The sequence below is a fragment of the Mytilus californianus genome, unplaced genomic scaffold, assembly GCF_021869535.1.
Source record: "Mytilus californianus isolate M0D057914Y unplaced genomic scaffold, xbMytCali1.0.p SCAF_3, whole genome shotgun sequence".
Classification (NCBI taxonomy): Eukaryota; Metazoa; Mollusca; class Bivalvia; order Mytilida; family Mytilidae; genus Mytilus; species Mytilus californianus.
Window position 1 is genome coordinate 5,153,650 of NW_026262679.1, and position 60,764 is coordinate 5,214,413.

Consider the following 60,764-nt stretch of genomic DNA (forward strand, 5'->3'; position numbering starts at 1 on the left):
GAGGTTCAATATTTTTTTTGCTATGGAGACGTCACAAAAAATAGCTCTTTCAAAATGCAATAGAATATTGAAGAAAAATATTACTAATCTTGGAGAGGTAATGGATTTTTTACTGCAGTATGGTTGTCTGACTTGGGATGAACGGAACAGAATTGGCATGGAAAAATCTTCAGATGAACAATGCCAACATCTTCTAGATGTTATGATTCGAAGAGGAAGGAAATGTTATGAATATTTTCTGGTGGCGTTAACTTCTTCGGGAAATAATCACATTGCAGAGGAAATCAAAAATACGCACGAAAAAGGTACTTAATACTATATTTAAATACTGAAACTTTTTTCTAGCGGATGATAAAGTCTGAGAAAAGTGTGATTATTAGTAAAGCTGTTGTAAATATCTCAACTGACATACCAAGGTATCTCGAATACAATTTAATGGGAAATAGCATGCCCGTTTCATTTTATTTTTTTTTAAAAAACCCATTAATTATAGCATTTCTTTTATTGTTGATTTATGTTATTCGACAGATTCGGTAAATGCCATTTGCTAATAATCTTAAATAACATCTCCACACTTCTTTGCATAATCTTTGCTTGCGAACTAGAAAATGTTTTACACAGCAGCAAAAAAAACCCAACCCAACAACACCCCAAACGAAGAGAAACTATACACGTTTGCGTTATAAATATACTGGTAAGAAGTTGTTTGCCCTTGTAAATTGATATTTTTATTGTAATTGTTATAGGTGCTGAAGAGTGGAAATTAAAATCAATGGAGGAAAATATATCGGAGAAAAACGATACCATTAATGATTTGATAAGCCGGGTCAACAAATTGGAGGGTCAACTTCTCCTGAAGTCGGAGAAGGTGGAAGAGGCACACGAGGAAAGAATAAAAACATTAGAAGATATAAAGACACTCAAAGAACACACAGGTCAGCGAGATAGTGATATCAGAGCGCTCATCACAAAAAATGAAGAACTCGAGAGAATAATTCAAAATCTTAATGCTCATATTGATTACCTTAAAAAGGAAATACAATTGAAAGACTATGCGATAGAGCGAATAGAGACTGATAGGAGAAAAACTGAAAGTGAACATACAAAAGCCATGCAGGATCTGAGGGGACAGCAACAAGAAACACATGGGGTTTGCGAAGAACTCATGGAAAGGCTGACTTGCCAATCAAAAGATATCAAAGCTTTAACCAAAGCTTTTCAGAATGCCAACAACAAAGGCGAAAATCATAAAAACAGTGCACCTAAACACCATCAACTGAGGAGAGAAAACACAGTGGGTTCATGTAAGAAAGATCCACATTATCTTAACGGACGAATGTCAACATATGCTGTAAATACGCCATCGTCGAAAAACAGAAAATCAACTGATTAGCTTGTATATAGCCGAATATGTACATACCTGATCACGATTTTCAAACAAACCTACAATTTGTAGGTATTTTCATATCTTGTTTTGCTCCATAATTATGAAGAAATTAAGATCGGAGGAAGTCTGCACAGATTTATCACAAAACGTGCCATTGTTTGACATGCTGGTGATTGTATATAATTTCTCTTGAAATTTTATAATTTGTCATTTGAATGTTAAAGATATTCAACATCATTTGTATATTCTCTGCCGTTGATATTTTCTCTTTTGTTGTTGTTGATTTCCTGTTTATTTTGATTGAATAAAATAAGTATTATGACAGTTGAATAAAGATATTCAACAGCGTTGATTATAGATTAAAAATATATCTTTGAATAAAATTTATCTTTCAATAACTTAAAACATCTAAATATTATTTCCTTATATAGAAGAGTTCAAAATAAAAAAAAAAGTATGAACATTTATGGTCCAACCCCTCCAACTGATTTGATGTAAAGATGTCATAAGCTGTCTTAGAAAAGTATGATGTATGTTAGATATTACAGCCGGTCGTATATTTTAAGATAAACAAAATCTTAACAAACTCTTGCTTTGTATTTTAATTCTAACTTTAAAAAAGTAAGCCTTTTATCTATGATGAGTTTATTTGCACGGTTCTTGTTTTTTTGTTTTGTTTTGTTTTGTTAAGTTTTTTGTTTATGTCTCTATCTGGACATTTGTTCAGCTGAAAACGTATTGTAAGTTTTAAAATATTTTTTGGATAATAGTCAATATTTTTTCTGCAAGGTATTATGTTCAGAAAGCCGTTTCAAATAGCAAAATATAAACCGAGCCGAACAAGACATTTACTATGATTTAATTTTTTTTGTATAAATAAAGGCAACAGTAGTATACCGCTATTCGAAATTCATAAATCGATTGAGAAAAAAACAAATCCGGGTTACAAACTAAAACTGAGGGAAACACATCAAATATAAGAGGAGAACAACGACACAACAGAAACTCAACACTAAAATGCAACACACACAGAAACTATTATATAACAATGGCCATTTTCCTGACTTGGTACAGGACACTTTAAGAAAAAATGGTGGGTTGAACCTGGTTTTGTGGCTAGATAAACCTCCCGCTTTTATGGCAATGTTAAATATAACATTAAAATGACAAGATTACTTGACAGGACTACAATACAAATAAATGGGAGAACATACAGGACAGAGACACACACAAATAATAGCTATCAACAAGTAAAATCACAAAAATACTGAACTCCGAGGAAAATTCAAATATCAAAAGGTATCAGGCTTATAATTTAATACGCCAGACGCGCGTTTCGTCTACATAAGACCCATCAGTGACGCTCAGTTCGAAAGCCAAAACAAGTACAAAGTTGAAGAGCATTGAGGACCAAAAGTTCCAAAAAGTTGTGCCAAATACGGCTAAGGTTATATGCCTGGGATAAGAAAATCCTTAGTATTTAGAATAATTCATACTTTTGCAAACAGTAAATTTAACCATTGATACCTGGAAATACTAGAGAAAAAGAGTTATTGTGTGTTTAATACCAGTTTTCGACCAGTTAAATCTGATTGGCATTATATGGTAAAATTAAGATAAAAGTTTAACTATGAAACAAGACTTACAAGAGATAATGTACCTCAATGAAATGTCTTCGTGGTACGTTTTCCTTTCACAAGGAACCGTTACCTGAATGTCTGTGAAAGTTGTATGATTCGTATTGACCAAGTTTTACTTTAATCAGATTGAATTAAGTCGTGTTTGTGTTTACATAGTAATTGTGTGTATGCAAGTCTTTTGCGTCTTCTTGGCATTGTATCTGTCTATCATCGGCATTTTCTCCATTTGATGCTGTTGCTTCTGGATTCTTGTAATCTCCCTCTTTTGTCCAAATAGATTTCTTGCATTGTGGATTTCTTTTTCTTCAGCATTTTGATTTTAGTTTCTTTATCATTTTAGCAACCAAATCCGTAAGATCACTAGGTGGAACATATGTAAAATCGTTATCTTCATTTTCTATTTTTAAATTCTTCCAGCACATATACGTTAGTTTTCTCCACCTAGCAAATGCTTTGAAATGTTCTTTTCTCAAACTGACCTTTAAAGGATAAAGTTCTATAATTCCGGCATGTTTTGGGAGAAACATAGTATGACTTAAACCGGCCCCATGTACACCAATCAGAATGTCCGTTTTTGATATCATTTCTAATTGTTTGTTCATTTGATATCTGTCTATTTGAACTCCTTTTACACCAACACTAGGGAAAAAACTAGACAAATTGGTCAAAATTTCAATTTCATTTTTCAGTTTTCTTGTTACCTTCCCCTTTGGATTCCTGGGATGAGCGATGTAGTCATGTCTTAATATTACCAGAATGTTGACCCAGTCACAGTTAAGTTTATAAGAACCGTCTATTCCATGAGACTTCATGAAAAACTTTCTGAACTCTTCTAGATAAGGAATAAAAGACAGTTGGTGTCGATTGAGAAAACTGTCATACCCATTTATACTCCATATCATCTTCTTTGCTATAAGAGGCTTGCTCAATGAACTTGTTTGTATAATAGTTCCAAATAACGTTTTCCACGTTTCATCTAACATACCCTTTGGGTGTGCGTCTATCCATAGTATCGTTAAATTCCGTTTCCTTCTGAAAAGTTTTGTCATTAAAAAAGTGTTAAACCAGTCTGTCATGGTGTGATAAAAATTGGCATATTCAAACCTCGTTAAAGCAATGGCAAAATCATAAAACCTAGTAAGACTGATGTCATTGGTGTCATTAGAACACTGTATAACGTTAACCCATGTGGCTTTAGGATCATGCTTTCCATATGTGTCATTTGAAATCTCTGTACAGTTTAAACACGGAATCTGAAAATATCCCTTTTCTAACCTAAGGTACTCTCTTTCTTCCGACTGCTTTAGTACGACTTCTATATTTTCTCCCCCTTTGTTTCCATGACTAAATCCTGGATTTATAACAATCATTGATAATTCAAAAAATAAATGTGCATATGAAATAATATAGCCATGACAATATTCTATTGCTTCAGAAATCCATTGTTCTAAGACATCCTTATCTGGTCTGATCTGAGTTCTTGTAGGACCGGTTTTTGTAGCGTTTCTTATTGATGTCGTCGGCAATCGTTTAATCACTTTTGATATTTTCGGATATACTTTCTTAAATGTCAGGTTTCCTTTCATTTGTGGTTTTCTTGTAACTTCTCCTTTCTCTTTATTCATTTCAACCATATTTGGCTGTACTTCTTTACTTGACTCATGTGTGTCGTCAAATACATCAGGATGTATTTCCTCAATGCCGTAATCTACCGGGCTGTTTGTTGGTGTTTTATTGTTAAATTTGTTTAAAAGTAGAAAGCTGCAGATAAGAAAGTGTGCCAAAGCAAAAATTACAAAGTAACGACTAGAAACCATCATGTACTTCTATCAAAACAGCATCAGTCCGTCGATGTGGCAACACTACTCGATATTCTACGAGGTGTTAAATGTGTATAACCGGAGAGCATGATTCTTATAAAAAAATTACATTGTCTCCTACGTGACTCGGACCTGGAACTTCTGTGTAACAAGTCAGCGCTTTAACCGAACGAGGGAAAGAAGTACCTCTCTAGCTCAACTGCATAAGGCTGGCTAGGTATCTACTATTCAAGGGAAGCAATCCCGTCACAAATGTAAGACAAAATCTGAAAAAGGGAGGACATATATTGAAACGCCAAGAAAAAGAATTATTCAATACAGACGAACAATTTGAAATAAAGCATCCCGAGTTTAAAAAAAAAGGAAAAAAGTTTCCATCGAAGATAAATGTTTTGGTCTGACGGTTGAGAATAAAGATAAACTACATTGTAGAAAAATTGGTCTGACGGTTGAGTGTATGGATAAATTAATGTATAACCAAAACATGATTATAGTTCAAACTGGCAGTTACGTTAATGTATGCGTGCTTACCTTCAGAATCCGTTTATATTTCCATTAAATAAATTAAATAAATAAAACAATGAATACAATAAAACACATGATATGATCATTGAAGTGCATGCTTAAATAGTTTAAATAGACATGCATATATACCTTATGGTATTTAGTGGTCAAATCACAGTAAAGAGTCATTCAATTAAATTGTTTATCAGGAAAGCTGCCATTTTTTTTCCTTTTTTTATATATAAATCGTGTATTTGTACAAAATGTATGACTGTAACCCTCTCACGCATGGTTTAATTACCGCAAACGGTTTTGGTTGTTCGGATGCTAACAAATACCAGGGTGTAAATACACATAAAAACTAGGAAAAATTAGGTAAACATATAAAATTCTGGTCCTGTGTAGGTCTGCCGCATACACCTATGTGGTTCTTATTGTGATAACATATTTATGCAAGTCTTTTGTCAGTGTCTCTCAATATCATGTTGGTCCGTTCAATATCAAAAGATTCTTGAATATCGACTAAAAGAGCCACTAAAAATTTCATCAGTTAAAAAACTTTCTAGACACTACTGTTTCTATTCCTAAATTGAAAGATTGTTTGCACCATTTCTGATTACAGCGTTTCAGTCAACAAACAAGTTTAACGCAGATACCTGTAAACGAGAGGCGAAAACTACCAAAAGAGATATTCAAACTGACAAGTAGATGACAAACTGACAACGCTATAGCAATAAATCGAAAACAACGAAAAGACAAAGAACATTCTAAAACATTGAAAACTAAAAACTGAGAAACACGAACCCCACAAAAAACGGGGGTGATCTAAGGTGTCCCCTGAGGGTAAGCAGATCATGTTCCACATGTGGCACCCGTTTTGTTGCTCGCGTTAGTAGAAATTCGGTGACAATTACTAATTAGTTTCCCTACAGGCCGAGACAAATCTTACTTTATGGATTTGCAATGAATCCAAAACCAAATCCATCGATGTAAACATGATCAAAATGCTAGACATTTGAGATCGATAACATATTCGTTTAATTTTTTTGATTGATACTTAAAAGATATTTAGTTAAATAATGGCTGGTAAAAAAATATCCAAAAGCACTGAAGGCATTGACGATTTCTTTATTGTTTTGTTTTTTAAACCATACATTTGTTTGAAGAATTCAGAACACATTCTGGTTTTTATTATGAACCTTAGTAATCAGATTTCTTTCAAGACCATATTTGTGCATGCAAATGTAAAAACTTGAAATAAAAGATGTGTATGCAGCACACAGAATTATCTTGTACAAGTATTTGTTTGTGTGAAGGGTCTGGGGATATAGGAATCATCTTACTCATCGAGTACTTTCTGAAGAGGACGACGATGAAAACGATATCTGAAAAAAATATTTAAAGTCAGATCTTTGGAAATTTTTTTGGAAAATTGTTGGCTTAAAGCATAGGTGTTTAGGTTGAAGGTTCCTGCTTTGGTTGGGTTTTGAAAAATTGTTGGTTTAAAGCATAGGTGTCCATGTTGAAGGTTCTGGCTATGGTTTGGGTTTGAAAAATTGTTGGCTTAAAGCATAGGTGTTTAGGTTGAAAGTTCTGGCGTTGGTTGGGTTTGGAAGGTGTCCATGTTTAAGGTTCTGGCGTTGGTTTGGGTTTGGAAAAATTGTTGGTTTAAATAGGTGTTTAGGTTGAAAGTTCTGGCTTTGTTTGGGTTTGGAAAAATTGTTGGCTTAAAGCATAGGTGTCCATGTTGAGGATTCTGGCGTTGGTTTGGGTTTGGAAAATTGTTGGCTTAAAGCATAGGTGTTTAGGTTGAAGGTTCTGGCTTTGGTTGGGTTTGGAAAAATTGTTGGTTTTAAGCATAGGTGTCCATGTTGAATGTTCTGACGTTGGTTTGGGTTTGGAAAAATTGTTGGCTTAAAGCATATGTGTTTAGGTTGAAAGTTCTGGCTTTGGTTTGGGTTTTGGAAGGTGTTCAGGTTAAAGGTTCTGGCTTTGTTTGGGTTTGGAAAAATTGTTGGCTTAAAGCATAGGTGTTCAGGTTGAAGGTTCTGGCTATGGTTGGGTTTGGAAAAATTGTTGGCTTAAAGCATAGGTGTCCATGTTGAAGGTTCTGGCGTTGGTTTAGGTTTGGAAAAATTGTTGGCTTAAAGCATAGGTGTTTAGGTTGAAGGTTCTGGCTTTGTTTGGGTTTGGAAAAAATGTTGGCTTTAAGTATAGGTGTTCATGTTGAAGGTTCTGGCGTTGGTTTAGGTTTGGAAAAATTGTTGGCTTAAAGCATATATATATAGGTGTTTAGGTTGAAGGTTCTGGCTTTGGTTGGGTTTGGAAAAATTGTTGGTTTAAAGCATATGTGTCCATCTTGAAGGTTCATGGTTATCGTTGGCTCATGTCTGTCATATTTGTTTTTCGTAAATTGTTTTGTTATAAATAAGACCGTTCATTATATGAATTGAATTGTTTCATATTTTTCATGTCGGGGCCTTTTAAAGCCGACATTCTTGAAGGCCGTACGCTTGCCTATAATTGCTTACATCCACTTCATTTGAACTTTGTTGGATAATTGTCTCATTGGAAATCATTCCACATCTCCTTATTTTTATATACGGCAAAATATCTGTATAGTTTTTTTTTTTATCAATTCAAACTTTATTGACATATAAATCAACTGATATTGTTTGTGACAAAATAAAAAAAAAAAACAGGAACTTGTGCATTTTACCAGTTTTTGTGTTGATGGGATGAGAATCATGATATTTCTTTTTTGCGTTATTGTCTATTTTCTCGAATTTTTGTTTAATAATTATTAAGGAATTTTGTTTTTGTTTCACGGTTTATAGTGTTTAAATTATTTGTTTTGTATTTTTACATTCCTCTATATGCTTTAAGCCTTCATGAGCTACCCTTGCAATGTTTTTACATATGTAAAACATGTGTAGATCCTGGTGAGTCAAGATTCGTCGATAGTATAGGATACTCATAGAAAGGAGTTGAACCGTGATTCGATTTTCCAACTGGTTGGCTTTTTGTAAAGCTAAACTTATCTTCCGGAAACGCGAATCCGTTATATGCTCGCAGTTTACCAATTAATAAGAATTTCCGGTAACAATCCAACCAAGGTGTTTTTCATTTTCTTTATAAATATTATTTTCTATGCCATGCCATATAAGTCGAGTATATTCTGATATTAATTCAAATCTAACAAAGGCTAAGTGCAAACAGGTAGATTGATAAAAAAATACCTAGAACATCTTTCTATTCGTTTTACATAGCCGAACCTGACTTGCTCCCGGTGCAACTAAGTCTAAGCCTAAGGCTTAGACTAAGGGACATATATATTTTTTTACATGGGGAAAAGTGGGTAGGTCATTTAGAATATGCAGCCTTGAAACCATTTTCAGTCCTCACTATAAACTTCTCAAGAATTTTTTTTATCCCCTTTTAATTGTAAACAGTCATGATCCCCCTTTTTTACACAGTCGCTTGGGGAGTGGATCCCCATTTTCCTATACATGTACATAATATATGTATAAAGGTAAATATATTTGTGTTTTACATTTTTCATTAAATATTTGAACTAATTTTCACTTTTATAATGTGTTCTTGTGCTAATCTATATGATCAGAGACATATAATACAAGAGATTCGCAACTCAAGTGGAGTCTATATAACAGCCAATGAAATGACGTGGCCACCGGAAAGCCGATTAATCCGATGGATTTATGGGTAAAAAACCGCTATTGTTGTGAAAAAGGTTCTACGCCTCACGATTTTTCTAATGGATAATGCCGATACCTTTCACAGCTAAAGCATGCAAGTATATTTAAAAGTTACAAAAAACTAATTATAATAATTTGTTATTGATAAAATGTGTTCTAATGATGAGATTAATCAAATACAAACAAAGTTAAAACTCAGCCCATTTTACTTCACCTATTGCCGTAGAAACCATTTGATCTCCCAATTTATTTCTTTAAACTTGGAAATATGCTTATAAATATTTAATTTTATGGGGCAATAACAGTTATTTCTAAAAATATCATCAAAGGTGACTATTATTTAGTTATTAATACACAAAGCCAGCTATGCTAATTTTATCAATCTGTTTCGTCAAAACTAGAAATTTACAAATAAATATGTCATATTATGGGGATATATATTACTCCCAATGTTTTTTTTTTTCTTTTCTTTTCTTTTTTTTTATTAAACTGGCTAAATATTGAAATTGTTCATGCACAAATTTCCTTAAATCAGTCCTTCATTTTTGTGCACTATGAAATTTATACTTATAGCCTGCATTTTGTTAGACAATTTATTCATTTTTCATTCTGTTTATGGCAAAGTTGTTTATTTTCTCCTATTCTGAAGTCATTGTTTTTTTCTTCTTTTTAGGGTGCCAAAGATGAACGAATGCAGTAAATTTACAAAAGGAGTAAAATTTTCCTAGTAAAGGAAACCTTCTGCTGGTCGTAATATTATGAATGAGCTTCATGCATCTGTTGTCGTCTCAGACTACGCTTCTCATTCAAAACATGAACCTAATTCATTTTTAAATTAAAATCGTATTGAGGACATTTCAATGGAGACTGCAAAAGATATATATATATATATATTTGATAATAAAAGATTTTATTTACACCAAGGATTTGTATATGTATACACATAAACAATCTTACTTTTAAACTGCCATCTCTTTACCCCAGAATAAAAAGACAAAAACCACTACAAATGATTAAAAGACAAAAACCACTACAAATGATTGTCTCGTGGAAATAAGGTTATAAAATACTTTTTAAATAGTGTCTTCCATGTTGCTTTGATGTATGACCTCGGCTCCCACTTCAATGTTGTGTTTTTTATAGATTTTTTGTTGCTTCGAGGACACACATATCCATCTATGTATGCAGTATTGTCAATTGTTTTTGTTGGTGGGTCTCTCGTTTATGTGTTCGTCCTTTTCACTGTCAACAAAGAGTTCGTTATCAGTTTATTCAACTAGGAGTATATCTAAGTCGTAACTATTAAGATTGTCATCCCACGAAATAAAATCGGAATTTTCCATATTGCGTGCACATGAATGAAGCTTTATTCAAATGAGAAATTAATTGTAATTTTCTTAAATATTAATTCTCAATACACACTTCGAACATAAAGAAACCATAAATTTACCGACAATCATTTAAAAAACAACTCAATATGCAAGCCTATGATGAACTGTCAAACAACACTTAGAAATCAAACGTTTACCGACAATCCTACAGAAAAAACTCAATGCAAGCCCAATAAATGATGAACATGATGAATATAAAAATAAATAAAATTTATAAATATCAAGAATAAAAAACAAAGCCTATCATGATTAACAATTAATTAACAAATAAATTAAGTTTTTTTCCACATTAATTAATTTTACATTTTGTGAATTGTATTTTTGGAAAGAGTGTGGACACCTGTGGTGTAACAACTTCTTGTTTACAAGGTGTCAATTAAAACTCATTATTTATAACATGTTCGTGATTTACCTGGTCATCGAAACCTAATATACATGTCACACTGTGAAATTATGTCTCCGAGACAGGTGTATATTCAATAGAAACCTATTATGTAACTATCAAATGAAATGAACTCTGACACAATTTATCAAGTGTTAATTATTTAATATCAGTTTTTTTTTAATACAATATCAAATTATGTCTCTTTTTCAATAATACAAATCTAAAATCAAAATTACATTAAAATAAATGATTATATATGTACTAAAATTATTTAATTAATTATGATAAATTTTACACTCAAACAGTTTATGTTATGCTTAAACATTCGTCCTTACTTCAAGTACTTTTAATACTTTTATTAATGACTTTATTACCTAAGGAGATCTCGCGAGGTTTAACTAGTGGCCGCGTGTTATTACGGGATTTCGCTGAGTTGCGAATCTCTTGTATTATATGTCTCTGATATGATACATTGTATTAAACTATCAGTAGTTTTTATATGCTGACCCTCTATTGTTGTTTCCACAAGGAAGGAATGATTTATGATTAAATATTTAGTATTGTTATCTGTTCCCCTCCTGCACATTTTATGCACTATATTTCCACATAATCATAAAAATTTAAATTAGGAAATGTGAAACCTTAAAAAAGACTTACCTTTTCACTTAATTCTGTTGGTGGTGTGTATATGAATTCTAGTCAAATCGGCACCTGGTCAAATTGGCACCTGGTTAAATCGGCACCCCATATGTTGAACGCATATCTTTTTTTAGTATTTTAAGCATTTTTATGTACCAGGTGCATAGTTTCATAGTATAATCCTGTCTTTCTTTGGTACTAGTTGGCATAAGAAATTAAAGCAGCATACATCATCATGCACAATGTACATAACAAAATCATTTCATAATCATTGAACCCCATCAAAAAGATAGAAATGGTTTAAATGAAAGAAAATCTCACCTTGTTTATTTTTTTGTCATCCCTCTCCCCTTCTATTGGGATGATACACAGTGAACAATGATCCTTATGTACATGTACGATAATGATAGCAGGGTTCAAAAATACACTTCTCATTGAATTCATCAGACTTGTTTGATGCCAATGTATTATTGTTGTATATATGTTTGCCACCACTTCTCATTGATTCCATCTGACATGTCTGATGCTAAAGTTGTACAACAACAAAAATGTATATATTTGCCACTGAGGAAATATATTATGGTAATTACAGGCTCTCTGACATGTTAGATAGTCTGGTTTCTGTTCTAGTTTATTGAATTTCATTTATATTTCAGAATGCGGGTAACAAGAATTTTATGTAATTACTTTAAAAGATATGTTGAATATGAAATGCGACAAAGCTGTGGAGTAGATTATAAAGTTCCCATTTATGGATGGGTCCGCAAAGGAAAAAGGTATTGGAAATACAGTCAGTTTCATCCGTTATCAGCTCAAGGACAATTGATAAATAAAACATCGAAAGAAAATGATGTAGTGGAACCTATCAGGGACTGGAAAATATTCAGAGGAGATCGGGTATGTACATTGTATTTTAATATTTAATCAAAATGATAGAGCTGATATTTATACCCTTTGCCAACAACATTTTTTTTTTTGGGGGGGAGGGTATGTAGGAATCTCCCTTTCTGTCCAGGGCAATTCTTCCTAAAAGGCTAGACAGATATTGATATACATTTACACAGTTATAGAACATTACCTGAGGATGTGCACCAATGAATAAAATCTCAGTTCTACTGTTAAAGGGGAGATAATCCACCTTATAATCCTGATCCAACGTTCTTCAATATTGCAATATATGATAAAAGTCTCTTTTAAGTCACACCCTCCTAAATGGTAAGATAGTTGACTGATAATTTATGGAAATGTGTTGAAAGGAATATAGGGGAGATAATCAAATTTGCTAGGCAGATTATTCACACACAGTTCATGTAAAGTTCAAAAAGTTTTTAGTTTCTATGAATTAATGAATATTAACAATGAGTTCATTCTTGTTGGTTTATCCAAATTCTGTAAAATTATAAGATCTATATTGAAGTGATTTTACTTTCCTATACAATTCTGAACATGTCATTAGCAATCATACCTCTTTCATGTCTTTTATATGTACATATGTTAATTTTTAGTCATGCATAATGTATGTTTATATTGTTTGTTTGTACATTGTACTACAGTGTATCATGCCTCATATGAAGCCTTTATGTGAAATAAAAAGTTTATAAGCTTCTAAGTTTTAAAAGTTTCAAAGTTCTAGTTTATTTTGTCAGTAGTGATCCAGAATTCCAGATTGACCTACAAGTATTAGATAGAAATTTTATGGTAAAAAATGACCACACATTTGCTGTTTTTAAATAAATGAAATAACATGATGCACTTGTTTCCAAACCTAACTCATGTCAATAAAGATAATTTTTGTAACTCAATAAATACAATCATTATATACTGGTAGACAACATAGAATTGGTTATATAACACATTGACACTGTTCATCACCTTCAATCCATTGATGCAACTAGACACCATTCTAAATGATAAAATTATTATCTACTCTTTATTAAACCAAATGAATTTAAAACAGCTGTTTTCTACAAGCAGTTCCTATAAACATGAAAAATAGGTATAACTAATGCTTTAATAATTAAAATGTTCACTTATGCTGTTAAGGAGTTATGGCTATGAATTGCTTTTACAATGATATTAATAAGTGTGATAAAAAAACAGCTGGACAGCTTCTTGTTGGCATATAACTGAAAATTAAAGCAAAACTGATGCAGGAGTAAAAAATGATCAGTGTCATCATTTTCATTTTCAGAAAAAATTGGAGAACATGTTTTAAAGTTACTGACCCTGAAATGTTACTATTTAGCATATTTCACATTTTTCGTAATAATATTGAAAACTATAGGGACTACAAGAAAAATAATCAGCTGGACAAGATCTGCACTTCTAGAAAATTTCCAAAAATTGGACAAAGTTTTTTGTGATTTGTGCCCTAAGAAATGTCAATTTTTTGTGAATTTTGCAGTTTTTAGCAATCATATCCAAAACAATAGTATCTATTTGAAATATTTTATGGAAAACTGTTTAGTAGCACATGATTTATTTGTCCTAATCAGTTTAGAAAAGTATGTCGACCTATTTTGGAGTTATATCACCTGAAATATGAGTTTTTAGCAAAGTTTTGTTGTTGAGTATTATCTTGAAACTAATTCAAAGTTTCAAAAATGATCATCAAACAAGTTCTAACTACCTTGAAATTATCTGAAAATTGATTGATTGATTTCAAAGATGTTGCTGCTTCACATGTTATGACTGTCATTTGTGTTAACAGGAATATATGTACTCCTCTGAAATGGGTGAAAAGATTTGAACCAAACTTTTTGTAAATGTTCCTTTGTATATCTTGTGTATAAGTGATATCGGAGGTCCCAGTTCTTCAAGAAACATTGACTGCTGTTGCTTAAAGTAGGACATATGGGTCACATTGCCTTTTTTTGCTTACATCTCCTTAACTTTGAAAAATAGAGAAAATCTGACAGGGTTCACAATGCTAAGCGTGTCAAGACATAATTGTCTGGAGACTACTTGAAGATTTATTACACCTGAAATGCATTTTTGATGATTTTCACTGGTTTTGACTACCCGTAATAACTGAAAAATTAAAAGAGCTAGTCTGTAAGTACAAATGTAGAGCAAATGTGTCAATTGCAAAAATTATTAGGATATTACCATCTACAAAGATTGCATATCTTCTTATTTTGATATAATGTAAATAGTGTCTGATGACTCTTCAAAAAATTTTTCCTCCTCTTTTTTCTATATAAGTTAGAGGAAAGGTTTCATTCATAAAAATCATCAGTGCTAGCATTAAGATCTACAAACATTGCCATTGGGCAGAAACTGTCCAATTACGTCTATAAGAGTTATTGCCCTTGAAACATGACCTTGTTTCACAAGTGTCTGTTATGGTGCAAGGTGAGCAACTCTGGCTCCTGTGAGCCTCTAAATTTTTGTAGGGACGAAGTATTACCATACATCTTACATACTCCAATATTGTGTACATTTGTTCATGAGCTTGATACCTTCAGTCTAGCGCTCAACCACAGGCTTGTAAAAATGCTGTCATGCCTGTAAAAATCATCTCTACAGGCCAATAGAATCGAACTTAATTTTTAGTAGAATTCAACTTCGGGCTTGTAGATTAAAGACTGTTACCTTCCGAAGACACATTGGTTTTCGCACTCTAACTTTAGTTTAAGTGAATGGATCTCTATGAAATTTAAGCATAAGGTTCGATACCACAAAAGAAAGGTTGGGATTGATTTTGGGGGTTATGGTACCAACAGTTAAGGAATTAGGGGCCAAAAATAAGCATTTTTGTAACTTCCAGACATAACTTGTGTGTTAGTGTATGGATCTCTCTGACATTGTACCACAAGGTTCCATATCACACAGGGAATGCTGGGATTGATTTTGGGGGTAATATTGCCTCAAAATATTAGGAATTAAGGGCCAAAAAAGGGGCAAAAAACAAGCATTTTTCTAGTTTCATGACAATAACTTATGTGTAGGTGCATGGATCTTTCTGAAATTGTACTACAAGGTTCCATATCACAAAGGGAAAGCTGGAATTGAGTTTGGGGGTAATTGCCCAAAACGTTTTAGAAAAAGGGGCCAAAAAGGGGCCAAAAATAAGAATTTTTCTAGTTTCCAGACAATAACTTGTGTTCAAGTGTATGGATCTCTCTGAAATTGTACTGCAAGGTACCATACCACAAAGGGAAGGCTGGGTTTGAGTTTGGGGGTAATTGCCCTAAATGTTTAGGAATTTGGGGCTGAAAAGGGGCCAAAAAACAAGCATTTTTCTAGTTTCCAGACAATAACTTGTGTTCAAGTGTATGGATCTCTCTGAAATTATACTGCAGGTACCATACCACAAAGGGAAGGCTGGGATTGAGTTTGGGGGGGGTGATGAATCATAAGGGGGTTCAAAAAATTGGGGGGGGGGGGGATTTTCCATTTTAAATTGGTTATTTCTGATTTATATATAAAAGCAAATAATAATGATATGGTTTGAATAGGTAAATTAAATTTTTTTAAGTTCTTAGACCACATTCATTCTGTGTCAGAAACCTGTGCTGTGTCAAATATTTAATCACAATCCAAAATCAGTGCTGTATCAAGCTTGACTGTTGTGTCCATACTTGCCCCAACTGTTCAGGGTTAGACCTCTGCGGTCGTATCAAGCTGCACCCAGCGGAGTATTTTATTCAGAATTACGATTACTGTAGTTTTTAACTAAATAATTGTGTGTTTAATTGTGTTTAAGGGTCTTCAGTGATGGGTACATATAGACTCAATATATTGAATTTTTAAAATCTGTTACTGAATTAAGCCAACATGAAAAAATTAGGTCAAATATGATAGTTCAGATTTGTATCGATGAGACATAATTCCTTTGGCACTGGCTACGATTACTTGAAACATAAAAATAACAAAAAAGCTATTGTTACGTTGGACACTAATTGCTGGAATGCTAGGTAGGGTTAGGAACCGATTAATTACAAACGTAACAATAATATTTGCGCTGCATTATTGTTACGTTAGATTTATTAAACTAGTATTGTTGATAAATTCTCTGATATGCTTGATAATAATATTAATTATTTTTATTATTCAACAAATAATGTTTATTAATAATTTTTAAGTATTAATTATTTTAATGTTCTTCAAGATATTACTACAGTTTAGAAGTGTCAAAGGTGAAGAATATAGTGCAATGGTTCGATGTTTAGAAGAAAAGTATTCACTTTTATGTATTTAACTGCACACTTACCCTTATTACTGTCATCATACTGTGAACAATGGAAGAGGTTATTCCCATTACCAAATTTTCTTTGGGTGGAAAATTTAAAGCTTTGGATGTGTTTGAATAAAAAAAAAGAAAAAATGAGATTCAAAATTTATACAGTTATATAAATGAAGTTCGAGAAAAATTCATACATCAAAAGCAAAGTTTTACAGCATTGAACTAAAATAGTTTGAACTTGTGTGTATGCATGTATCCATGGAGGATTTAATTTCGTTTCAAAATCAGATGGAGAATGTCCAAACCAAAGGTAGAGTTTTTTTCTTCCAATATAAATATCATTTGGTCATAAATCAATACAAATGGTATAACTTCTAAAAGGGAAACTGCTGATAGGGAACTGTTTAGTCTACAAAACCAATGTGCACGTTGCAGCATCACTCGTTTGTGATGGCTCCCAAAAATGTGTCGGAATAAAAATGCACCCAAAAGCACATAGTAGATTGTATATTTGAATTGATTACGAATAAAAGTTTTCAAGTTATATTTTAATATATTACATACATATGGGACATACTATATATACTACTATTCCCAGCATATAATGATTTGATTTGATTTGATTTTTGGTGTTTTAATGCCACTTTTAAGCACCGCTTGTGGGCTATTTCGTGGAGGCCAGTTTTTATTGGTGGAGGAAGCCGGAGTGCCTGGAGAAAACCACCGACCTTCGATAGGAAAACTGGCAATCCTAATCAATTAAGATTGGAGTCGAGTGCACCCGCACGAGCAGGGTTCGAACTCACAACCTCAGTGTTGACTGGCTAGTGATTACAGTAGTAACTACTTAGACCACTCGGCCACCGAGGCCCCAGCATATATTGAAATGCATTAACATCACAATAACACAACATAACAGTAGACACAGATATTATTGTTATGTTCATACTTCATTGGTTCCTAACCCAACCTAGCATTCCGGCAATTAATTCCAACGTAGTAACAATTAATTTTTTTGTTATTATTTTATTATTACGTTTTCAACACAATCTTTGACAGTGCCAATTTATTTACCACTCATAATTCAATGATTTTTCATAAATATATTGACTTCTGTTACAATTAACATGGGTTTCTATCATCTTATTTAGCTAACCTGGCCCAATGGGCCAAGTGAGCTAGCTTTTCTCATCACTTGGCGTCCGTCGTCATCGTCCATCTTGGTCGTCCGTTAACTTTTACAAAAACCTTCTCCTCTGAAATGACTGGGCCAAAATTAACCAAACTTGGCCACAATCATTATTAGGGTAACTAGCTTGGCCACAATCATCATTAGGGTAACTAGTTTAAAAAATGTGTTCAATGACCCCGCCTGCCAACCAACATGGCCAACATGGCTAAAAATAGAACATAGGGGTAAAATGCAGTTTTTGGCTTATATCTCTGAAACTAAAGCATTTAGAGCAAATCTGACATGGAGAAAAAGTATTTATCAGGTTAAGATCTATCTGCCCTTGAAATTTTCAGACGAATCAGATAACCCGTTGTTGGGTTGCTGCCCCTGAATTGGTAATTTAAGGAAATTTTGCAGTTTTTGGTTATTATCTTAAATATAATTATAGATAGAGATAAACTGTAAACAGCAATAATGTTCAGCAAAGTATGATCTACAAATAAGTCAATATGAACAAAATTGTCAGTTGATCCTTAAGGAGTTATTGCCCTTTATAGTCAATTTTTAACAATTTTTCTTAAATTTTTGTAATCTTATACAAAAATCTTCTCCACTTCATCTACTGGGCCAAATAGAATTAAACTTAGCCACAATTTTTAATAGGGTATCTTATTTGAAAATGTATCTATCTGATGACCCTGCCATCCAACCAACTTGGCCGCCATGGCTAAAAATAGAACAAAAGGGGTTTACTATAGAAGTCTATGGGAAAATTGTAAAAGGACAATTTTAAATGGTCACAACTTGAAAACTAATTTATATAATGATAAGGGGTCTTCAGTAACTATTGTAAGACTACAATGGGATGACCTGCTTTTAATTTAACTACTGGGACAAATTAAACCAAACTTGGTCTTAATCATTACTGGGATATCTAATACTATTTATTATGATTTTAACCTTATTTTACATGATTTCCAAAACCACAGTAGATACAGGTGAGTGACACAGCTAGTTTTTTTTTTTTAAATCAAGGAAAAATTCTTGATAAAATGTACAGCACCATATAAGTAGTTATAATGTATAATCTGGAACTATAATACTAATATATGTTAGTATAATAGTCACATGTATAATCTGGAACTATTGTACTAATATATGTTAGTATAATAGTCACATGTATAATCTGGAACTATTGTACTAATATATGTTAGTATGATAGTCACATGTATAATCTGGAACTATTCTACTAATATATGTTAGTATGATAGTCACATGTATAATCTGGAACTATTGTACTAATATATGTTAGTATAATAGTCACATGTATAATCTGGAATTATAGTACTAATATATGTTAGTATGATAGTCACATGTATAATCTGGAACTATTGTACTAATATATGTTAGTATGATAGTCACATGTATAATCTGGAACTATAATACTAATATATGTTAGTATGATAGTCACATGTATAATCTGGAACTGTTATACTAATATATGTTAGAGTCACATGTATAATCTGGAACTATTGTACATATATATGTTAGTATAATAGTCACATGTATAATCTGGAACTATAATACTAATATATGTTAGTATAATAGTCACATGTATAATCTGAAACTGTTATACTAATATATGTTAGAGTCACATGTATAATCTGGAACTATAATACTAATACAGGTTAGTATAATAGTCACATGTATAATCTGGAACTGTTATACTAATATATGTTAGTATTATAGTCACATGTATAATCTGGAACTATTGTACTAATATATGTTAGAGTCACATGTATAATCTGGAACTGTTATACTAATATATATTAGAGTCACATGTATAATCTGGAACTGTTATACTAATATATGTTAGAGTCACATGTATAATCTGGAACTGTTATACTAATATATGTTAGAGTCACATGTATAATCTGGAACTGTTATACTAATATATGTTAGTATTATAGTCACATGTATAAACTGGAACTATAATACTAATATATATTAGAGTCACATGTATAATCTGGAACTATAATACTAATATATATAAGAGTCACATGTATAATCTGGAACTGTTATACTAATATATGTTAGTATTATAGTCACATGTATAATCTGGAACTATTGTACTAATATATGTTAGAGTCACATGTATAATCTGGAACTGTTATACTAATATATATTAGAGTCACATGTATAATCTGGAACTGTTATACTAATATATGTTAGAGTCACATGTATAATCTGGAACTGTTATACTAATATATGTTAGAGTCACATGTATAATCTGGAACTGTTATACTAATATATGTTAGTATTATAGTCACATGTATAAACTGGAACTATAATACTAATATATATTAGAGTCACATGTATAATCTGGAACTATAATACTAATATATATAAGAGTCACATGTATAATCTGGAACTGTTATACTAATATATGTTAGTATTATAGTCACATGTATAATCTGGAACTATTGTACTAATATATGTTAGAGTCACATGTATAATCTGGAACTGTTATACTAATATATATTAGAGTCACATGTATAATCTGGAACTGTTATACTAATATATGTTAGAGTCACATGTATAATCTGGAACTGTTATACTAATATATGTTAGAGTCACATGTATAATCTGGAACTGTTATACTAATATATATTAGAGTCACATGTATAATCTGGAACTGTTATACTAATATATGTTAGTATTATAGTCACATGTATAATCTGGAACTATAATACTAATATATGTTAGAGTCACATGTATGATCTGGAACTGTTATACTAATATATGTTAGAGTCACATGTATAATCTGGAACTATAATACTAATACAGGTTAGTATTATAGTCACATGTATAATCTGGAACTGTTATACTAATATATGTTAGAGTCACATGTATAATCTGGAACTATAATACTAATACAGGTTAGTATTAGAGTCACATGTATAATCTGGAACTGTTATACTAATATATGTTAGAGTCACATGTATAATCTGGAACTATAATACTAATACAGGTTAGTATTATAGTCACATGTATAATCTGGAACTGTTATACTAATATATGTTAGAGTCACATGTATGATCTGGAACTGTTATACTAATATATGTTAGAGTCACATGTATAATCTGGAACTATAATACTAATACAGGTTAGTATTAGAGTCACATGTATAATCTGGAACTGTTATACTAATATATGTTAGAGTCACATGTATGATCTGGAACTGTTATACTAATATATGTTAGAGTCACATGTATAATCTGGAACTATAATACTAATACAGGTTAGTATTAGAGTCACATGTATAATCTGGAACTGTTATACTAATATATGTTAGAGTCACATGTATGATCTGGAACTGTTATACTAATATATATTAGAGTCACATGTATAATCTGGAACTGTTATACTAATATATGTTAGTATTATAGTCACATGTATAATCTGGAACTATAATACTAATATATATAAGAGTCACATGTATAATCTGGAACTGTTATACTAATATATGTTAGAGTCACATGTATGATCTGGAACTGTTATACTAATATATGTTAGAGTCACATGTATAATCTGGAACTATAATACTAATACAGGTTAGTATAATAGTCACATGTATAATCTGGAACTATTGTACTAATAGATGTTAGCATTATAGTCACATGTATAATCTGGAACTATTGTACTAATAGATGTTAGTATTATAGTCACATGTATAATCTGGAACTGTTATACTAATATATGTTAGAGTCACATGTATAATCTGGAACTGTTATACTAATATATGTTAGAGTCACATGTATAATCTGGAACTATAATACTAATACAGGTTAGTATAATAGTCACATGTATAATCTGGAACTATTGTACTAATATATGTTAGTATAATAGTCACATGTATAATCTGGAACTATTGTACTAATATATGTTAGAGTCACATGTATAATCTGGAACTGTTATACTAATATATGTTAGAGTCACATGTATAATCTGGAACTGTTATACTAATATATGTTAGTATTATAGTCACATGTATAAACTGGAACTATAATACTAATATATATTAGAGTCACATGTATAATCTGGAACTATAATACTAATATATATAAGAGTCACATGTATAATCTGGAACTATTATACTAATATATGTTAGAGTCACATGTATAATCTGGAACTATTGTACTAATATATGTTAGAGTCACATGTATAATCTGGAACTGTTATACTAATATATGTTAGAGTCACATGTATAATCTGGAACTATAATACTAATACAGGTTAGTATAATAGTCACATGTATAATCTGGAACCAGAGGCGGATTTAGAGGGTTTTCCAGGGGGCCCGGGCTCCCCCTTTTGTGAGAAAAATTTGGTTGATAATATAGGGAATCACTGAAGCATGACTGGAGCAGGCCCCCCTTATGAAAATTTCTGGATCCGCCACTGGGAACTATTGTACTAATATATGTTAGTATTATAGTCACATGTATAATCTGGAACTATAATACTAAAATGTACTGAAACGTCGCCATGCGAAGTCCACAAAAGTCATCTTTTAAAAATGAGCAAATAAAATATGTTACAAGCATCCATTTCTTAAAAAATGAATATTGAGTATGGACTAATGTCAAATTGTTCTAAATATTTTAAGAAATAAATCAAAACATCTGATTTCTAAGGATGTGAATTTAAGCATGGATGCAATTTGGGTACACCTCATTACAGAATCATGAATCGTTTGGAGGTCTGTTCAAACCCATTTTCCTATGATTCAATATAGTTTCAAAATTAAATTGGGGGAACCATATAGTAAATAATGATACATCTACAAAATAAACACAGAATGGAAACTTTTAGCTGGATCATAAATAAACGTAGGTGAAAAATCTGTCAAAATAGGTGCAATTTGGGTACCCTGACGTTAAGTTTATCCGGAACAGGTGCTCGGATTATTTTTACGGGTCGTATAAGGAAAACACCGTTTGTGTTTTTCTTGGCAGCTGGATACGATTACACTTCACATGCATTGTGATGAGTGCTATGTAATGTATAAGTGACAATGATTAAGATGAGATATATCTCTTATTTCCGTCCAATTTGCAACATCAGCAAGTTCAAGGCGGCCTTGCAAGTTGTTGGAACTTCACGACCTAGCCACTTAAAGTTAATTCGAAAAAGTTTTCGTAGTTATTGCACATGGAGAAGAAGTTTGTCCTCAACAGCAGCTGAAAAGGTAAGTTTATTTTTGTTTTTAAAAATATCGAAATTTCACTGATCTTCACTGTTTATTTAATGTCAATATTGAGAACGATAGTAACGGTGTCGATTAAAATTTAATCAATAATATTTGATAAACACAATTTGACATGCTGCATATTAAACAGAATGAAAACGATGGTTGGTTTGAGGTATCTAAAAACTGTTACAGCAGATTCCATTGAGTGTGTAGCCAAAGGTTATATCTTTGGTTAGCTTGCTTGTTAGCTGAACCGTGAAGTCATTATTTGGTCAGGTATACTACCCTCCTTTCGAAGTAGCATAGTCCAACAGACAGATCGATTGGTTTTCTGTCGGACTAGTCTATTCTTAAAGTAGGGTAGTTTACCTAACCTAACAATGACTTCACGGTTCAGCTAACAAGCAAGCTAACCAAAGATATTACCTTTGGCTACACACTCAATGGAATCTGCTGTAATATTATTGGGAACTTTAGAATATATGTTATTGTCATACTTTACAAATCCTTGTTTATTATCATAACTATTTTTCATGCAGACTTTGCTCAGGTATAATTTACATTTTGATGCAAACAGAAACTAACACACATTTTACAAATACATAAATACACATTATTACCAGCACCATGCACCCCTGAATAATAAAAATGAAAATTTTCCAATTGGACGAAATATTTACATGATTTAGGAAAAAGACAATTAATTGTTTGTATACATTCAGGTCAGAGTTGAATGAACTACATGTATATTCAATGACAATATGCATACTGTTGGTAATTCCCACCTTGTAAATAGGAAATCTTTAATGAAAAAGACACAAATCCATTTGATTTATGCTATTTATTTTAACTTTTTTAAAATGTAGGTTAAAAATTTATTTTCTCTTATAATATGACAAATAAACATTACATGAATAAGATTTTCAGTATTCAGTTGAGCAATTAGTTTTTTTTATTACATTTTGTATAGTATATGTGTACACAATTTACATTTGAGTAGTGAAATAAAGATTTCCTAGGAAAATTAGTCTGGGCACATAAATATTATTAAAAGATTAGTGCACAACTGTTAAACAACATTAAAACATTTCCATTATTTTCATGTAAATGATTTCTTTCATTACACATTTTCCTAGTCAAATAAAGGACATGGATGTTTAATTTTTACCTAGGAATATTGATCATGATGACATGGACATGAATACCTAGGAAAATTAGACCGGGACATTACTGACATCAGACTAAATATACATGTACTAGTAAATTCTGTAACCGTGGACTTTTTATACATTGTACTAGTAAGTTCTGTAACCATGGACTTTTTATACTAGTAATATTTGTCTGCCTGGACATATTTTACTGGGACTAATTTATCTCTTATTACATGTATATCTGAAATTTGAACACAATGTCATCATTGATCATAAAATACAGGTCAAGATTGATTTTAACATTTACCATTCAAGAGTTTACCCTAAGTTACCTTAAAATTTAGATTTATATGGTTCATTTGTGATAATGAAAGTATTATTAGACAAAGTCTTTTGAAATTTTAACACAATGTTCTAAAAAATAAGATACAGGTCCTGGTCAATTTTAATTTTGACATTAACCACCAAAAAAAAATTTTTTGCAAGCTGTGATCACAAGATCATCTATATATTAATTCTTGTTTAATTTTACCTGCACATTGTTTAAATCAATCTGCATCGAGAATATGTATTGTCTTTATCTATCAGGAATAATTATTATTGTGACTTAATTCCGACTTATGTGATATATGAATATTTCCTTATGATATTCATATTTATGTATGATGAATATTTCCTTATGATATTCATATTTATGTATGATGAATATTTCCTTATGATATTCATATTTATGTATGGTGAATATTTCCTTATGATATTCATATTTATGTATGATGAATATTTCCTTATGATATTCATATTTATGTATGATGAATATTTCCTTATGATATTCATATTTTATGTATGATGAATATTTTCTTAATTATAGTGTTTAAAATGGAGATACATTTTGTATATTGTATAGACAGCTGTATTTTGCCCTCTAAAATGTCTTTTGTTTGTTTTATGCATGGGGTTGCTGTCTTATTGACATAAGGCTTCAGACAACAATTAATTCCCTTTGTTCATGGTCTAGGAATGTAGTTTCCAGGTTATAACATGTATAATAAACCATTAGATTTTATGGGTGCAGCCATTTTATGAAGATAACATGATTTTCAGAATTAAGAGTATGGCTAATCCTGATTGGTCAATATGTGCACCCGTTATTTTCTATTATTAGAGACTTCGTGCACTCTGCATTATATCAAAGTCAAAATAATATATTTTCCGTAGCCTTAACGGATCTGAGATGTCTTTTCAAGGCTAGGATGAGACACATGTTTTTAAGTGCAAAATTGATAGGCAAGGGAGATAAGTACAAATTACAGTAAGAAAAGCCACGGAAACCTATATTTTTTGGACCAAAAAATACTGTCCGAATAATTTTTCTATAATTCTAGCAAGGTTTTGTTAAAAAAATCAACTTTCTTAAGTCTTAAAAAAGGCTATCATTGTCGCCTTTCGGGAAATTAATTGTTTATTGGAATCTAGAAGTATTATATGGGGTATTTCTTCAGGAGTTTTCTTGTTACTGTTTTCTTTGAAAAGTTTACTATTTAAGTGGTCCTATAAATTACATATATATTGAAATAAATAAAATATGTGGGAAAAATTTATTGTTGAAAGTGAAAGTAATGATTTGGCCAAAGTGAAAGTATGGTAGAAATTAGCCTTCAGCCTTTATTCAAGATTCAACTCCTACCATTGACATGTTTTCGGGGCTCTCATAAAGAGAAAGGAGCGATGGATTTTCCTGGGACAAGCATATTTTATTAGAATAATAATGGTCTTTACTAAAAGGCCAGGGGTTTTTAATTTGTTGGTTTACAGATCCAACGTAAAAACCAATAGTAAAAATAATTGTGGTCTGAGGCCATATACACCACATCCCTTATTATTCATGTAAAACAAAAGCAAAATCATTATAATCATTCTACATTTTCTTTTATAAGTTCAGTTTAGATCATGCATGAAATATTTGCCATTGGACATTAAGCAACCAACAACCAATCAATCAGTTTAGATCTATATTTTCAAGGTCCGTCTAAATTTAAAAACAAAATTAAAGTCTTTCTTTAATAAATACTTTATTCACATAAACAAAATGTTACAGATAATATATATATATATATACATACTAATAACATACAAATTAGTACTCAAATTTATTTCAATTGTTTAAATCCAGACAGTTTATGTATTTTATTAATTTTAGTTTCCACTAGAATGTCAGGTGATAACAACATACCTGTCTGCAACTTCTATACATATGCTCTGATCATGGAAGTTCTGATTGAGTGTTTTAGACAACTGTAAGATATGTAATGATAAACTTGTCATGGAAATTAGGTCTGATAATCTTCAAGACATGGATTTTGATTGATGTATATATTTCAAGAAAAACACTATAGTTTTGATGTTTTACTTTCCAGGGAAACCAGTTCAAAATGGCCAATAGTGACCGAATACCAGAAGGTATCTTGTTGGGAATAGGAAATCCTCTGCTGGATATTACCATTAGTGCAGACCAGGCTTTCTTAGACAAATATGGACTACAATCTAATGATGCAATCATTGCAACAGAAAAACATACAGCCTTGTTTGAAGAAATGGTAGCTGACTATAAACCTATTTATCTGGCAGGAGGAGCCACTCAGAATAGCATTAGGGTTGCTCAGTGGCTTTTACAGAAGCCCAAAGCAACCTCATTTGTTGGTGGTGTTGGAAATGATCAATTTCATGAAATTTTATTAAAAACTGCTGAAGAAGTTGGCGTGAATGTAAAATATGAAATTCACAATGATAAATCCACTGGAAAATGTGGTGCTATTATTACGGGAGAGGACAGGTCTTTAGTGACAGATCTTGGAGCAGCAGAACATTTTACAGCGCAGTTTTTAAGTCAACCAGATATATGGCAGCTTGTAGAAAAAGCACAGATTTTTTATATCGGTGGATTTATAGTTCCTGTTAGTTCTGATGCTGTTATACAAGCATCCAAGCATGCTGCTGAGAATGATAAAATTGTTGTGATGAACTTACATGCCAAATTTTTATGCAAAAGATTTGCAGATCCTGACCTCAATCTAATGCAGTATGTAGATGTATTATTTGGAAATGGAGATGAAGCCAAAGCCTTTGGTAGTTGTAGTGGATTTGAAACATCAGACATCAAAGAAATAGCTCTCAAAGCTCAGGCACTGCCAAAACTTAATGAAAAACGTAAACGAATTATTGTTTTCACTCAGGGCAAAGATCCAACCATATTAGCTCAGGATGGTCAAATTACTGAATTTCCAATTACTCCAGTGAAGAAAGATTTAATAAAAGATACTAACGGTTGTGGTGATGCTTTTGTGGGTGGATTTTTATCTCAGCTTGCTCAGAACAAACCACTTGATATTTGTATGGAGTGTGGGTTTTATGCATCTAAAGTTGTAATACAGCATTATGGATGTAATTTTCCTGACCGTCCACATTTCAAATAATAATGATTATTTATAGGGCAATTTTTACTTGGAGTCTATTAGACTTCTGATTGAAATCAGATTTATCACTTTGCTCTGAAAAGGTTTAACCATTCCAGCATAAGAGGTTAAATTGGATGACCTTCAATTTATGCAAATTTTTATTCATGCAATCATTCAATTGACACACTGGCAATTTGAATTATTGAATCATGGTTATAGTAATTAGATGTTTTACCGACTTACGATTTATGATATAGAAAAAATGATTAAAGGATGAAACATTGCTGCTTTCCCTAGTTTAGAAATCTTTACAATTAGATTGGTGCATGAATTCAAACTGCTTGATAATTAATTGGTTAGGACCTAAAATTTGTGGACTATATACAATATTTGGCAGGTAAAGTTGAACCAAACAAATGTTTTATATATTTCATAGTAAAAAGGACAGAAACTTGTGAAGGGAAAATTAATTTGATGTTAAACATCTCTTATGGAATGTTTCAGATCTTACACCATCACCAAACAAATATAAGGGAGGGGGGAAGTGAAAGATCTGATTTTAATCAGATTGTTCTGATGATATAAAGTTAATATTAACAGGAAACCTTTTGATATTTATTGACATTTTAAATTTATTACTATTTTACCAATGTGTAGTTGTTTACAAGGGAGAGATGACTGTTGACCATGTACCATGATGTACAAATCATGAAGGTTTACATTATAATTTTTTAAGAAAAAGGGAAAAAAGAATCATATAATACATGTGTATGTATGTAATATTTTACATATTTATTTAACATTCATATTCCTAGCATAGTTATCATGGTTATATAGGCCAATTGATTTATAGAAACAATATTTCCTTTTCATTTCCAAAAATCATGACAATTGATCCAAGCAATGTTGAATTTAACATATAATTGCAGTGTTGTCTTTTGAACATGTAGAGTGATTCCCTTGAGCTTATTAATGAAGGATGATTTGCCTTACTACATTAAGAAAGCATCTAGCTGTCCTCCAACTTTCTTCTATATCTGTATTTATTACAAGGTATTTGTATACAGCTACACCAGACTTTGAACTTAAGTTAACAAGGTTAAGTGTCAAGTTTCCCTGTGCTTTTTGGATTCAGATGTTTTTTTTAAAGACAGAATTTTACCCAATTTAAGTTGATCATGTTAAGTTTAGTCCATTCTAAGAAAATTATTCAGTGGGCACATGTTTAATGTTTAATGTACAATGTACATATATACATTAAAATTCCTTCTCTTGAAAAAATGATAAAGATAGGATTTGAGATATATATATTTAAAAGTTCAGTCGTAAAAGATAAATCCCCTTCAATTGATAAACATTTGAATGTGAATTTAAATTTTTTTTGATAGTCCAAAATAAAATGTATGCATGTAAATGAAAAAAATAAAAATCCAGAGCACATACTCGGTACATTGTAGAAAATTGAAGGAGAAACAAACTTTTGTTTTATTTGTGCCTTCAAAAGGGATATTTGATCCTCATTTTTGTCTTGCCTGCAATGAAAGTCGCAGAAAGCGAGATATAGGGATTGCTTTTCCAATGACGATGACTTCATCGTCATCATTGGGGTCAACAATTGTTAAGTTTTCTGCTTAAGTTAGTTTGATAGGAACTATTTAATATGAAGTTGCATTACTATCAGTACATATCAGTTTGATAACTACATGTATATGGAGGCCCTGCCCCATAGGTCAAGGTCCAGTGACTTTGAATTAATTATCAATTTTCAATGTTAAGTTTTCTGCTTAAGTTAGTTTGATCATGTTGATAGGAACTACCGGTACTTGTGATCGGTCGTTGATATTTAATTTAAAGTTGCATTACCATCAGTGTCAACTATTTCGAGGTCCTGCCCCTAGCGTCATGGTCCAGCAAATTTGAATTAATTAGTAATGCTGCTGTCCATCAGATTGTCTTTTTTCTAAATTTTCTGCTGACAGGCGAGACATAACTCTGTATCAACAGTTTATTATTATTGATTACTGCCTTTTTTATGTACTTTATTGATTGGGCATTTTGGTAGTAGTATTTTTTTAATGAAATTTTAGCTTTACAATGTTATAACATTTTTAGATTAACTACATCATATTAAAATATCAAAATGAAAACGTATTTTTTTTACTGTATTTTGCAATGCATACACATGCAGGTGCATAGGACATATATTAATAATTGATTTGCTGGTGGTGGTTTAATGTCCAGTGTGAAATATTTCAAGCTTATTCAGGATGTGAACAAGTTCACCAAACTATAAAATCAAATTTGATTATAAAAGGGAGGGAGGAATAAGACTAAAATGGGGAGAATGATTACCACTCAAAAGAGAAAGAGTTGGGTAGGGATGTCTGATCTAGTGTGTTCAGTATAGCACTCACAAATGGCTACCTCTTTAAAGGTGTTCTAAATATGCAGTGGGGATATGTTATTCTTGAAACAGGATCAACAATGTTCTTGGACCAAGTTTAAGAATTATAATATGTCAACCCCTTCCAAAGAAGAATGTATATTTTATATACTGGAGATTTATGGGTTGAGCACCAGAGTATTGCCATTAATATTATAATTAAAGTACATGCTATAAACACCAAAGATGGTACTTCCCACATAGTTCCTTCATATAAATGTTTATATGCCTTTGTCATACATGTCATAGTGAGTTTCTCAAATCCTGAGAAAATCATAATAGAAAATAAAGGATCACTAGTACACCTTTCATCTCACAGTCACAGTGTGGCATTCAACACTTTATAAGATGTTAATTCGCTTTTGATTTCAAATCCTTAACTAAAACTTGTACAAGTTTGAACCAAGTTTCATCCAACTAGTTTATTTCACGTTGAATTTTGCCCAATATTGGTCAAATATTAATTGGGTATTGAAATCAATATTGGTCATGTTGGTCAGTCAAAACAAATGGCTTCATTTGATTTTACCTTCCATTTACCCAGTTCCACTTTTGCAATTAGGGGAGTGTACACGGATATTTTAAGAACAGTTTTCTTGAAATGAAAATGGAACTGACTTCTTGCAAGACAATTGATTGATATTTTTATGATTTCAGATGTAAAAGGTTTAAAACCATCTGTTGATTTTATATGATTTTTTATGATAATGAAAAGTCGTAGGAATTTTGATATAAACTTCACATTACATTCAACTTCAGGGGTGTCAAAGATATTAAAATGGGCTAAATAATTTAACCCTATATAATACATGTTATTTAACAAGTAAGTGTTTAATGCAAGATCCTAATTAAGGCCATTCAGGAGTTGTGTATTAACAAACATCAGTAAGAATGTGCTATTTGTCTCACTGTCTGATTGATGTTGATAGTAAGATTACATAATATCCAGGTAAGTTGAATGCCAGTAACAATAAAACATGTACAAGGAAGCATTTCATTTTTCTTGCTGAAGCTTACAACACAAAAGTTTAACATCACTTGTTAGCTCACTGGCCCAAAATGGCCAAGTGAGCTATTCACTTGTTGTCAAAATTTGACCAAACTTGGCTTCAACCAAGGTTGAGGTATCTACTTTGTAAATTTGCCTGATGGCCTCGTCAGTCAACCCTCATAGCAGACATAGCTAAAAATAGAACATATTGGGTGAAATACTTGTTTTTATAAGCCTGTTTATGGGAAGTATTATGGTATACCGTTGTCCGTCCATCCGTGTGTCTGTCCGTCTGCCATCAACATGTTGCACAATATCTCAAAAACGCTTGAACCAATTTGCATGAAACTATGGTGAATTGTTTATATCTTTTGATGTGAGCTCCCTTTCTATTTTTATTAATTTTAGATTTAGAGTTATGGGGTTTTATTCATAAAAAAGGGGGATTTTCCAGTTTTCTGACAATAACTCAAAAGTGCTTTGAGCAGTTTTCATGAAACTTTAGTGACTGTTTTATATCTATTAAAATAACCTCCCTTTTAGTTTTTTATAAATTTCTGATATGACATTGAGGAGTTATGGAACTTAATTCTTTGAATAAGCGACAGGTGTAGCATGCGCTTATGGCGCTAATGGTGCAGCTTTTTATTTCTATTAACTTGAAATCTGACATAGCAGAAATTTTCCAGAATGTCGAGATCTTCTTTCTGTCCATTTACATCAAAACTGTCAGACATCTTCTTTTAGGAGTTATTACTCTTAAATGACAATGTGTACAATTTCTTTGCAGTTTTTTGTAACGACCGCAAATTTTTTGCTGTCGTATAATATTTGGCTTCCAGACAGTAACTTGAGAATAGGTGTATGGATCTCTATGATATTGTACCACAAGGTTCCATACCACAAAAAGAAGGTTGGGATTGATTTTGGGGGTTATTGTCCTTACTGTATAGAAATTGGGGGCCAAAATGGGCCCAAAAACAAGCATTTTTATACCCCCGCCAAAGCGGAGGGGGCATTAAGTTTTACCCTTGTCCGTATGTACGTACATCGCAGTACGTCCCAAAATTGGTTTCCGTTCTCTAACTTGAGTTTGCCTCAACCAAATGTTATGAAACTTATACACAATGCTTATTACCACAAAACACAGATCAAGTTTGAATTTTGGTGGCGTCACTTTAACTGTTCTAGAGTTATGTCCCTTTATAAATGGAAAAAATTACAAAATTTTTAGTTCTTTCTCTAACTTAAGTTTGCCTCAATGCCTCAACCAAATGTTATAAAACTTACACACAATGCTTATTACCACAAAACACAGATCAAGTTTGAATTTTAGTGGCGTCACTTTAACTGTTCTAGAGTTATGCCCCTTTATAAATGGAAAAATTGCAAAATTTTTAGTTTCCGTTCTTTGACTTAAGTTTGTCTCTACCAAATATTATGAAACTTATATACAATGCTTATTACCACAAAATACAGATCAAGTTTGAATTTTGGTAGTGTCACTCTAACCGTTCTAGAGTTATGCCCCTTTATCAATAAAAATATCAAAATTTTTAGTTTCCGTTCTCTTACTTAAGTTTGCCTCAACCAAATATTATGAAACTGATACACAATGCTTATTACCACAAAACACAGATCAAGTTTGAATTTTGGTAGTGTCACTCTAACCGTTCTAGAGTTATGCCCCTTTATAAATGGAAAAAAAATGCAAAACTTTTAGTTCCGTTTATTTACTTAAGTTGCCTCAACCAAATGTTATGAAACTTATACACAATGCTTTTTACCTCAAAACACAGATCAAGTTGAATTTTGGTGGCGTCACTTTAATCATTATCGAATTATGCCTTTTTATAGTTGGAAAAATTGCAAAATTTTTAGTTTCCATTCTCTAACTTAAGTTTTCCTCAACCAAATGTTATGAAACTTATACATAATGCTTATTACCACAATATAAAGATCAAGTTTGAATTTTTGTGGAGTCACTTTAACCATTCTCGAGTAATGCCCCTTTATAAATGGAAAAAAATGCAAAATTTTTAGTTTCCGTTCTCTAACTTAAGTTGCCTCAACCAAGTGTTATGAATTTATACACAATGCTTTTTACCTCAAAACACTGATCAAGTTGAATTTTGGTGGCGTCACTTTAATCAGTATTGAGTTATGCCCCTTTATAAATCGAAAAAAATTGCAAAATTTTTAGTTTCCGTTCTGTAACTTGAGTTTGCCCCAACCAAACATTATGAAACCTTTACGCAATACTTATTACCACAAAACTCAGATCAAGCACACATTTGGGTAGTGTCACTTTTATTGTTCTTGAGTTATGTCCCTTTACAATGTTGTATGCAAGCGGGGGCATCATCTGTGTCCATTGGGACACATTCTCCATTTATTCTTGTTTTAGGACAATAACCATGTATAAGTGTATGGATCTCTATGAAGTTGTACCACATGGTTCCATACCTCAAATGGAAGGTTGGGATTGATTTTGGAGGTTATGACCCAAACCGTTAATGAACTAGGTGCAATAAGTAGCATTTTCTGGTTTCTGGACAATAATTTGAGTGTAAGTCTATGGATCACTATGAAATTGTACCACAAGGTTCCATACCAAATAATGAAGGTTGGGATTGATTTTGGGGGTTATTGCCCTTACCGTTTTGGAGAAGGGGGCCAAAAACAATACTTTTCTAATACTTAAATTTGTAAAATTGCTTATTTCTTGACCAATTTCAATGTGGTTTCAAGACTTTTTGGGGTTCTTTATTATGCTGAATCTAACCGTGTATTTTAATTTTGGAATTTTGGCCCATTTTTGAATTGGTCCACATTGAGTTCCAAATTGTCCAAAATTAAACTTAGTTTGATTTCATCAAAAATTAAATTATGGAGGTTCTTTGATATGCCAAATTGCCCTTACCTTTTTGGAGAAGGGGGCCAAAAACAATACTTTTCTAATACTTTAATTTGTAAAATTGCTTATTTCTTGACCAATTTCAATGTGGTTTCAAGACTTTTTGGGGTTCTTTATTATGCTGAATCTAACCATGTATTTAAATTTTGGAATTTTGGCCCAATTTTTGAATTGGTCCACATTGAGGTCCAAATAGTCCAAAATTAAACTTAGCTTGATTTCATCAAAAATTGAATTATGGAGGTTCTTTGATATGCCAAATCTAACTGTGTATTTAGATTTTTGATTTTGGGACTGGTTTTCAAATTGGTCTACATTGAGGTCCAAAGGGTCCAAAATTAAACTTAGTATGATTTTAACAAAAATTGAATTCAAGGGGTTCCTTGATATGCTGAATCTAAACATGTACAATGTATTAAGATTTTTTATTTAATCCCTATTTTCAAGTTATTTCACATTCATTCTGTGTCAAAAAATTTGCTATGTCAAATATTTAATCCGAATCCAAATTCAGAGATGTATTGCACAAATCTAATTTTAGAGAAGAAATTATGTATAGATATAGTTTGAAGTTTACTGTCCATTATAAGATATTTTGAAAAATAATAAGAGATAAGTTTTATGGATTTTTTAAAGACTTGTATTAATGAGGAATGATATTTTTTAAGAAAAAAAATTTCAATTTTTTTGGAAATTTTTTGAAGAACTTTGTGGTAGGTTTGTTTGTTATTCAGTATAAATCAATTTTTAGAATGCTATATATATTTTTTTTATGAAGCAAACCCCTTTAAAGACTAAGCTATTATCGTCCATTGATAAGTAAATAAGTTATACATTTAAAAAATTAACAAATATTAGTAGTTAGAATTTAATTTTATCTTTCATTTAAAAGATAACCCCTTTTTTGTCCCGAAAGTAAATTAACAAAAAGGTTTAGATAAGCTACCAATTCTTACATCGTTGCCCAATTTCAAAAGTTCTTGTTTTAGATCACTTGCTGAAAAAAATGTGACATAAATGAACTACAGACGGATGAAAGAAAACTAGTATTCCTATCTTCTGAAGCTGGTTAATAACAAAACCAACTAAACCAGTTAGTCTGTAAGATACTGCTCACATATGATACCCCTTCTATGAACTCAGTAAGCAAGAAGTTGAATTGCACAGTATGTGAAAACGCATAACACAGGAATGATGATACCAAAGTTAGTTTGTTCTCATCTTTAGTTCATGAGAAAAATGTGATATAAATTTCATACATGATTATCTGTAATGATATATAAGTGCAAGTATTCAGTAAACAGGAAGCTGTTGAGCAATGAATGTGAAAATGCATCACATTGTATATCTTGCCCATATGAAGCTTGCTACAAAAGGTTTGAGTTCCATAAATAAACAACAGTTAATAAGTAACAAATGTGCTTTAAAATAGACGATCATACGAATGAATTTGCCAGAAAATATGATTTATTTTCTCATATCAAATGATTTTGTTGGTTAATGCTTCAGTTACAGGCCTAAACAGATTTGTTCATGTGACATTCATGAATATCTGCATATTTAGGGGAATGTTTAAAACTAAAATTAATATCTGTATGTAAAGCTTGCCAAAGCCAAAAAAAAGCTGCCTGTGTATATACGTGGCCAACCCTAACAAAATCTTTGTAAAGAGACTTCTCTTGAAGAAAAAGTAAGAAATGTAATAATGTTATGATATTTTGTTACAGGTACAAGTGTTAATAGGTAAAGATAAAGGAAGACATGGTCTGGTGAATTTTATCATCAAAGAAAGGAATTGGTGCTATGTTGAGGGACTTAATTGTGTAGGTATTCAATCTATTTAGTAGGTTTTATTTATATTTTACTTATATGTAATATAAGTTTTGTTTATACAAACAAGAGTACAATTAATATCTGGTGAAAGATGCTGACATCATTGATACATTTAACATCATTGACCACCTGTGTTAGCTTGAGAATAATTTCTATGGTATTTGACATTTTGAGGTTATGGAGTCTCAACAGGAAAAACATTAATCTTTTCCTAATCAGATATATGTCACAAGCAATTACTCTTGGTGAGGAAATGCAGATTATGATAACAGATCTTATAAAATTTATTGCACAGCAATTAGTATATCATTCTGAAGGCCAAGTGAGGTCAGTCTCCTCCCCCTATATGATTGATGTACCCAATCTGTGTGTGAAGCCATATGCATGGTCTTTGTATAATCACTTTCTAGGTTCATAGCAGTCTGACTAGTTGATATAGTTAACAGTGCTATTATTTAATTTACCACCCACCATCCACCTTCCTAACACCTTCAATAATGTTTCATGACAAGAGAAACATTTCAGCAATTTTACTAGTGATATATTTATTTTTCTTTTCTTATTATATTTCCTTGATGGAATTTTATCACTGGTCATTTCTAAAATTTCATTCATCCCCAAGCATTTCGGGGACAAATTTGATCAAAATTATTCCAGCGCCAGTTTGATAGACCCTGCTACTTACTACTTGTAATAGCACCACATGGGCTATCCCCTGATGCAGACCTTGCACAACCCGGCTGCAGATGAGATGTCTATTCTCATCCTCTCTGTGGAGACACTCCACTTCCTGGCTGGCGCATTGTCGGGCAGGCAGGTTCTTCCTTACACTGAAGGTTGCAAGCTGACCTGCTCAGGCAGGAACTCAAAATTTTATTTTGTATGCTGAGTGTTTCTCAAGGGCCAAAACTGATTTGATTGTTTATAATAAAATTATTATTCTAACATATCTTCCTGCTTTAAGCCAGTGTGACTTGCAAGTATTATGTTTTGGTTAACACACAGATATCCCTTATGTAAAATTTGGTTTAGTTGTGTTTGGAGCTGGTAATTGGTGTACAATGCTTAAATATGTGGGTTGCTGTCTTGACTTTAATTGAGATTTGCTCAATCAGGAGAGTTTACTTGAACTAAATATTGGACATTAGGACTTCTCATCAATACACACAGGAAATAATCAGGACTTCTTATCGATACACACAGAAAATAATTTACCTAAATTACAGCTGTAATTAAAATACAGGTTGATGTGATCATTAAACTTTTTATTTCATCAATGGAAGGCTTACATTATGAAACTTTGCTCTTTGGAATAGGTAAATAAATATAACTCAAAATTTTTAGTAAGCCTGCCATTGGTGACCTACAATGTTTTGTTCACTGACACTATACATTTATAAAAGTCTTTGCATACCACTCAGACACAAATAATATACAACCACCTTATTAAACTACAGAAAATATTTACACCTAACGAGATTTCAGAAAAGATTAGAGACTACAAGGAAATTACAATATGAGACTATTATACAGACTGACTACATACAACAGGTTTGAATAAACAGTCATTTAGGCAAAACAAAAGTTGTGTGTAATTTTTATGCATCAAGTCATACTAAAAAATTGAATTTCAGAAATAACATATATACTGAACAATAAGTTAAGATCCCATAATGCGCCATTTGATGGAAATTTGGCTGAAGATATAACATTGTTGGGTTTATAAAATTATTGGCTCACAACAAAGTGTCAGATGAACAGCTCAATGACAATTGATAGTAGTAATCGGGATAAAAATCCTATTGTAGCAACAAGAAGTGTTTGTGGCATAAGTATGGATTCCTTAAAACATCAAGAAGAGATTGATTTGATTTTTGATTTTTGGTGTTTTAATGCCACTTTTAAGCACCGCTTTTGGGCTATTTCGTGGTGGCCAGTTTTTATTGGTGGAGGAAGTCGGAGTGCCCGGAGAAAACCACCGTCCTTCGATAGGAAAACTGACAAATCTAGTCAATTAAGATTGGAGTCGAGTGCACCCGCACGAGCGGGGTTTGAACTCACAACCTCAGTGTTGACTGGCTAGTGATTACAGTAGTAACTACTTAGACCACTCAGCCACCGAGGCCCTCATCAAGAAGAGATACAGGCTACATATCCTTGATCCCAGGAAGATAGAAGTCCATATTATAACATGAGTTACTAGAGTAGGAAAGTTTGAAGGGTCAATGATGTTTGCATTGATAATTTACAAGACAAATCAATCTTATAAGTTAATATTACCTCATGGTTCCTTTTTTAAAGGAGAAGCCTCTCATAGGAATATCATCCAATGTAGAACAAAATGTAATTACTTTGTACTTGTATTGTAATTCAAGTCCTTTAACGAAAGGTCATTCCTATTATGAGCCATAGTGAGGCCACATGCATGTATTGATACTCTGTAGAGATAGCTATAAGAATCGTGGAACTGAACTTAATCATTTTCACTGAATGAATCCTTGAAATTAATAATTCAGACATACGGTTGCTTTTACATGTTTTAATGAGATTTCTTTGAAGTGGCTGTTTTGTACCTGAGACATTTACTGAACACTGAGGTACTACCTTTTTATTTTAATAATATCAGTTGATAAAACCGAAATTGTTTAGGTGGAATAAAGGTAAATCTAAGGGAAAATTAACCAGATTTAAACTGTTTTACTTGAGAAATTCTGATTTCAATACATAGTAATTGTTTCAATAGCTCTTTTTAAAATTTAAATTGATCTGTCTTTTGGGAAGAAATGTGTTTACACAAAATAGTTAATTATGTAATGCTTTGATTTAGGAATATAAACTTGAAGAGGAATTTGAAGGCCAACCACTTTTGAAGAAGACAGAGAAGCCTTTACTTGTAACATCAGAAGTCAGATTAGTGGATCCTGCTGATAAGTAAGTCATTAAGTCAGATTAGTGGATCCTACTGAAAAGTAAGTCATTTAGTTAGATTAGTTGATCCTGCTGATAAGTAAGTCATTAAGTCAGATTAGTGGATTGTGCTGATAAGTAAGTCATTTGATCAACAGCACTGCTGTTTTATTCTATTTTACATGTATATTCAATTGTCCCCAAAAAATATTTGAATTCCAACTGTCAAATTATTAATATTATAAATACTGGTTTACTTCTGTCCTTGTTTTTATCTGTCTGTATTTCTGTGATCTATCAATCCTACCAATAATATTTTGTTGCATTTTTCTGAGAAACTTCAAATCAGAGCTTCTCTTAATTTAGTACCTAGCTTCATGTGAGTATGTGTATCTAGCTTCATGTGAGTATGTGTATCTAGCTTCATGTGAGTATTTGTATCTAGCTTCATGTGAGCATGTGTATCTAGCTTCATGTGAGTATGTGTGATGCATTTTCAGATTCATTGCTCATCAACTTCCTGTTAACTAAATACTTATGTTTTGTTTCACATAATGGCCACGTATGAAATTATCATCACATCTTATACCCCACTCGAGATGGGGGCTATATTGCAATCACTGTGTCCATCCATATGTTTGTCTGTCCATTTGTCCATCCATCCTTTCATCCTACAAATATTTCATACTTTGAATTACCAGTGGGGATTGTTACGAATACCACAACAATGCATGAATTCATGTTTCCTAAGAACTACGAACTGCAAATAAAAAATTTCTGAAATTTGAAATTAACCTGATATTATGAGCATGCTAAATGGTGTGATGCAATTTTACATCCATTACTAATCAACTTCCTGTTTACCAAATACTTAAAGAGGGGTTGTTATTAGTGAGCCCACAGTTCAACTTGTTTTGCTAAAGGAAAAATAAAGTGTTAATCATAAAAAAAAACAGATATTTTTGTAAGATTTTTCCTTAAACTATGACATATGTTAAGATTTAACTAAAATTTATTGATTTATTGTAATTGTTTAACATCACTTTCAGCACTATTGGCTATACTGTGCCAGTTAGTTTTTATTGTCTCACCTGCGACAAAAGTTGCAGTATGCGAGACATAGGGATAACTATCCGGTTACAAAAACTATTTGTATAAAGCTTTATATTTCAGAAGGTAGAAGACCTGGATGCTTCATAGCTAGTATGCAGATACCTTATGTTACAAAGTTTTCTTCTGTCATATGTCCATTGTCCTTGACCTCATTTTCATGGTTCAGTGACTACTTAAAAAAAAATGTAAGTGAAATATTCACTTATAATGAGTAATAGGATAGCTGTGTTTGGTATATGGGTTCCTTGCAACGTCTACATGTCTGCCAGTTAGGGTTCAACTGACTCAACCTCATTTCATGGATCAGTGATCAAGGTTTAAGTTACTTGGTCAAGTTCATATCTCAGATGCTATAAGCAATAGTTCAACTATATTTGGTGTATAGAATGATTATAAGGTGTACATATCGGACTGGCAGGTTTCATCTGACCTTGATCTCATTTTCATGGTTCATTAGATAAAATTGAGAATGGAAATGGGGAATGTGTCAAAGAGACAACAACCCGACCATAGAGTAGACAACAGCCGAAGGCCACAATGGGTCTTCAATGCAGCAAGAATATCCCGCACCCGGAGGCGTTCTCAGCTGGCCCCTAAACAAATATGTATACTAGTTCAGTGAAAATGGACGTCATACTAAACTCCAAATTATACACAGGAAACTAAAATTAAAAATGATACAAGACTAACAAAGGCCAGAGGCTTCTGCCTTGGGACAGGCGCAAAAATGCGGCAGGGTTAAACATGTTTTTTGAGATCTCAACCCTCCCCTATACCTCTTTCCAATGTAGAAAAAACAAATGTACAACAGTACGCACAGTAAAACTCAGTATAAAAGAAGTCTGAATCCGATGTCAGAATAGGATACAAAAGAAAATAAACAAAATGACAATAATACATATTTAGTTTTTGTGGTTTGGTCTATTTCTCAGATACTATAAGCAATAGGTCAATTATATTTGGTTTATGGAATGATTTTAAGGTGAACATGTCTGTCTGGCATGATTCATCTAATGGTGACCTTATTTTCATACAACATTGGTAATGTTAAGTTTATGTGATACTTGTAGTAAAACCTTCATATTACAGACTTTCAACATAAATGCAATCATTAGTAAAGGAGGCGAGACATTTCAGCGTGTGCACTCTTGTTTAGTTATGTGCTGAAAGTATAGAAGATAGAGAGAAAATTTAATTGGCTAAAATGACCAGCAAATAAGATAGCCAGTTCAAAATCTTGACGTCGACTCTTTGTTGGAGTTATTGTCATTGAATGAGGATTTTAACCTATTTTTTTTGTGTTTTTAATGGAAACTTGACCAGATAGAGAGAAAATGTAGTTTGATATTTTAAAAACATCAAGATTTATTTTATAACATGATGAAGTCATAGAAAATTTTTAGTCGTGAGGGATATTTAGTTGTTTTGAATCGTGTACAAATATTTAAAAGTAATAAAACTTCTATTTGTGATTTACAGTGAACCAACAGATATAGAATGGAAGTACACAGAGGATGGTAAAAAAGTACGGGTATCTGTCAGATCTGGTCGTATTTTACCTCTACCAGCTTCTGCTGAAGATTATTACGAAGACTTTACTCAAATCAGTAGTTACAAAGGTATTGTCTGCTAGACATGGAAAAATATAGTCATTGCCATTCATTAGTGCTTTTAGATCAAGAACTGCCACTGCAAAATTATATGCTGATCAAATATTTGGAAACAATTATTCGTGAATTCTATTAGATTTGGTAACACAGGCTTCATGTTTAACTAAAAATATTTAATGAATAAAAAAGATGTGGGGTTAACATCACAACCCAATGACATAAAAAACAAAAAAAGACTCACTTTTCCAATAAAGGGTCCTTGACCAGAAAACATTAACAAGTTGGCAAACAATTTAAAGCTTCAGGAAAGGCTGAAGTTTTTTTTGTTTGTTTAACAAATCAATTAAAAGCTTTATTCAATTTTTTGACAGTTGAAGAAATCAAAACATAAAAATAAATACTTGTTTTTAAAGTGGAACTAGATTGAAAAAAAAAAAAAAAGATATCTAACATATGATCACAATACAACAACCTGATCATTAATTTTATTGTGTTTTAGATGGAGATATCTAACATATGAACACAATACAACAACCTGATTATTAATTTTATTGTGTTTTAGATGGAGATATCTAACATATGATCACAATACAACAACCTGATCATTAACTTTATTGTGTTTTGGATGGAGATAAGGAACATATGATCACAATGCAACAACCTGATCATTAATTTTATTGTGTTTTAGATGGAGATATCTAACATAGGATCACAATACAACAACCTGATCATTGATTTTATTGTGTTTTAGATGGAGATATCTAACATAGGATCACAATACAACAACCTGATCATTAATTTTATTGTGTTTTAGATGGAGATATCTAACATATGATCACAATACAACAACCTGATCATTAATTTAATTGTGTTTTAGATGGAGATATCTAACATAGGATCACAATACAACAACCTGATCATTAATTTTATTGTGTTTTAGATGGAGATATCTAACATATGATCACAATACAACAACCTGATCATTAATTTTATTGTGTTTTAGATGGAGATATCTAACATATGATCACAATACAACAACCTGATCATTAATTTTATTGTGTTTTAGATGGAGATATCTAACATATGATCACAATACAACAACCTGATCATTAATTTTATTGTGTTTTAGATGGAGATATCTAACATATGATCACAGTACAACAACCTGATCATTAATTTTATTGTGTTTTAGATGGAGATATCAAACATATGATCACAATACAACAACCTGATCATTAATTTTATTGTGTTTTAGATGGAGATATCTAACATATGATCACAATACAACAACCTGATCATTAATTTTATTGTGTTTTAGATGGAGATATCTAACATATGATCACAATACAACAACCTGATCATTAATTTTATTGTGTTTTAGATGGAGATATCTAACATATGAACACAATACAACAACCTGATCATTAATTTTATTGTGTTTTGGATGGAGATATCTAACATATGATCACAATACAACAACCTGATCATTAATTTAATTGTGTTTTAGATGGAGATAAGGAACATATGATCACAATACAACAACCTGATCATTAATTTTATTGTGTTTTAGATGGAGATATCTAACATATGATCACAATACAACAACCTGATCATTAATTTTATTGTGTTTTGGATGGAGATAAGGAACATATGATCACAATACAACAACCTGATCATTAATTTAATTGTGTTTTAGATGGAGATAAGGAACATATGATCACAATACAACAACCTGATCATTAATTTTATTGTGTTTTAGATGGAGATATCTAACATATGATCACAATACAACAACCTGATCATTAATTTTATTGTGTTTTAGATGGAGATATCTAACATATGATCACAATACAACAACCTGATCATTAATTTTATTGTGTTTTAGATGGAGATATCTAACATATGAACACAATACAACAACCTGATCATTAATTTTATTGTGTTTTAGATGGAGATAAGGAACATATGATCACAATACAACAACCTGATCATTAATTTTATTGTGTTTTAGATGGAGATATCTAACATATGATCACAATACAACAACCTGATCATTAATTTTTTTGTGTTTTAGATGGAGATATCTAACATATGATCACAATAAAACAACCTGATCATTAATTTTTTTGTGTTTTAGATGGAGATATCTAACATATGATCACAATACAACAACCTGATCATTAATTTTATTGTGTTTTAGATGGAGATATCTAACATATGAACACAATACAACAACCTGATCATTAATTTTATTGTGTTTTAGATGGAGATATCTAACATATGAACACAATACAACAACCTGATTATTAATTTTATTGTGTTTTAGATGGAGATATCTAACATATGATCACAATACAACAACCTGATCATTAATTTTATTGTGTTTTAGATGGAGATATCTAACATATGATCACAATACAACAACCTGATTATTAATTTTATTGTGTTTTAGATGGAGATAAGGAACATATGATCACAATACAACAACCTGATCATTAATTTTATTGTGTTTTAGATGGAGATATCTAACATATGATCACAATACAACAACCTGATCATTAATTTAATTGTGTTTTAGATGGAGATAAGGAACATATGATCACAATACAACAACCTGATTATTAATTTTATTGTGTTTTAGATGGAGATAAGGAACATATGATCACAATACAACAACCTGATCATTAACTTTATTGTGTTTTAGATGGAGATATCTAACATATGATCACAATACAACAACCTGATCATTAATTTTATTGTGTTTTGGATGGAGATATCTAACATATGATCACAATACAACAACCTGATCATTAATTTTATTGTGTTTTGGATGGAGATATCTAACATATGATCACAATGCAACAACCTGATCATTAATTTTATTGTGTTTTGGATGGAGATATCTAACATATGATCACAATACAACAACCTGATCATTAATTTTATTGTGTTTTAGATGGAGATATCTAACATATGATCACAATACAACAACCTGATCATTAATTTTATTGTGTTTTAGATGGAGATATCTAACATATGATCACAATACAACAACCTGATCATTAATTTTATTGTGTTTTGGATGGAGATAAGGAACATATGATCACAATACAATAACCTGATCATTAATTTAATTGTGTTTTAGATGGAGATATCTAACATAGGATCACAATACAACAACCTGATCATTAATTTTATTGTGTTTTAGATGGAGATATCTAACATATGATCACAATACAACAACCTGATCATTAATTTTATTGTGTTTTAGATGGAGATATCTAACATATGATCACAATACAACAACCTGATCATTAATTTTATTGTGTTTTAGATGGAGATATCTAACATATGATCACAATACAACAACCTGATCATTAATTTTATTGTGTTTTAGATGGAGATATCTAACATATGATCACAATACAACAACCTGATCATTAATTTTATTGTGTTTTAGATGGAGATATCTAACATATGATCACAATACAACAACCTGATCATTAATTTTATTGTGTTTTAGATGGAGATATCTAACATATGATCACAATACAACAACCTGATCATTGATTTTATTGTGTTTTAGATGGAGATAAGGAACATATGATCACAATACAACAACCTGATCATTAATTTTATTGTGTTTTAGATGGAGATATCAAACATATGATCACAGTACAACAACCTGATCATTAATTTTATTGTGTTTTAGATGGAGATATCAAACATATGATCACAATACAACAACCTTATCATTAATTTTATTGTGTTTAAGATGGAGATATCAAACATATGATCACAATACAACAACCTTATCATTAATTTTATTGTGTTTAAGATGGAGATATCAAACATATAATCACAATACAAAAACCTTATCATTAATTTTATTGTGTTTAAGATGGAGATAAGGAACATATGATCACAATACAACAACCTGATCATTAATTTTATTGTGTTTTAGATGGAGATGTCTAACATATGATCACAATACAACAACCTGATCATTTATTTTATTGTGTTTAAGATGGAGATATCTAACATATGATCACAATACAACAACCTGATCATTAACTTTATTGTGTTTTAGATGGAGATATCAAACATATGATCACAATACAACAACCTGATCATTAATTTTATTGTGTTTTAGATGGAGATATCTAACATATGATCACAATACAACAACCTGATCATTAATTTAATTGTGTTTTAGATGGAGATAAGGAACATATGATCACAATACAACAACCTGATTATTAATTTTATTGTGTTTTAGATGGAGATATCTAACATATGATCACAATACAACAACCTGATCATTAATTTTATTGTGTTTAAGATGGAGATATCAAACATATGATCACAATAAAACAACCTGATCATTAATTTTATTGTGTTTTAGATGGAGATATCTAACATATGATCACAATACAACAACCTGATCATTAATTTTATTGTGTTTTAGATGGAGATAAGGAACATATGATCACAATACAACAACCTGATCATTAATTTTATTGTGTTTTAGATGGAGATAAGGAACATATGATCACAATACAACAACCTGATCATTAATTTTATTGTGTTTTAGATGGAGATATCTAACATATGATCACAATACAACAACCTGATCATTAATTTTATTGTGTTTTAGATGGAGATAAGGAACATATGATCACAATGCAACAACCTGATCATTAATTTTATTGTGTTTAAGATGGAGATAAGGAACATATGATCACAATACAACAACCTGATCATTAATTTTATTGTGTTTAAGATGGAGATAAGGAACATATGATCACAATACAACAACCTGATCATTAATTTTATTGTGTTTTGGATGGAGATATCTAACATATGATCACAATACAACAACCTGATCATTAATTTTATTGTGTTTTAGATGGAGATGTCTAACATATGATCACAATACAACAACCTGATCATTAATTTTATTGTGTTTAAGATGGAGATATCTAACATATGATCACAATACAACAACCTGATCATTAACTTTATTGTGTTTTAGATGGAGATATCAAACATATGATCACAATACAACAACCTGATCATTAATTTTATTGTGTTTTAGATGGAGATATCTAACATATGATCACAATACAACAACCTGATCATTAATTTAATTGTGTTTTAGATGGAGATAAGGAACATATGATCACAATACAACAACCTGATTATTAATTTTATTGTGTTTTAGATGGAGATATCTAACATATGATCACAATACAACAACCTGATCATTAATTTTATTGTGTTTAAGATGGAGATATCAAACATATGATCACAATACAACAACCTGATTATTAATTTTTTTGTGTTTTAGATGGAGATATCTAACATATGATCACAATACAACAACCTGATCATTAATTTTATTGTGTTTTAGATGGAGATATCTAACATATGATCACAATACAACAACCTGATCATTAATTATTTTATTGTGTTTTAGATGGAGATAAGGAACATATGATCACAATACAACAACCTGATCATTAATTTTATTGTGTTTTAGATGGAGATATCTAACATATGATCACAATACAACAACCTGATCATTAATTTTATTGTGTTTTAGATGGAGATATCTAACATATGATCACAATACAACAACCTGATCATTAATTTTATTGTGTTTTAGATGGAGATATCTAACATATGATCACAGTACAACAACCTGATCATTAATTTTATTGTGTTTTAGATGGAGATATCAAACATATGATCACAATACAACAACCTGATCATTAATTTTATTGTGTTTTAGATGGAGATATCTAACATATGATCACAATACAACAACCTGATCATTAATTTTATTGTGTTTTAGATGGAGATATCTAACATATGATCACAATACAACAACCTGATCATTAATTTTATTGTGTTTTAGATGGAGATATCTAACATATGAACACAATACAACAACCTGATCATTAATTTTATTGTGTTTTGGATGGAGATATCTAACATATGATCACAATACAACAACCTGATCATTAATTTAATTGTGTTTTAGATGGAGATAAGGAACATATGATCACAATACAACAACCTGATCATTAATTTTATTGTGTTTTAGATGGAGATATCTAACATATGATCACAATACAACAACCTGATCATTAATTTTATTGTGTTTTGGATGGAGATAAGGAACATATGATCACAATACAACAACCTGATCATTAATTTAATTGTGTTTTAGATGGAGATAAGGAACATATGATCACAATACAACAACCTGATCATTAATTTTATTGTGTTTTAGATGGAGATATCTAACATATGATCACAATACAACAACCTGATCATTAATTTTATTGTGTTTTAGATGGAGATATCTAACATATGATCACAATACAACAACCTGATCATTAATTTTATTGTGTTTTAGATGGAGATATCTAACATATGAACACAATACAACAACCTGATCATTAATTTTATTGTGTTTTAGATGGAGATAAGGAACATATGATCACAATACAACAACCTGATCATTAATTTTATTGTGTTTTAGATGGAGATATCTAACATATGATCACAATACAACAACCTGATCATTAATTTTTGTGTGTTTTAGATGGAGATATCTAACATATGATCACAATAAAACAACCTGATCATTAATTTTTTTGTGTTTTAGATGGAGATATCTAACATATGATCACAATACAACAACCTGATCATTAATTTTATTGTGTTTTAGATGGAGATATCTAACATATGAACACAATACAACAACCTGATCATTAATTTTATTGTGTTTTAGATGGAGATATCTAACATATGAACACAATACAACAACCTGATTATTAATTTTATTGTGTTTTAGATGGAGATATCTAACATATGATCACAATACAACAACCTGATCATTAATTTTATTGTGTTTTAGATGGAGATATCTAACATATGATCACAATACAACAACCTGATTATTAATTTTATTGTGTTTTAGATGGAGATAAGGAACATATGATCACAATACAACAACCTGATCATTAATTTTATTGTGTTTTAGATGGAGATATCTAACATATGATCACAATACAACAACCTGATCATTAATTTAATTGTGTTTTAGATGGAGATAAGGAACATATGATCACAATACAACAACCTGATTATTAATTTTATTGTGTTTTAGATGGAGATAAGGAACATATGATCACAATACAACAACCTGATCATTAACTTTATTGTGTTTTAGATGGAGATATCTAACATATGATCACAATACAACAACCTGATCATTAATTTTATTGTGTTTTGGATGGAGATATCTAACATATGATCACAATACAACAACCTGATCATTAATTTTATTGTGTTTTGGATGGAGATATCTAACATATGATCACAATGCAACAACCTGATCATTAATTTTATTGTGTTTTGGATGGAGATATCTAACATATGATCACAATACAACAACCTGATCATTAATTTTATTGTGTTTTAGATGGAGATATCTAACATATGATCACAATACAACAACCTGATCATTAATTTTATTGTGTTTTAGATGGAGATATCTAACATATGATCACAATACAACAACCTGATCATTAATTTTATTGTGTTTTGGATGGAGATAAGGAACATATGATCACAATACAATAACCTGATCATTAATTTAATTGTGTTTTAGATGGAGATATCTAACATAGGATCACAATACAACAACCTGATCATTAATTTTATTGTGTTTTAGATGGAGATATCTAACATATGATCACAATACAACAACCTGATCATTAATTTTATTGTGTTTTAGATGGAGATATCTAACATATGATCACAATACAACAACCTGATCATTAATTTTATTGTGTTTTAGATGGAGATATCTAACATATGATCACAATACAACAACCTGATCATTAATTTTATTGTGTTTTAGATGGAGATATCTAACATATGATCACAATACAACAACCTGATCATTAATTTTATTGTGTTTTAGATGGAGATATCTAACATATGATCACAATACAACAACCTGATCATTAATTTTATTGTGTTTTAGATGGAGATATCTAACATATGATCACAATACAACAACCTGATCATTGATTTTATTGTGTTTTAGATGGAGATAAGGAACATATGATCACAATACAACAACCTGATCATTAATTTTATTGTGTTTTAGATGGAGATATCAAACATATGATCACAGTACAACAACCTGATCATTAATTTTATTGTGTTTTAGATGGAGATATCAAACATATGATCACAATACAACAACCTTATCATTAATTTTATTGTGTTTAAGATGGAGATATCAAACATATGATCACAATACAACAACCTTATCATTAATTTTATTGTGTTTAAGATGGAGATATCAAACATATAATCACAATACAAAAACCTTATCATTAATTTTATTGTGTTTAAGATGGAGATAAGGAACATATGATCACAATACAACAACCTGATCATTAATTTTATTGTGTTTTAGATGGAGATGTCTAACATATGATCACAATACAACAACCTGATCATTTATTTTATTGTGTTTAAGATGGAGATATCTAACATATGATCACAATACAACAACCTGATCATTAACTTTATTGTGTTTTAGATGGAGATATCAAACATATGATCACAATACAACAACCTGATCATTAATTTTATTGTGTTTTAGATGGAGATATCTAACATATGATCACAATACAACAACCTGATCATTAATTTAATTGTGTTTTAGATGGAGATAAGGAACATATGATCACAATACAACAACCTGATTATTAATTTTATTGTGTTTTAGATGGAGATATCTAACATATGATCACAATACAACAACCTGATCATTAATTTTATTGTGTTTAAGATGGAGATATCAAACATATGATCACAATAAAACAACCTGATCATTAATTTTATTGTGTTTTAGATGGAGATATCTAACATATGATCACAATACAACAACCTGATCATTAATTTTATTGTGTTTTAGATGGAGATAAGGAACATATGATCACAATACAACAACCTGATCATTAATTTTATTGTGTTTTAGATGGAGATAAGGAACATATGATCACAATACAACAACCTGATCATTAATTTTATTGTGTTTTAGATGGAGATATCTAACATATGATCACAATACAACAACCTGATCATTAATTTTATTGTGTTTTAGATGGAGATAAGGAACATATGATCACAATGCAACAACCTGATCATTAATTTTATTGTGTTTAAGATGGAGATAAGGAACATATGATCACAATACAACAACCTGATCATTAATTTTATTGTGTTTAAGATGGAGATAAGGAACATATGATCACAATACAACAACCTGATCATTAATTTTATTGTGTTTTGGATGGAGATATCTAACATATGATCACAATACAACAACCTGATCATTAATTTTATTGTGTTTTAGATGGAGATGTCTAACATATGATCACAATACAACAACCTGATCATTAATTTTATTGTGTTTAAGATGGAGATATCTAACATATGATCACAATACAACAACCTGATCATTAACTTTATTGTGTTTTAGATGGAGATATCAAACATATGATCACAATACAACAACCTGATCATTAATTTTATTGTGTTTTAGATGGAGATATCTAACATATGATCACAATACAACAACCTGATCATTAATTTAATTGTGTTTTAGATGGAGATAAGGAACATATGATCACAATACAACAACCTGATTATTAATTTTATTGTGTTTTAGATGGAGATATCTAACATATGATCACAATACAACAACCTGATCATTAATTTTATTGTGTTTAAGATGGAGATATCAAACATATGATCACAATACAACAACCTGATTATTAATTTTTTTGTGTTTTAGATGGAGATATCTAACATATGATCACAATACAACAACCTGATCATTAATTTTATTGTGTTTTAGATGGAGATATCTAACATATGATCACAATACAACAACCTGATCATTAATTATTTTATTGTGTTTTAGATGGAGATAAGGAACATATGATCACAATACAACAACCTGATCATTAATTTTATTGTGTTTTAGATGGAGATATCAAACATATGATCACAATAAAACAACCTGATCATTAATTTTATTGTGTTTTAGATGGAGATATCTAACATATGATCACAATACAACAACCTGATCATTAATTTTATTGTGTTTTAGATGGAGATGTCTAACATATGATCACAATACAACAACCTGATCATTAATTTTATTGTGTTTTAGATGGAGATATCTAACATATGATCACAATACAACAACCTGATCATTAATTTTATTGTGTTTTAGATGGAGATATCTAACATATGATCACAATACAACAACCTGATCATTAATTTTATTGTGTTTTAGATTGAGATAAGGAACATATGAGCACAGTACAACAACCTGATCATTATTTTATTGTGTTTCAGATGGAGATAAGGATACCAATAAAGAAGAATTACAAAGAGTAACATTTCAGCCATCTTTAAAATCATTTGAGGAAGACATTTTTGATGGAATGGGTATCAAAGAGGATCGTAAACCTAGAAAGACTTATTGGTACTGAGTACAATTGTTCCTCAAAGTCATTCTAATTGGAGTGAATATATTACCAACAGTTTTGCCAAAGGAAAGGACGAAAAGTGGAAAATTATTGATGTTGACAATAAGAAATAAAAGTTTTAATTAAACCGTTGTAATTGTAGTCTTCTGTTTAAAAAGTGAGAAAAAGCGTTGTAATTGTAGTCTTCTGTTTAAAAAGTGAGAAAAAGCTACATATAAGTATTGCTGTTCTGTTTTAATTATAATTATTGCTTCCAAGCTTCCTTCCAATGGTTCATACCCTCAATCAAGATCCAAGGATTTTAGAATTATAGTATGGTTCACATGTACAGTCTTGTAATATGGTTTGTTTAACAAGATTGCACTTTGGTAGGACTAAGTATGCATGAAAGAATATATCTGTATGTTATTGTGTAGTACTGAGGTTCAAAATGAAAAAGAATTATATGAAACAATTACATAAACAGTTATAAGTTTGATATTGGTGAATAATTTAATTTTGGATGTAACGCCTCTTCTGATTGGCTGACGTTGTTTTGTTTATCAGCTCATAGACATAATTTTGTCATGTGACCGTGACGTCATCAACGTTTTTTCATGGTTTACTCCGGTTTAAAATGGAATTTAGAATTAAATTATAAGAAATGACTGTAATATTTTTTCTGTCTATTCGAAATAACATAAAAAATGTGGTGCAGACTTTAAAATAACCCGCTATGCGGGTTATTCAGTGTGCACCACATTTTTGATGTTATTTCTTCATAGACAGAAAAAATATTACAGTCATTCCTTAAAGGGATTACAAAAACACTGAGATAGAAGGAAGATTGTGGGGTCTGTATAGGTCTTAATGAACAAAGCAAAAAGTTGCAGAAGCATCAAAGGTAAAAGAATTGACAAAAGTTGCTGAAGTGAGAGTTGTGGCAGATGCTTCCTCTATTGTTGCTTGTATTGAATTTAGTTATATAAGAAAACTAAGTCTACGAAAAAAATACTTTTCAAGCCAGATGTAGAATATTTGGTGAATGGAATGATTTTAGATGTACATGTCCCTCTGGCAGGGTTCATCTGACCTTAACCTCATTGTGGTGGTTGGTTCATTGGTCAACATTAAGTTTTTGTGATAATGTCTGTTTCTTAGATACTACAAGCAATAGGTCAACTGTATTTGGTGTCTGGAATGATTGTAATAAGTACATGTCTGTTTGGCAGGGTTTATCTGGCCTTGACCTCAAATTTCATTGATAATAAGAGGTTTAATTGATACCTATAGTAAAACCCTCATCTTAAAAACATTCAACATAAATGCAGGCAAGACTTTCAGCGCATGAACTCTTGTAGCATTCAATGAGAAAAAAGAAAAGTTCCACTAATTGAAAACCAGAATAAATTTATTCAAATCTGTCCAAAATAGGAAATACACATCTTTAATAAGTGGGCAATCACCGTGCAACCTATTCTCACCTCTTACATTGCAATGCAGGTAGCAATTGTTGATGCTGCCAGTGGGGGAAACAGCAGGCCTCAATCTGACTTCTATTAACTTTCATCACAGGCTAGACAGAAATAAATTTGCACTAAGGATTGAAAAGAAGGAGGTATGATAAGATGTAAGAAGGTGTGGTATGATCACCAATGAGATAACTATCCACCAGAGACCAAATGATGTAGAAGTAAGCAACTATAGGTCACAGTACAGAATTCAACAATGAGCAAAACCCATACAGTATAGTAATCTATAAAAGGTCCCTACATGACAAAATTGACAACAATTCAAACAAAGTACTAACAGCCTGAATTATGTACAAACCATAAACTAAAGAATATGATAGACAGCGACCAACCTTTACCACTGAATTACAGGCTCCTGACTTGGGACAAGCATATACAACCCCTAACTTAGGGCAGTGGTGTAACAGCACAACATAATAACAAACTATACAAATTAATTTGAAAAGGCTTGACTCATTACGTTTGATTACAAAACATGTGTAAAGTTATAGAAAATCCACAGCCTTTCCCAATAGTATCTGCAAAAAAAAAAACAAAGAAGGATAAAAATAGTCATTCAAGGGCAATAACTCAAAACGGAGATGATTGATAATTTCAACATGTTGCATATTTGAAGATCTTATTTTGTTGATCATTTTTGATTCTTAAAGATTCTCTTATCTTCTGTAGTTTTTGCAAATTTACAAAAATGGGTAAAAATCATCATTTAAGGGCAATAACTCTTGTAAAGAGTTGATCCATGATTTATGATTTTGGATATGTTGACTTCTTTGTAGATCTTGTCCTGCAGATCCTTTTTGGTTTTTTTCCAGATTCCTACTATCTATTATAGTTTTCAAGATAATATCCAACAATGACAGACATCAGACGATGGATGCCAAGTGATAAGTTATCAAAGCTCACCTGGCCCTTTAGGCTAGGTGAGCTAAAAATGGAAGGAAAAAAATATTCAAAATAACATGAAATGTTTATTTACTGATATGCTTTTTCTTAATCACATTAAGTACTTGTGAACAGATATACATTATTGTTGTTCTACAATAGATTTTAAATGCAATACATTTTGTATTACACAATGTACACTGCAGTACAGATTGTATTATTTTAAAAATGCATGAATGTTTCTATATATATATATATATAAAGGATATTTGCTGGTTAGAGTTTCAAAATTACAATAAAACAAATAAAAATTCCAAAAATCTGCATTTTGCTTTTGAATTTAGTTCCAAGTAACAGCTGAGTTGTTAAATCTTATTAAAAGTAAATTTCAATAGTGTGCCAACTGAGAAAATTAACTAGCTATAAAGCAGTGTATCTTTATGATAGAAATACATTGTTTTCCCTTTATATGTTTCTACCATTTTTTTAGTATTATTTACCATTAAACATGATAAATGATATCTATATGTAGATGTTAACCAACAAAGTATGTAATGTACAATTTTTGAGAGAACAAAAATAGTAAATAAAATTAGATCAAATTTGATATGTCATGATTAATAAGCTAAATAATGTTGAAATCTATGAAACAATGTACAAATGAATTACAAATGTAATATCAAAGCTATGATTTAGTTTTAATGGGTGGTATGTTTTTTGTTGATACACATTTATCACACACCCATTCTGCATACACTTCTTGGGTTAACATAAGGTAAGCAGGTTCTGTTAGTCTTGAACAAGTCCTATGAAACCAAAAGTTACATCCACTTTCACATAATATAGCTTGTTCATTATCATGTACTTCTTTATGACAAACTCCACATGGATAAATTGGTGGGGCGTTTGGGTTGGACGGATTAAAAACCATTGGCTGGTTCATTGGATAGACCTTGCCTGGCATCTGTTGTGGACTTGGACCATTAGATGAAGAGATAGGAGGGATAGGTGGTCCCTGGTGATTATTTTGCATTGTGTTTCATCCAGTGTTTTCAAATGTCAGTACCTGAAATACAATAAAGTAAATTTAATTCAAAGATATAAAAGGCTTTAAAATAGCCGACACAATATAAACAAATTATCAATTAATCATGTTAATTACTTATGGTTATAATACTTAATAACTATTCAATGCTGAAAAATAAACTACAACAAGGTGTATAATTTGCTATACTTCGTCTACATACATGTAAGACTCATCAATAGCGCTCTCACCTAAGCAGTTGGAAGACCAAATCTAATACAAAGTTTAATAGCAACAAAACCATACGGCCTTCAGCAATGAGCAAAGCCCATACCGCACAGTCAGCTATAAAATGCCCCAAAATGACAATGTAAAACAATTCAAACGAGAAAACTAATGGCCTAATTTACGTACAAAAAATGAACGAAAAACAAATATGTAACACCTAAACAAACGACAACCACTGAATTACAGGCTCCTGACTTGGGACAGGCACATACATACAGAATGTGGCGGGGTTAAACATGTTAGCGGGATCCCAACCCTCAACCAAACCTGGGAAAGTGGTGTAACAGTACAACAGAAGAACGAACTATAAAAATCAGTTGAAAGAGGCTTACCGGGTAACTCATCAGATGGATAGAAATTCAAATACTACAATTACAAGTGGACGTGGCCGGGTACTTGTACATCCAAACAACAAAAAGACACTAAGTACAGATCTGAGAGTACTCGCAGTTACTGACAGCTAGTTCAAAGCCACTAACAACTAATAAAAAAATCATGCATCTAAGACTAAATTATCAATCCATACACATCCAACATCCAATGTATTTAGTGTAAAGACGTCATAAACAGTCAGAGAAAAACATGACCTTGTGCAATGCCAAGATACAGGTATCGACAGATTGTAGATCCATGAATGTGTATATGTATATAACAATAATATTTAGTTTGCTTTTAATTTACTGATAACAAAATCAATATCAGTACCAATAAAAACAATATTTAATGATCTAATTACAGTGTTGAATCGGTAACCTTTTAGAATAAGTTTATTTAAAGGATCAATAAGTTTACCAGGATCGTTTCTAAATTTCCGGGCACGGTAAACAATATTGCTGTAAAAATGAGGATGTGCAATCCCGTTTGAAATAAGTTTTCTACAGGTACAACCAAACTTCAAAATCAAATCTTTATATCTGTGGAAGAATTTAGTAAAGGTTTTAAGTAATTTGTGGTAACGAAATCCCTGGCTAAATAATTTACCAGTAATACATAGATTACGTTAGTTAAAATCAAAAACGTCACAACAGACACAGTCATAGCGAACGAGTTGTGAAATATAAACACTGTAAGATGGTGCCAAAGGAACATCGCCATCCAAAAAGGGAAAATTAACAATAGGGAACGAAAAATTGTCCCTTTTGTCGTAAATTTTAGTGTGGAGTTTCCCGTGTAAAACCGAAATATCTAAATCTAGTTAAATAAAGTTGACTTTAGTTGGATTCAGCTGTTATTTTTATGTCCCTTTTGGTCATATAGCTCTTCAAGTGTTTCTGTACTTAAACATCGTTTTTTTTCAATTTTTCTGCTATGAGGGTGTCTGATGAAGGTAAATGCAGAAAAGCACTTGGGACAAAACCAAATTTACAAAGTGTTATTTTTATCATTTTCATCATTCCATACACCAAATATAGTTGACCTATTGCTTATATAGTATTTGAGATACAGACTACCACTTAATTTTAACCTTGATCACTGATCCATGAAATGAGGTCAAGGTCAGAAGACCCCTTCCAAACCACAAAAATTTAAAATTGACAAATGAACGATATGAATGTCCTATGTCATGGTCATATGAACCCTATCAGACAGACATATACACCTTATAATTATTTCATACACCAAATATAGTTGACCTAATGCTTAAAGTACCCGATTAACTGACAAAACCATGAAAAATTAACATTGACCAATGAACCGTGTAAATGAAGTGAAGGTCAGAGGAAACCTGCCAGTCGAACATGTACACCTTACAATCATTCCATACACCAAATATAGAGGCCCTATTGCTTACAGTATCTGAGAAATAGACCAAACCACAAAAACTAAACATTGTCCATGAACTATGAAAATGAGGTCAAGGTCAGATGAAACTTGCCAGTCTGACATGTACACCTTACAATCATTCCATATGCCAAATATAGTGGCCTGATAGCTTATAGTATCTGAGAAATAGACCAAACCACAAAAACTTAACATTGTCAAATGAACCATGAAATTGAGGTCAAGGTCAGAAGAAACCTGCCAGTAAAACATGTAAACCTATCAATCATTCCATACACCAAATATAGTTGACCTATTGCTTATATAGTATTTGAGATACAGACTACCACTTAATTTTAACCTTGATCACTGATCCATGAAATGAGGTCAAGGTCAGAAGACCCCTTCCTGATGGACATTTAGACATTGCAATGAACCCATATACCAAATATAGTTATCCTATTACTCATAATAAGCGAACATTTTACTTGACAAAAATTTGTTTTCAAGCACGCCGCAGTCAATAAACCATGAAAATGAGGTCAAGGACAATGGACATATGACAGAGGGAAACTTCGTAACATAAGATATAGATCTGCATACATGGGTATGAAGCATCAAGGTCTTATATACCTTCTGAAATATAAAGCTTTATACAAATAGTTTACACAGTTGCTGCTGCTGCCAGAATCTTGCATTCTGTGACTTTTGTCACAGGCGAGACAAAAATGGTCTTTCACAGGTAATAGGTGCCTCATATTATACTTAACTCCTATATACATTGTATTTATGTGTCTCAAAAAATGTAATACATTTTGTATATCTATCATCATAAATTTATCTATCTATCTTCCACATCTTAAAGTGTAGATACGCCAGCATGATGAACAGCTAACGATTTCCCATTATTTAAAAAGCTAAGAATTATGTACCCTTTTTTCATTTCAATGCCAAAGCTATAGACATTTAATAGAAAATCTTGTATCTTATATTTAAGAATTCTGTTTTAAATTGATAAGGGCATGAAGGGTATTAGTTAATTTACTGCATGCAGTGCTAGCAATGATTTTTTTAAAACGAGTTTTTAAATAAAAAATATATTCAATTATACCTTCTAAGGTGTGTTCCACTAATGTTTTTTGGATTGTAAAGGTTGTTTAGAACTTTTTGAAAACAATAAACTGTAGCACAACATGGACAAACAAGGAATTATATATGTTTAAAATGTTATGATGAAAATCTGTTATAAAGTCTAAGGATTTTCTGTAACAATCTTGGCTTCATTTACGAAAAAATCACCATTTTCTATTAAATGCAATGAAACAATAAATATTATTGCACAGTCAGGGGACTTACTTAAATGAGTGATTTTCTAAATCACTGATTCAAGTAACATTATGTCCATAAAGGTTGGAAGTAAGAGTTGTCTTTCTTTAAAAATCACCTATTTAAGTAGTACAAATTAATCACTAGACTAAGTGATTTAATTTTATTGTAGCTTTAAATATAGAATACTAATGATCCAGGGACTAATTATGTTGCTAAAATTATCAGAACCAACATCTGTGTTGATAGGATGACCGGGTCATGTCAGGTGATGACCTTGTACTAAATCTAGGATAATGACATAAAAATCACTTGTTTAAGTATCATACCTCAATTTTCTTCCAAAAAATCACTTCTTTAAGTATCATTATTTTAATAACCCCCACTAATTTCAACACCCCCGAACAGTGAAATTTTGATCGCGAACAGTAGAATTTTATTACATAATCTATAAGATGAAACCTTGAATTTTACAGGAAAAATACTCCCACTGCTGGGAAAAATCTGTTAAAGAAAGTATCAGTTCATTATGTAAAGCCATTTTTATAGCATTTTTTCAACTAAAACAGAATTTGCAGCTAAATGATTGCATCAAAGGCATAAACCTTGCTGCTTAAAAGAAGCAAAAAGTTCATTTTTTTCAATTTTACTAATGAAAAGATATTATCTAACCCTATGTGTTTAAAATTTTAGTAAAACTACAAAATCACAATTTGTGACAAAACTTCGAATTTGCTACTTAAATAAGTGATTTAAAAATCACTTATTTCAATAAGTCCCCTGACTGTTGCAGTGAGCAATATTATATGTACAAAATGGCACATCTTTTTTATTCACTTTCTTTTCTGTTTTGTTATTATTGCACTTTTTTGTAATTTTGTAACGCAAAGGGCTATAGAACGGGTAATTATCCTTTAAATATAATGATGACCAATGATGATGGATTGCTGTTAAAGGTCATGAAGGTCCAGCGGCAAATTAAATCCATATTCAGGATGAGAAAATGTTAATGTAATATTGATGGATATGTACCCTGCTGTGTACTAGACCGACAGTCCGACACCCTACCCCGAAACAGTCATTACTCTGACTACGAGCAGACCAGTATTTGCTCATCAAATCAACAAACACCAATTTTAAGTCTTTGGTTTGACCAAACTGGTGTTCAAACCCACATCCTCCCACACTTGAGACTAACACAGACCACCAAGGTGTTTTTTTTCAAGATATGTACAGTTTTATAACATGTAAGTTGTTCTATATAAGTTGTGAGGTTGTGTCGACATACTGGTGACTTTAATTATAGCATGCCAAAATGTTCCACAGGCGGTGATCTGGATGTGTAACAGTGGTTTGATTCCGCCAGTGTACTTTATCTGGAGGAAGAAAATCCCCAGTGATTTTTATCCACCAACAAAAATTCACTAGGTTTTTCTATCCGGGTCCAGTGTAAAACATCCACCGGTCATTTTAAGGTTCTAAAAAGTTTTTTTTTAATCGAAACATGTATAAAATGTAGCTTTATATATTTTAGTGTATTTGAAACTTGCATAGTTGATTTATGTAAAAAGTGGAGAGTTTTCATCCAAGGAATGTTCACACTAGTGTTTTTAAACAAGGAATGATTAGACTAGTGATTTTGTACCGGAATGATTGCACTAGTTATTTTATACTGGGATTAATTACACAAGTGCTTTAGATCCATACATTGATGAAGTGATTAGTACTCATTTTGAACACACGATACCACAATAATGCTTATTAACGAATAAGATTTAAATAATTTTTCTATGCAAATCTATAAAATCATATGCTTTTAAATTGTCACTAATTGTAATATTTATATTTATTGGATTGCCGAAGTT

The 60,764-nt window shown here is 31.3% G+C and overlaps 4 protein-coding genes across 31 annotated transcripts in view; 3 read left to right on the plus strand and 1 right to left on the minus strand.

The window, feature by feature from the left end:
* LOC127733865 (uncharacterized) overlaps positions 1 to 1,726 on the plus strand; it is a 1,836-nt gene extending 110 nt beyond the window's left edge. The window contains exons 1-2 of the mRNA XM_052243282.1: positions 1 to 305; positions 747 to 1,726. The exon at positions 1 to 305 is cut by the window's left edge and continues 110 nt beyond it. Of these exons, the coding sequence (XP_052099242.1) occupies positions 23 to 305; positions 747 to 1,393 (930 nt within the window). The 5' untranslated portion in view covers positions 1 to 22 and the 3' untranslated portion in view covers positions 1,394 to 1,726. The remainder of the gene's footprint in view (positions 306 to 746) is intronic.
* A 503-nt stretch (positions 1,727 to 2,229) lies between these two features.
* On the minus strand, positions 2,230 to 5,463 carry LOC127733863 (uncharacterized). Its single transcript, XM_052243281.1, has 2 exons — positions 5,379 to 5,463; positions 2,230 to 5,113 (listed from the first exon to the last, which is right to left on the minus strand). The coding sequence occupies exon 2, from the start codon at positions 4,845 to 4,847 to the stop codon at positions 3,333 to 3,335; it is 1,515 nt and encodes a 504-aa protein (XP_052099241.1). The 5' UTR covers positions 4,848 to 5,113; positions 5,379 to 5,463; the 3' UTR covers positions 2,230 to 3,332.
* A 2,969-nt stretch (positions 5,464 to 8,432) lies between these two features.
* LOC127733867 (probable 39S ribosomal protein L24, mitochondrial) lies at positions 8,433 to 54,824 on the plus strand. 27 transcript variants are annotated; one of them, XM_052243285.1, is made up of 6 exons: positions 8,433 to 8,467; positions 12,139 to 12,379; positions 35,780 to 35,875; positions 38,713 to 38,816; positions 41,385 to 41,524; positions 51,974 to 54,824. In XM_052243285.1, exons 2-6 carry the CDS (start codon positions 12,140 to 12,142, stop codon positions 52,108 to 52,110), a joined length of 717 nt encoding a protein of 238 aa, XP_052099245.1. In that variant the 5' UTR covers positions 8,433 to 8,467; position 12,139; the 3' UTR covers positions 52,111 to 54,824. The 27 variants fall into 27 exon arrangements, with proteins under 27 accessions (XP_052099245.1, XP_052099265.1, XP_052099273.1 ...); XM_052243305.1 differs by lacking the exon at positions 51,974 to 54,824 and adding an exon at positions 51,534 to 51,592; XM_052243313.1 differs by lacking the exon at positions 51,974 to 54,824 and adding an exon at positions 51,216 to 51,277.
* Positions 22,843 to 28,524, plus strand: LOC127733866 (uncharacterized). Of its 2 annotated transcripts, none has more exons than XM_052243283.1 (2): positions 22,843 to 23,095; positions 26,664 to 28,524. In XM_052243283.1, exons 1-2 carry the CDS (start codon positions 22,922 to 22,924, stop codon positions 27,717 to 27,719), a joined length of 1,230 nt encoding a protein of 409 aa, XP_052099243.1. In that variant the 5' UTR covers positions 22,843 to 22,921; the 3' UTR covers positions 27,720 to 28,524. The 2 variants fall into 2 exon arrangements, with proteins under 2 accessions (XP_052099243.1, XP_052099244.1); XM_052243284.1 differs by lacking the exon at positions 22,843 to 23,095 and adding an exon at positions 23,214 to 23,270.
* Positions 54,825 to 60,764: the final 5,940 nt, after the last annotated feature.

Coding starts and splice junctions, on each gene's coding strand:
- LOC127733863 (XM_052243281.1), bottom strand. CDS start 4,847: ATGATGGTTTCTAGTCGTTACTTTGTAATTTTTGCTTTGGCACACTTT.
- LOC127733866 (XM_052243283.1), top strand. CDS start 22,922: ATGATTAAGATGAGATATATCTCTTATTTCCGTCCAATTTGCAACATC. Junction 23,096..26,663: donor CCTCAACAGCAGCTGAAAAG/GTAAGTTTATTT, acceptor TTTACTTTCCAG/GGAAACCAGTTCAAAATGGC.
- LOC127733867 (XM_052243285.1), top strand. CDS start 12,140: ATGCGGGTAACAAGAATTTTATGTAATTACTTTAAAAGATATGTTGAA. Junction 12,380..35,779: donor AAATATTCAGAGGAGATCGG/GTATGTACATTG, acceptor ATTTTGTTACAG/GTACAAGTGTTAATAGGTAA. Junction 35,876..38,712: donor ATGTTGAGGGACTTAATTGT/GTAGGTATTCAA, acceptor GCTTTGATTTAG/GAATATAAACTTGAAGAGGA.